Source organism: Pygocentrus nattereri, chromosome 6 (assembly GCF_015220715.1).
Source record: "Pygocentrus nattereri isolate fPygNat1 chromosome 6, fPygNat1.pri, whole genome shotgun sequence".
NCBI lineage: Eukaryota > Metazoa > Chordata > Actinopteri > Characiformes > Serrasalmidae > Pygocentrus > Pygocentrus nattereri.
In genome coordinates, this window is record NC_051216.1 from 14027515 (window position 1) to 14099603 (window position 72089).

The following is a 72089-nucleotide window of genomic DNA, read 5'->3' on the forward strand; positions in this document are numbered from 1 at the left end:
GAATGGTCCTGTATTTGGCTCCATCCATCTTCCCATCAATATTAACCATCTTCCCTGTCCCTGCTGAAGAAAAGCAGGCCCAAACCATGATGCTGCCACCACCATGTTTGACAGTGGGGATGGTGTGTTCAGGGTGATGAGCTGTATTGCTTTTACGCCAAACATAAGTTCGATTTTGGTTTCATCTGACCAGAGCACCTTCTTCCACATGTTTGGTGTGTCTCCCAGGTGGCTTGTGGCAAACATTAAATGAGACTTTTTATGGATATCTTTGAGAAATGGCTTTTTCTTGCCACTCTTCCATAAAGCCCAGATTTGTGCAGTGTACCACTGATCGTTGTCCTATGGACAAAGTCTCCCACCTCAGCTGTAGATCTCTGCAGTTCATCCAGAGTGATCATGGGCCTCTTGGCTGCATCTATGATCAGTCTTCTCCTTGTTTGAGCTGAAAGTTTAGAGGGACGGCCGGGTCTCGGTAGATTTGCAGTGGTCTGATGCTCCTTCCATTTCAATATGATCACTTGCACAGTGCTCCTTGAGATGTTTAAAGCTTGGGAAATCTTTTTCTATCCAAATCCGGCTTTAAACCTCTCCACAACAGTATCTCGGACCTGCCTGGTGTGTTCCTTGGTCTTCATGATGCTCTCTGCGCTTTAAACAGAACTCTGAGACTATCACAGAGCAGGTGCATTTATACGGAGACTTGATTACACACAGGTGGATTCTATTTATCATCATCAGTCATTTAGGTCAACATTGGATCATTCAGAGATCCTCACTGAACTTCTGGAGTGAGTTTGCTGCACTGAAAGTAAAGGGGCCGAATAATATTGCACGCCCCACTTTTCAGTTTTTTATTTCTAAAAAAAGTTTAAAATATCCAATAAATTTCGTTCCACTTCACAATTGTGTCCCACTTGTTGTTGATTCTTCACAAAAAATTACAATTTCATATCTTTATGTTTGAAGCCTGAAATGTGGCAAAAGGTTGAAAAGTTCAAGGGGGCTGAATACTTTTGCAACCCACTGTATATGTATTGTTACTGTAGCACTGCAATTAAATTGATCAATAAAATTCTTTCTTGCTTTCTTTCTTTATGGCTTTCTTATTTGCTTGCTTGCTTTCTTTCCTGCTTGCTTGCTTTCTTTCCTTCTTTCTTTCTTGCTTGCTTTCTTTCCTTCTTTCTTGCTTTCTTTCCTTCTTTCTTGCTTTCTTTCCTTCTTTCTTGCTTGCTTTCTTTCCTTCCTTCTTTCTTGCTTGCTTTCTTTCCTTCTTTCTTGCTTGCTTTCTTTCCTTCTTTCTTTCTTGCTTGCTTTCTTTCCTTCTTTCTTGCTTTCTTTCCTTCTTTCTTGCTTTCTTTCCTTCTTTCTTGCTTGCTTTCTTTCCTTCCTTCTTTCTTGCTTGCTTTCTTTCCTTCTTTCTTGCTTGTTTCTTTCCTTTCTTTCTTGCTTTCTTTCCTTCTTTCTTGCTTGCTTTCTTTCCTTCTTTCTTGCTTGCTTTCCTTCCTTTCCTTCTTTCTTGCTTGCTTTCCTTCCTTCTATCTTGCTTTCTTTTTTGTTTTCTTTCTTGCTTTCTTTCTGTCTTGCTTTCTTCTACCTGTACGGTAACAAAACAGCCTGTTTAGCTGGATGTTAGAATACAGTCCTGTAATTATGACTGTGCACACAAGTGACATAATGTATGACATAATTCCTGTAATACTTATGCTTCTTTAAAACATGTTAGTAAGCATTGTTGCAAAGGACATGAATAAGCTACTCACGCTGGAGGTCTTGTGTCCGGAATGGCTCTGTCCACTGGAATCTGTTCGCTGAGGAACACGTTAAAGTAGCCTTCACTCCACCTGCGCCTGCTCTCCTCCTGCCTGTCCAGGGGCACCACTGCGGCATGTCCAAACTGCCCTATTGCACGCACGTCTCTTGGCCTGACGGTGACGTCCAGGGCCATGACCTTGTGGAGCCCAGCTGACCTCCTCACAACTGAGGCGTTCAACAGTTTCACCGGTTCTCCAGCCGGGAGTTTTCCCGGATTCAAAGCACCATCTTGCTGAGATGATTTATGCTTGTCTTCTAACAAGACTTGAGCTAGGTCATTCTTTTTGATGTGCTTATCATTTTTAAAAACTATAACACCTTTTCCCTCATGAAGTCTCTGTATAGGAATGACAGTGATGCCCTTTTTCGCACTGGCTGTTGGGCGGGCACCTTGTTTTGCTGTTTTCAGAGTGCTGTTGTTGTTGGTTTTCTTCAGCAAACCAGAGTCCACTGGTATTTTAATGTCCTGCACTTTAGTGTCCTGTGCTAGCCCCACTTTAGTGTCCTGCGCTAGCCCCACTTTAGTGTCCTGCGCCAGCCCCACTTTAGTGTCCTGCGCTAGTCCCACTTTAGTGTCCTGCGCTAGTCCCACTTTAGTGTCCTGTGCTAGTCCCACTTTAGTGTCCTGCGCCAGCCCCACTTTAGTGTCCTGCGCTAGTCCCACTTTAGTGTCCTGTGCTAGTCCCACTTTAGTGTCCTGCGCTAGTCCCACTTTAGTGTCCTGTGCTAGTCCCACTTTAGTGTCCTGCGCCAGCCCCACTTTAGTGTCCTGTGCTAGTCCCACTTTAGTGTCCTGTGCTAGTCCCACTTTAGTGTCCTGCGCCAGCCCCACTTTAGTGTCCTGTGCTAGTCCCACTTTAGTGTCCTGCGCCAGCCCCACTTTAGTGTCCTGTGCTAGTCCCACTTTAGTGTCCTGTGCTAGTCCCACTTTAGTGTCCTGTGCTAGTCCCACTTTAGCGTCCGGTGCTAGTCCCACTTTAGTGTCCGGTGCTAGTCCCACTTTAGTGTCCTGTGCTAGCCCCACTTCAGTGTCTTTGGTCTCACTGCCCTGCAATTTGACAGTTTTCTCTTCCAGAACTTCTTGGGGTCGCTTTTCTTCCCGGACAGCAGGTGGCGCTTTGGTGTGGGACGGTGCTATTCTTCCCTCTTTCTCCTTAGTTCCAGTTCTAGCTTGTTGTTGTGGCGGTATGGGGTTTCTCACAGCTGTGTCTTTGCCACTATTGTGCTTTTTCAAACTATTTTCTTCTCTCTTCTTCTCATTAACCCCCGTTCTCTCTCCTCCTTTCGGCCCAGTTAGCGTCGCGTTGTCCTTTTTAGGCTCCACATTGCCTCTGAACCTCCCAGGCTTTCTGTACACCTCAATAACTTTGGTCTCGAAGCTGTCTGACTTCTTACCCTCCCCCAGATCCGCCTGTACCTTTTGGAGGGGATGTTTGAAGTCCCTGTCCGCTACTTTGGCCCCTTTAGTAGCCTGCCTTTTGTTCAGCTCTCTTTCTTTGACGACCAGCTCCTTGAGAAGTTCAGTGTTCACCTCGCTGATCGACAGCTTCAGCGCTGCCATGTCAAACAGCAGCCAAACTACGGAGGCCACGAAAACAAACGCAAAAACCCGCCCGCTGCCCCTGAAATACTTTCTGAGCTTCATTTTTTGGTCTCGATAAGACAGACAATCCCGCTCAAATCAAGCCCACTCACAGGACAGAGGGTGACTGAATTAGGGGACTAGCTAACTTACATGGATACATGACTGCGTGGCAGCATCTCCCTCTCTCCCACAGCTCCAGCTTCTGTGGCAGTTCTCCATTTCTACTTCAGCAGAGCAGTGAAAGGCGAAAAAACACAGCAAAGTTGGCTGAATTCAGACCAACTCACCAAGCCATGCCATCCCCCTCCTCCCCAGCCCCACGCCGTGCAGGTACAAGGTAGGGTCCCATGTTACAGCGTAGCTCGGCGCTTCCTTACAGGCAGTCTTCAGCTTTAAGGCTGCTCGGAGGGATTAAGTTGCATTAACACTTACAGCCCTACCAGCAGAGGACGAGCCACGCTGCAGTTCTGCGGTCAGAAATCAGCAGTTTAGGAGAAAGCACAGCTGGTCAGTGATCCACAACACGCACCCTGGCTACCTGTAGTTGGTAAGGATGTGGCTTATGCAGCAGTTCCTGGATCGACTGCGCAACACACACACTTTTTTTTAAAGTTACACGTAGGCCAAACCATTTGACCACGTGTAAGTCCAGATTCATACATTTCAAGGCGCGGTTTAGTTGAAGTGAGAAACAGAATAATTTATATTTTACATAAAATTTACATTTAAATATGAGAAAAGTGAGATTTCACATACATTATTTTGTGTTATTGTTCCAAAATGTATAACCAACATTAAAGCACATTAAACAAACAAGCAATAAATAAATGCCATTTTTGCACATCGCTGCTGACTTTACAGGAGAAGGAAAAAACAGACTTTACTTTTAATGTAAGTCAATGGAACCAGACATTTTTCCCAGGTCATTTTGGATATTATTTTTGCTCCATCCTTCATGAAGTTCACAGACAATGTAAAGGCCATCAGGCATTTTCAAATCATGTCGACACCTGAAAACTGGCACAAATGGAGAATTTTGTTCTGACAGCAGCAGCATGATCAAATGGATACCTATATAGATCAAATTCTATATAGGTAATCAATTGAAATTCTTCTTCAGCTTCATAGGCGAGAAGTAAATGTCTTAAAATTGAAAAATTGTAGTTTAATAATGTACTTGTGTACTGAACTGTGCATAATGAAGAGTCCCCAAAACCCATCACAAAGTTATGGAGCTAGGTGTATGTCTGGAGAACTGAAGTTTATTTCCTGCGCGCAGGTACCAGACGCTCAGCCAGCCAGTAAAACAGTAGACTGACACAGTTTTATAGGCTGGACTGATGCTAGCCTATACATGACCACCACAGTCACAGCACAGGCACACACAATACTGTGTATAATAACATGTACTAAACACATTACACAGCAATACATTCCTTCATTACCCGCTTAGAACGTACTATAAAATGTATGTTCTCACAGCTTAATCCGTCCATCCTTTCCTCTTACAGAGAAAAATGGCCAGTATTTTCCTCTTTCTCCACATCCTAAAGACAGGCCTCTTTTCCTTCGGTCCACATACAGACGATTGGGAAAATGAAGTGTTTCCAGGTTTATAAGGAGCTCCTACGCTGGTGTAGTTCAGTCATTAAGCGTCAGAGTAATCTGAGGCAAAGGTAAACAACAATAGCTACTGTTCCTGGTGCTACAAAGGGGAATACGTAACAGAGCAATTGCTGTAAGATCCCAAAAAACATACCTCCAAAAATGTTTATGTTTATTATTTCTAGTTTAGTTTCCTGTGTTCTGTAGAAAACAGACTTACAAATCAGGAGTTGATACACTTATTTAAAATGACTTCAGGGAAAAGGAATTCTTTTGACGTGTTGGATGCTTGCTTAGTCACACATGAAATCAGGTGTGTCCAGTTTAGCCAGTACTGTCAGTCACAGAGTGCTGGGTTACAAAAATGTCTTCATTTTAGAACCTTTTCAGCTATTGATGTGCCTGTGAATACACAACCTAAAGTGTTAAATAAACATACAATACATCAAACACCCTGATAACGGCTTAGTGCAGTTAATTTCAGAAGAAATGTTGGATCAACTGGTGTCTGCAAACTTTTGGATGTATAGTTTGCACGTCCAAATGTTTGTAAACATTTGCTTATCCACTTTCTTCTAATATCAAGGGTATTAATAGAGGTTTTGCCCCCTGCACTTTTCTGCAGTAACAGCCTTCTGAAAAGACTTTGCTGTAGATGTTGGAACATTGCTGTGAGGATTTGATTGAATGTGGTCACAAGAGCATTAGTGAGGTCAGGTACTGATGTTGGATAAGCTGGATCACAAACATCACTCCAACTCTTCTCAAAGGTATTGGATTGAGCTCCGTCGCTCCAGAGAACACAGTTTCACAGAGTCCAGTTCCTGGAGGTGTCCAAAAGTATTCAGACGCCACTATCTATTTAGTGAATTTAGCTGCTGGCAAAAGAGGCATATACAAGAATGTTGACCTTACGCTTGTGTGGCTGCTTTCTAAGGAGATTAGAATGTCTTTGTGTACGTCTCTTTCACCAGTGCTCCTTAAAGTAGCTGAGTTCACCAGTTAGAATGGGTGCCATACTTTTGGACCTATATTGTGGCACACACTAGTTGTATGTATGGATGAAAAAAAGAACTCAGTGGTTAAGGAGGCCTCTGAAGATACTGAGTTTATATACGCTTCCAGCATTGTAACGCAGACGTAATAGAGATGAAGAATGGCACAAAGATGTGAAAAGGGAAAATGAAGTTGAGATAGTGTTGTTGCAGGCAGGCCGTTACTCCATGCAGAGTGTGTGTGGTCAGATGGGAGTCTGGATCCCTGAGTGTGTGGCCTTCTCGTCCTGGCGGAGACACTTTCATAGGGGTTCTTTGGACTCATTAGCCTGAGGACAGCCCTGAGGCCTTGGGCCAATACCCATGACATTCATTAGCTCACACAGGCCTTTCCATTAACCAGTTACAGGCAGTCATCAACCTGGCTCTGTTTATGCGCTGTAGATTCACACTGACGTCATGGTGCATCTTTACTGCTTAACCTGCTTTACAGACAGGTCCAAGTAAGACCATATGACTAAGTAGTCCAGTGTGTCTTTCTTCTCAAAATCTCACATTTTCTTTCCCTCTTTCTATGATTATGAATAATAATTTCAAAATTCAACCCCTCTCCGTTCTCATATTTGATGGGGGTGGAAAAGTTTGAACATTTTTGCTGAACCGGTCTGATTCTGATATGCAGTATGATGCAGATCCTGGGCAGACAGTGTTTTAATTGAGCTGTTTCCAGCCGCTGTTAAACGGGCTCTGGCATGGTGCGAGTTGAGGCGAACGATCCGCTGTTGTGTCTTTATAACATGCTAATTAGGCCTTGGAATTGAAATTACAACAGTTGGTCTCTCATTTGCATAGAGGTCATGTTTAGCTAATGTGTCTCTTGTTGGAACAGACAGCCAGCAGGACTGTGGTTAAATCTGACCCACTGACATTTCCCGCTCCAAATTATGCACAATGTGTGAATTAAATTAATTAGAGAATTCATTAAGAAATATGGCTTGCGGAAACGACTGTAATATTTAGTTATGTGAAGTAATTTTCTTTCATTGTTGGCGCTAATTTGTTTCATAACATTTCCTGCGGTAGTTTCTTTCCTGTGTTAACTATGATGTATGTAATTTGTTAGCACTTTAATTAATTTAGATTAATTTTTTTTTTCTTTTCCTGAATGTGCAGCTTGTTTGGACAGATGGTACCCATCATAGAGACCTTTCACACAATTAATTTAAAATCAATTACTTCCCCATTTCATTCTCTGTAACTTGTATCAGGCGTGCGTGGGAAATGTGCGGTGCTATTTGCGCGGCCCGTGACTGGTTGCAGATTGGTCTAATGGCCGATCATCATCCCCTCTGGTGATGCAGCAGTCACAGAAATGAAAAGTGGAGGCCTAATGGCTGCCGGGTCCTTAATACGCTGATGCTTAGATAGCTTTCTTAATTAGTCCTGGATTGCTGGTCGGGTAGAGAGACGAGGGATCTGTTATAAGAACCTCTGGAGCTTGTAAACAGGGCCTTGTGCTCGATTATGTAAATGACGCTCTGCCACGCAGGCTCGGCACGACCCCAGAGGAGTTCCTGCCAGTCACTGAGAGAAGTAGAGGAGAATGAGAGAGATCATGATGGTGAAACCATTATCTTGGACCTCAGCTTTTAAAGACTATTTAAATTTCCCCAAAATTTAGTATCACTGAGTAAATGATTTTTTCTGAAGGATGAAATAGTAACTACTTAACCTACAGACCTGCTGTTTGTTTATTAACCTTAAGACTTATAATTCGGTATGCATTCAGTAAAAACTGTGAAAATAATATGTAAGTTATTAAAACACTGCACTTGAACCCTGCTACATAGAGCTGTGTGCAAAAGTATTCGCTCAAATGAAGTTTTGGTTGATTTTCTAAGTGAAAGTAAGTACATCGCCTCTGCAGAGAACACATGTCTGCACAAACTGATGCAGAGTCACTCCTTCTTTTCTAAATTTTACGTGTTGTCTTATGTTTTTATTGAATATGTTAAATAAATATTATGCTCTAAAAATTTGCATTTGCAGGGTTTGTTCCTTGTCGAGGATGTGTTCACTTATTTTCATTTAGAAAATCAACAAAACATGTCATCTCAAACATGTGCATATGACTGTCATGTTGACATAAGCATGCCATAAACATGTCATGGCAAATACACGTAATTGTCATGACTGATGCCATAATGTTTGGTGTCATGACAGTTTTTGTTACATGCTCATTTTTGCCAAGTGCTGTAACGACATCAAACATGACACATATCATGACAATAAGCAGCACAGTGAGTGTAGTAAATGTAACAGGACACTCTTATAACAGGACATAATGTGCCACGATATCTCATGACATGTTTATGGCATGGTTATGCCATGTTATGTAGCAGCTTCAAGTAAAGTGTTTCGTAAGATATGAAAGTGAGGAAAGGTCCATACAGTTTAATGAGTTAAAGAAATACTCCCAATATTTTTTTAGCTTAGTCTCTTATCTTTTTCTTTTTCTCCCAAGCGTTTCTTTGTACCCACTGGCTTGAACCATGCCTTTAATAGAAGGCAATGGGCAGGCGCTGAATCACTTGCCAATTGGCTTCCACTGTAAGTACTTTTTTGCTGTTATTTTATGTAAGTTTACTAAGTACAAGGAAATCAATGTCTGTGGTAACAGACCTTTTAAAGATGTAACAGACCGGATGAAAAATGCTGTAGTATTCCTTTAATACTATTAGTATATTTTTCTTTCACTGCCTGACAGCACTTATTAATTCATCACATCTTAACCTAATCAGAATATACTTCTCAATGCTTGATGCTGTTGTACCTTTCTAATAACCGTATCAATTCAGTCAAAACAATCATCAACCAGCGTAAATCATTCATTCTGTCCCTAAAAAGCGGTTCTGTTCGTTTTAGCACAGTCATGTTCTACTTGTCTTACAGTACGGTGGGATTACAGATGTTCAAATACGAACCAAATCTCTACGCTGTCTAATCCGGATTTAGCTAATGTTCTCATATAACCATGTGTTCTGCTGCTTCCCAAAGGAGTTGAGTATGATTTTTTTTTCCAGTGGTGCAGTACTTAACTGATCCCTTCAAGCCACAAGATGGAGCCTTTGGTCTTCAGATGTGAAGCAGATGCAGTAATGCTTGGATACGTAGGACCGAATGTGCTCCTGAATGCCCAGCTTTGGGAAATACGAACCAGAAACCCAAAGGTTAGGCATATAACTGTCTTTAGTCTTTGTTTCTGAAATGATTTTGAAAATCCATACACATTGTATTGATTTTAGTAATGAATACAAGTGGCGTCACCAGCTGAAAGTTTATTTGAGAATTCCAGCTTTTCTTGACATTTTCTAAATATGATTTTGGTTTTGTTTCTACCTGTATGTTCATTATATCAAAATGAATCCATCTCAGATTCCTCTGTGATGATTTTAGTGAGATTAATGTCTTCATTTCAGAACAGTGGCATGTATTTACTTATTTAATGAGTCATATCGCTTTATTTTATGCACATCCAGCCACCAAACAAGGCTCATTTGTTTCAGTTTTACTTTAGAATGAATGTCATCTCAGGCATAGTCATGATACATGAATAAAACAAAGCTTGATGATGCTAAATGCACAACTGTTCTCTTAAATCGGATTGTTTTTCAGTAGGCTATGTATTGGACATTTGTGTTTTGACCATGCTGCTGTTTTGCTACCAGTGGTTTACAGTATTACTAAAATGGTATTGTTTCAATAATAGTGCCCAACTTTAGAATTATCCTTATACAGTTCAGTCTGTAATACCTCATACTGAACATGCGGGAAAAAAATGTGGAGTTTGACAAAGAATTAAATTTGACTTACTGCTTTATACTTTGTTTTCCGTTTGGACATGGGTTCAGAACTGTCTCCAGCTGCTAAGCCCCATGACTATGAAAATTAAAAAATAGCAGAGGAATTATTTTAAAATAGGCATGAAATTGATGTGAATAGCTTTGTCGTTTCCAGGGTTTTGGCCACAATCAGCTCGATCAAGAAATCAGACATGCCAACAGGACTTTGAACAGACATTTGTTTCATCTATTGTTTAATCCTCCGTTTACTTCAGCTCAGTAAGTAGCACATTTTCATATCATTATTTCCATATCGTCCAGGCATTGCAACACTACTTATCATCGCTCTCAGAGCAAAACAACTACCTGTTTTTATTTATTTACTTATTTTTACAGAATTTGAAAGCATCAACTGTCCTTTAATATGTGTAAAAATTATGAATGGAGCAAAGGAAATGCTTCAAAATGAATCTTGTTCTATCAAAGGGGAACTCCACCACTTTTTCAAAATGTCTTCATAATTTAGTGGTGGTGATGTGAACAAAGTCGTTCACAGTGGTTTGATGTGAAATGGTCAAATGTAGGCAAACTTACTGACTCAGATGTCTCTACAGTGGTGTTGATATCTACTTCACAATCCAGGGGTTGGGATATCTACTTCACAAATACATTTTATTGACTATCCAAAGCTTCTGCTGAATCTGCACGTTTTCATAGGTCTTATATGCCATGGTAATGATGGTAAACTAGTGGTAAATCTTAAAAGGATTATTTTTTGGAGACTATTTTATCGTACATTGCTCTGCATGTATCTCTCAACCATGAAAAGATTTTAAAAATGATGTGTTAGGTCAACAATTTATTGCAAGACTATCATAAGACGGTGTCTCAAATATCAAGCAGTGTATTCATAACCATTCCATGTGATAACTATGTGAAGGAGCTTTCATAGGCATTAAACCTTTTTCTTTATCATCACTGTGAACAGTCCTGACTTGGTAAGTTACTCTAGAACAAAGCAATTCACATCAAACCACTCTGAATGATTTTGGTAATCATTTTTGAGAAATTGCTTAAACTTTCTGTTAAACTTTCATTTAGTGTTAAGAACAATCCTTCACCTTTTAGCTGCTATTTTGGTTTTGTTGTGTCTAATCCTGGTTGTCTGCCTATTGTAATGGCAATTGCCATTCATTAATATATCAAACTATGTTGTTTAAGAGTCAGACTGGATTTGCATTTCTAATGTCTTCTAATTCCACTTTGCTTTGTTCATGGTGGTCAGATATGATCAGTGAAAAAAAGCACTGGATGCGACCCTGTCCTCATGCGAGTTTGTGAACCCTGTAAATCGGAGTGCGTCCAGTAGCTATGGCAGGGGTTGGCATGGCAGCCATGTTAAATGTCAGTCGTTAATGAAAGCTGGCCGGGGTCTCATACGTTGGACAGTGGTTGTACTGGCTCCTCTCATGCCCTCTAGCCTGCCTGGAGCCCCGCAGCCAACCTGACTCCTAATGCCTCAGCCCAGAGTTTGACCAAGTAATGCTCTGCCTCAGTAAACTGAGGCTTCCTGAGCACCACAGACGGCAAGAAAACCGCCGCTGTGGTATCAAAAGCTGGTATCTCTGAAACTGTTATGTTATATGAAAAGGAAAAAACATTTTTTAATTTGAAGATTTTATAAAGAAATGATTTTGGACCATTTCTATTGCACCGTTCGACAGGAAATGAAGGGTAAGGATTTGGTACCGTGACATCATGAAAAAGGCCTTGATGAACCACTGACCTCACAACGTAAACATAAAGAAACTTTCATAAGGGCCGAGCACTGCATAGTAACCTTGATCCTGACACAACAAAAGGGTTTGATTACCACTGCCGCTCATGAGACGGGCTCACATCACCTTCGTAGTCCGCTCCACTGTCACAAGACAGTATGAGAGTTTTGATCTTACGATATCCCAGTGAGTTGTGAGCTGTGATGAAGTAAAAAAAGAAAAGACGTACTTTTTCAAACGAATGCAGGAAGACATGCGGCAGTTTTGAGGAACTTGACTCCCTTTGTTAAATTTGTATGAGACCTATTGCCAAACACGTCTTTTTATTATCGTACACCGGGCGGAGGAGATGAGCCCACGTTGCGTCTAAATTAACTTTCTCTATTTGCCAGTAAATGAAATCAATTCCATCCTTTATGCTACTTTTTCATATGCCTTTTGTCTTGTTGCGGAATCTTTTCTCTCTCTCTCCCTCATTCATCTGTTTTGCCCTTTCCTTGATCTGATAGCATTAAACATATAATTAAGTCATAAAGGAAGGTGCTGATGAGCGTCGCAGATGGTAATTGCGTCCTACATTTGAATGAAATGATATGCATTGCCACAATTTACAGCCTGCTGCTCATATTTTATTCAGCAACCTTTTATCTCTCTTCCCTCAGAATTATTCTGCAATAAATTTAGACATCTTATCAATAGCTGGAGTGATAGTGGCAGGAACCTGGTGAAGGGAGGGAGAGTGAGCGAGAATAAGAGAGAGAGAGAGCGAGAGAGGAAGGAAAAAATTAAAAAAAAGGAAAACCCGAGCATGTGCTGGTTACGCTGTTTCAAATCATTTTCCATAATAAAGGGCTTTATCGGCCCTGGCGTGCTGCCGTAGAGGTGGATGGCTCCATGAGTAATTTGCTTTGGTGACAGCTCGGCACTCCAGGTTGCAAAGACATAAAGAAAGTTTTAAATGGACTAATGATTATTTTGTCAGTGGAACATGGTGTTGGAATCCAGTGCACTTGGTAGGTTATTATAAGAGGCTTAACATACAGTCTTAGAGCCAGATAGAGCCCAGTGGTCGACTCCATCTAGGCCATGAGTGTAAATATTATAAATAATAAACAGGTTGACTGGCTGTATTCAAGCCAAATACATTCCTCTGTCTTACAGTGAAAGTTTCAGTGGCAATTGAAAATACATAGAGAAGACAGTTCCATTGCTCTACAGCCCAATGCTGAGCGACTATATACCCCTCTAGCCAGTGCTTGGCATTGGGCATGGTGACCATAGGCACATGGGTGTCTCCTCCAGAGAGTCCCATTCTATTTGCAACTCTTTATTATAGAGATTATACAAGCTGTATGTGCACAGTTGAACACCTGTGTCAGCAATGTGTGAACCTTGAAGTAACTGGGTTCACCAGAAAGAAGGAATTGATGGATATAATTAGCTGTAAAATGAAGAAAAATGACATGTATGGTACTGTGAAAAGTCTTACACAACCAAGAAAAATGTTTAAAGCTATTTTTCCGTAAGTCTTTAAGAACAGTAAGACTGTTTTCCCTGTGAGAATGAAAACTGTATAAACATTACAATTAATAGGAATAAACTAATATACAGTAAATGTACAATTTTTATTATCTATAACTGTTTCTGCAGTCTCCATGACAACAGAAGGATAAGCAGTTTAGAAAGTGTGTGTGTGTGTGTGTGTGTGTGTGTTTCTGCAGCGTTTTGCTGACAAATGAGTGTGTAACATACATTTCATGAAACTGGTAATTACGTCCTCTATATAAATAAAATAATAAGCACTGACACAGTGTACTGCTCGTATTGGTCTTTATACTGTATAATGCATTAAGTGGATTTATATTAGAAGATTACTGGAGCTTGAGGTGAAGAAGGTCAGCAGTTCTTATGACCTATGCTTCTTCAGGAATTCATTCATGTTAAATCATACATTTGATTCTCAGATTCAGCATACGGTATTAATTTATCAGATGATCAGTTGCTGTTGACTTGCTGTTTCTCTACATGTCGTTGAACCACAGATCACCAGCAGCTAAAATCAGTTGAATTATTGCTTCAAATATATACTTAATACACCTGTCATGACCGTGATATTTTAGGATTAATTGCTATAGAAGTAATTGCGAATAACAATTTTAAATGTCTTTTTCTGTTCATTATATGTAACTAAAGTACAGAATGTAGTTAAAGTAAAAATGTGAAGTGGCCAAGTTTGCTGATTAACTTTCTCGCTTTTTAGTGTTTTCTATAGTAGCTCCCAACAGACAACGGATACAGCTCAGGCTGAAATAAACAGACATGACTTACCGCTGCCCTCTAGAGGTATTATAGCTGCAATTCTGAAGTTAAAACCTTTGTTGTTTGTTATGAGACCCATGACGTGTCTCAATTAATTTGTTTTCTGTTCTCTTTTGTTTATGTTTCCCTCAACCCAACTGATAAAAACAAACCCAATTCACACTGTGTTTGCTGTAACAGAAACATATGACTGTGAAAGCAGACAGTTGTGGAAAATAGTTGTGGTCAGTTTAAATAATTGTAATCAGTCATAACTGTGACAGGCCTAGTGTGTGTTATTTTTTCCTGAATTTTAGTTATGCTACTGTATTTAAATAGCATTAAACAGCAGCATTAAGGAAACCTGAGCATTAACACTAATGAAGACATGTTTGTAGGACAGCAAGGCGGAATGTGTGGTACGAATAAGGGATTTGTTGTAGTGTGGAGTAACTTAAAGTTTGCACAATTACAGTTAGGCTGCTTCACTGTGGCAGTACAGCCATGTTGCTCCATAGACTGCAAGTGTTGGAATGGCATGACAAGGCCTGAGCTTAAGATGATGGAAAATGATGAGTGGGTGATTACTTGCACATGGTATTTTGACATTCAGCAAAGAGACGATTGAAAGGAAAAAAAAAAAACTGGGAGAAGTCAAATAGTTTCATTAAAGATCAAAGCATAAGCCAGAACGTGGCGCAGCGACGAAATGCCACGAGCACAATTACACAAGTGTGTTTTTGGCAGCCTCATCAAGGTTAAATCATTTAAGGAGCAAGCAGAACTCAGAAGTGAAGAAATTGGCAGTGTTTCGAGTGGTTTGGAAGGGATGGAAATTCCACTGTATTGTATAGTCATGTTAAACACCCCAAACTCTGCAATTTAGACATGCTCTTTAATAGGCACACGTCTCCACCTTTTGAGTGCGTTTCAAACGTGCACCAACCACAGGGCCTGGCAGACGTGTTGTTATTGGTTAGTGGATTATCTTTGCCGATTTCCCTGGAGGAGCCTCAGCGTCCCTTCTGATCTGCTCAGAACGTCCTCTACCTCCTCACTGTCTTCCTCTACAGGTCCCCGAAGGCCTTTGAGCCTTACAACACGCCACTTACTGCACCATATATATCTTCAGCATTGATTTGAACACGAGTCCGTCCATAATCTATTGCTTCATGCCGCTCAGATCTGCTTGTTACTGCGCAGGGGCTTGCTTCCTTTTCACAACTTTACTCCTGGCTTCCAATTGACCAAGTCTGCGGGCCTTGAGCCAGCAGGAATATTGAACCCCCCCCACTGGGTCCCCTGTGCATGGCTGGTGTCGTCTGATACTTGAGAAGGAGTAACAAGGCCGATATAAGGTTTAAATCTCATGTTCCTGCGACCTGCCAAAGCGTGTGGGGTGTGCCAGCTGGAAGGCTTTGCTCCAGAAGAGGAGGATAGGGGAGAAACCATAGGGATCAGGGAGGAGGGAAAGGAAGAGAGAGAGAGAGAGAGAGAGAGAGAGAGAGGGAGAGAGAGAGAGAGCATGAATGAGGCTCCGTCTTGTGGAATTGCCTTCAGCACCCCAGGCTCTCCTCTGTTAACCGAGACTCAGCTCCGTTACCTTTAAGTGCGAACACTTTGGTTTCAATCGCCCCGCGGCCTCTTCCAGACAGGCAGCTCACTTTAGCCTCTGTGGTTATCGATATCAGCGCTGCCTCTGTAGCTGGTAATGGAGTAGAGGAGAGGGGGGTGGGGTGGGGGATCTAAAAAGATAATGTGTTTGATCGATCAGTATGAACAAATTTCATTTGTTAAATCAATAACAGTTTACAGTTGACAGAGCTAGATAAGTATATTTATTTCTTTCTTCTGATTGAAGCTTTCTCGTACACACAGAGAGAGGGATGGAAGGTGATGGGGGTTTACCTGTGCGTGTGGAGCAGCATGCGCTGAGACCCTTCTGGTCGGTTATTGCCAGCAATCTGTATATAAAACTAATATCAGCATGTAGAGGATGGTTGCCGGCTACACACACACACACACACATACGCACACACAACCAATCTGATATAGGTGGAGGGTTTTTTGTGTTCCTGGTTGAATTAGAATGTGAAAAATAGCAATTTCTCGCCCATGGACTATCTATTGCTCTGTGTTTTGTGTTTTATGGGGGGGAAATGATTGGATTGTGGTTGTGCAGGGCAAAGATTTGTAATACTTCCCTGTATGACGTAGCAGAGGAATATTGCAAAAGAGTGAAGCAGAATGATGAAAGGAGGAAAATGGGCTGGCAAGTGTGGGTTTGCTTGTTGTCATACATTGTCAAGACAAAAATGTGGAACAAAAACCAAAACAAAAAAAAAAAACAAACATAAAATAGAGCTGACCTACAGAACCAGTTCAGTAGTTCTGACAGCATGATGTTTTACAAAGGCTGCATGATTACATGTTTTTAAAACTCAAAGAGGAAAACTATTCCTTTTAGGTTACTGAGGTTAAGGTTAGGTTTAGGGTTAGGCTTAGTATGCAAAAGTTTGGACACCCCTGTCAAATGACCTGTTTCGTTAATTGAAGTGAAAATCAGAGAACACGCTTCTGCACATTTTAATGTGCAATCACTGTTTATTTACTGAATTAACTAAAAAAAGCTTTTTGTTTGTTTGTTTTACTTTATTCCAATAGGTTGAACTCCAGTAGATTAAATATATAGAAATTGTTCACTACAGTTTGCAGAAAAATGCTAAATAAGTTTGTTCTCTATAGAGGATGTGTTCATTTATTTTCACGTCGAAAATCAGTGTCGAAGATCCCCGACACTGGACACTTTAAAATCCAGTCTCAAAATGTTTCTGTTTTAGCAGCTTTTAGCTCAGTTTAAAACACTGTTAGCGTTTCTAGCCCTTTTTCCTCTATAAGGGTGCATTTTTATCCTAATCTAGCTTTTCATTTTTAATTAGATTTTTTAAAACTATCTTAACTCATATGATTTTTAATTTAATGATTGTCTTTAATCATGTTTTAATTTCTATTCTTTAATTCTATCATTTTTCAATTTTTCACATAATTTGAAAAAGCCTATAGTCCTTTAGATTGTGTTTAAGTTAATGATGAATAGACCAAGAGAAACTGCCCAAAACAACTTGGAAAAAATTCTGGTTCTATTGACTTACATTAAAAGTAAAGTGTTTTTTCCTTCTCCTGTAAAGTTACCATTTTGGAGATACAAGGTTTTGATCCGACAACAGCGATATGGATAACATACATGAGAAATATTATTTTTACAGGTAGGTTCTTACATAAATCTAATATATATATAGTTATAGTAAGTACCTATATGGGGCATATTACCACATATAGATACTTACATACATGCAACTTAAAGCTCCATAAATATTGCACATATTTATGACCCCACATTCTGACATTGCCTAAAAACATCCCTGTGTGTGCGTGCATGAAAGAGGAATGCAGAGTTATATGCCCAACCTTTTTACCATGGTAGCTGGTGTTCATGTGTTTGTGAGGCCTGGGCTCAGATAGCCTGCAGTCATGAGAGCCCTTATGTCCTGACACACGCTGATCGCAGACCTGTGTACCTCCACAGACAGGGAAGGAAAGCTCGTCCACACAGATAAACATTTACCGAGGGAGGGAAAAGCTTGGGGCAAACACGCATGGAAGGACCCTCTGTGACCCCCGCATGCAGACCGACAAACGCGCTCAGTCTCGATTCCGCACTGATGTTTAGCATTGATGAAGCCATTATCTGTGCTTATCAGATACTGTAGTTTTGGGATTGTGTGAGACTGACAATAAAAGCAGTTTGTAGGTCTTTATAACATACAGTTATGCTCATTCGCTCCTTTAAGCAGTGGGTTTTCATCACAGTTCTGATAATCTTGCATCCTTTGGAGTTTTACTGACTATGAACACAACCAATTCAAGTCTTTGAATAGTTAATAAGCTATTTGTGAGCTGAATCTTGTGTGCTGGGGGTGAAAAACATTAAAATACGCAATGCATCAGATCTCCAGAGACTAAACCTACTACTTTGCATTGCATTGTAGAGGAACTTACCAACTTGCATTTCTCCACAGTGGTGGTGAAATAGGAACCAGGGATCAAGGTAGTAATTTTATGTCTACATGTGCCTTCTGAGGTTTTTTTTTTTTTTAAGTCAGTGATGCTAGCAGTAAAATGGTGCCAAGTTTTCTTTGAGTACTATATTGCCTTACAACATTCTGAATGTATCGCTCCACCATGAATGTCTTTTAAAAATAAGTTTTAGGGCAAAACCTTATCTCATAACTACTTTTTGGCATCAGGCAACATGTAATGTTATAACTTGTGGATAAATAATGAAACGGACACTAAATGTTAAAGTTCCAGTCCGGATCTTTTGGGAGTTTGTTATTTTATTGGCTGTTCAAGTAGCTTCCAATGTCACATTTCCATTTATTTCATGGTATTTTGGCAGCACAAGCAATGCAGTTTTATTTGCTCGCTGTGAACTGAACTCTTAACAGTCATTATTCAGCCAGCAGCTAATTTGTTTATGGCTAGCTTGTTATAGTAGTATACAGATTGATTAGATTTTTGTTTATAATTGTCATTTGCAGTATTATTGATATACACAGAGGACAGGGGACACAGTAAATCTTTTATTTTAGTCTTTCCATCTGCTTCCTTAGGCACAAAAGAATCAAGTCTTCTTGATGTTATACAGAGCTACAGTGGCGGGCGTTTCGGGGGGGTGCTGGGTGGGCAAGCGTCCCCTCCTCTTGCGCCGGTGCGTTTAGAGTTGGCCCAGGGTGTGTGGCGGGGTTGAGCTGCATATTGTTTTTGTTCATTTGAATGAGGGCAAATGTCAGATTTCCATGGCTCGGGGCTGCTTGCATGTTAGATGATCCAGTGCTTGGTGCCCGTGGTGGTGGGGTTGCGCCTGGTCCTTCCAGGTCAGTGTGAGCCGCGTGGCGCACTCAGGCCATAATTGACCTTTTGACAGAGCAGAGGGAGACAGCTCTACTCCCAGGGCTAGAATAATCACTCCCTATCTCCTGGTGCGGAAAACTCACCTAAAGTAATTACGATGTTTACATGTAGTGTTTCTTTAGTCTTTAATATATTTGAAAGTGTTCATTTGATTAAACCAAGCTTTTAAATCCATATATGAGTTGCTTTTACAAATCAAATGTCAGTATATTTAAAGCAGCCTTTATTAATCCTCCTACATCCAACAGTGTATTTACAAGATGCCTCAAGATGCCCGTGTTTAATTAGCAGCTGTCAAACAACTAAAATAATTCATTGTAATTAAAGTATTTTGTGTATTTAATTGTGATTGTGTTTGCCTTATTTGCTTAAAGAAATTCATTTATTTAGTTTTTTCTATTTATATAATTCTATTACATTATTTTCATTATGTTAATGTTCAAAAAGTCAAGTCAACAGTAGTTGTCCCAAAGCAGCTTTACAGAAAATCTGGGTCCAAGCCCTCCAATGGTGATAGAGGCAATGAAAAACCCCCTAAGAGCAAGGGGAAGAAACCAGAGAGAAACCAAGACTCAAAAGGGGAACCCATCCTCCTCTGGTCAAAGCTGGATAGCCAAAAAATAACACGAGCAACATGAACAGAGAATAAGGTATTACCATTAGTATAAAATATTAAAATACAGAAATGGGGAAAGGCAGCAGAAACAATGGCTGTTATTAAATAGTTTAGGTCTATAGAGCGACATTATTATCAAGAGGGTCAGTTCATTCAGGTGAGGTTTGCACAGCGTTGTACTGCAGGTAGCTCCATGGTGGTCAAACTGTTCCAGAAGGCGAGCGAGCAGTGGGCACCCAATCAAGGCACAGTTCACACAAACCTGAACATCTTAAGTCACGTGATTTCCATAGATTGAACTTGAGAGAAAAGTCATGTGATTTCCATCGTGTGATTTCCATAGATTGAACTTGAGAGAAAAGTCATGTGATTTCCATCGTGTGATTTCCATAGATTGAATTTGAGAGAAAAGTCATGTGATTTCCATAGATTGAATTTGAGAGAAAAGTCATGTGATTTCCATAGACTGAACTTGAGAGAAAGTCATGGGCACCCAATGTGCACCGACACCCAATGAGAGCAACAGTGACGGCATGTCTCAGCTCTTTTGAGATTGTAGACCTCATGATGTCATATAGCTATGTTACATCTTGTTTTGAGGGGAACTGATTTGCACTTTGCTGTTGCTTTTGTTAGTTCGCTGCTCATCATTGTCAGAGCAAAACCTTGTATCTTCATTTTTGTTATTCATTTTTTGACATAATTAAAAAATACCAGCTGCTCTTTATATTGTTGTAAATATTCATGATTAATAGAGCTATAGAAATGACCCAAAAGAACTCAAAATCTTTTGACATTAATGTTCATTCAAAGTTAAGAACATTTTGTTAATGTAGCATTTAAGAGTTAGACACATCCATCAAACCCTAACATTCGTTAATGCTTAAGTCTGGATTTCTTCTACTGTCACAGCCAGGACCCTGTTGCGACTTGTTTTTTCAGGTTTTTCTTAAACAAGAGAGTAATTTTTGTAAAGAACAAAAAGAAAAAGAACTCGAAGGAGGTCTATATTTGCTCTTTGTATAGTTTCAGTTTTCCAGTCTATGGTTTTCTCTGTGTTTCTTTTGGATTTGATAGCTGGACAGCAAAACAAGCAAGACAGGAAAAAAAATAGATTCCTTTGAACTTTGGTCTAAGATAAGACTTTTGAGAGAACCTTAGATGGCAATGGGCAAAGAAAATCAAATATAGATCCTCAATCAAATGAAGCCTCACTTCTCACTCAAATCCAATAACGAGACTGAAACTCTTATTTGGGACAAATTCTGAGACAAAAACACAAATAACAGAAAAACATTATTCTTGGAACAGTTGAAGGCAAAAGAGGAAGATGACCAGCTACAGGATGGATGGCTTCAGTCAGAGGAATCATAAGCCAGTCATTCAGAATCTTAAAGAACCAAACAGAAGACAGGCTGTAGCGGGGAAACGCAATCCACTTGAGAATACTGAAGAATAATAATAATAATAATAGATTTGTTTGGGGCGCTGTTACAAAAGTGTGTGCCTTCATAATGTTACAGCCTTCCATGCCATTCAGTTACTCATTCATATAGAGCAGTAATTGCTGAAGAAGAAGTCTAGATGGCAGCAGTTGGAGATGTTTTAGACTACAGACGTGGTCAAGTTTCACAAGATTTGGACACTCTTAGACCGAAAAGCAAATATGACAACACAGACTGATGTTCTTTCCAATCCCAGAACTTATATTTCTCTTGTATTGTGATTTTTATGCCAGTCTTTAATCAAAGACAGGTGTCAATTCTGAAGCTTTTGTTGTTGTTGTTGTTGCTCCTTTTTTTCCGCAAACCCGCAGAGTTGCAGCACAGCACATAATAGATCAAATGCAATTGTATAATTTCAAAATGAGTGAGCAGAGGCAGGGGAAAAAAGGGCTCCGAGCGTCACTGCTGCTGTCTTGAAAGTGTTTACAAGAAACATGAAAAAAAGAGAGAGAGAGGCAACCCAGAAACGCCAAAGGCCTAGCTTTTGAGAATAGGGTATTACGTTATTAATTAAAGCACAAGTCGGCTTTCCCCCTCTCTCTGCTTGTAGCCCATGGGTATACAATGTAGCACACTTGATTGAATCAGGTACCGGCAGGCTAGGCATTTTGTATTTTGCGCTTGAAGGGCTAAAGGGAATTTTAGCGTAGCTCTATTACTCGCCGCATGAGCGGGAAGGCTTTTCCAAGAGCTGTTGAAGGCTGTCACCAGCAGCAGCCGCCGCTGCCACAGCACTGCTCAAAACTCTGTTTAATTCTGAGATGAAGATCAGATTTGCTCCATGGCTGAGTGCTCTGTTTTTGCTGCTCTTGAATATTGACTCACAGGGATCTTGGACTTACTGCAGTTGAGTTGCTGAGGAGTAGAGAGGGGAAATACTGCTTTTGGTAGGCACATTTGAAGACTTCAAAAGGCCAGGACCTGCTGGATGGTCCAGGATTTCTTTCTACACTACTATAACTTTTGAATAGCTCAGCCAGTTTACAATAATTTCAATGTAATTACTGAATAGTAAAATCTAGTAGACATTCGCCCTGCGATGGACTGGTGACCTGTCCAGGGTGTATCCTGCCTTCCGCCCGAAGACTGCTGGGATACGCTCCAGCACCCCCCCGCGACCCTGACGGAGAAGCGGCTTAGAAAATGGATGGATGGATGGATGGATAGTAGACATTCACTGTATTACAGTGGAGCAATAATGTAATGATGTATGGATAGAATGATCTGCCCAATGTGTGTTGAGTCACATAGGACGCTGTGTTTGGAGTTACTGGCATAATGTAATGTCCAAATTCATTAGTTTCGAGGAACATTCATAGCAAAACAAAATCCAAGCTATTCAAATTAAACGACCCTATTGACACTAGAAAATACCCTTAGAGTACAGGTCTACCCTCAAAAAGAACAGAAGAACACTAAATGGACATGAACACAAATGTATGTTATTAGTACAGTTCCTCTCCTGAGAGGTGGTTAACATCTCTGTATCAGTGCTTCAGAGTAACACTGAACACTGCAGTGCTATTTTATATCCCATCCCAAATGTTTTTAATGGAGCTTCAACACACACCAACTCACTGCAAAGGTGTTCATTAGTGCTGCATCCCTCCAACTCATCCCAAAAAATTCATAGAACCTCATCATTTCAACTTATCCAAAAGATGTTTAATAGAACTTCATCACTCTAACTTATTCCAGAAGTTTTCAGTGGAAATTCATGACTCCAACTCATCACAGATGTCTTCAATAGAGCATTGTCACTTCAACTAATTCCAAAGGTGTTCAATGGAATTTCATCACTCTAACTAATTCCAAAGATATTTAGAAACCTCATCACTCCATCTCATCCATATAAATGTCTTTAAAGGAGCTTTATCACTCCAACTAATCCCAAACTAATAGAGCTTCAGCCCTCTAACTCATCCCAGAATTGTTCAATGAAACTTCATCGTGCCAACTCTTCCCCTGTTGAACTTTGTTGAGTGATGAAGCTTAAATAATCCAAGAGATGTTCAATAGATCCTTAATACTCTAACTCATACCAGACGTGTTCCATGAAGCTTCATGCCAACTCTTCTTATTCAGTGGAGTTCATCAATCAAACACATCCCAAAGGTATTCACTAGAGCTTCATACTCCATCTCATCACAAATATGTGCAGTGAAGCATCGTCCCTTCATCTAATTCCACTGTTGCTCACTGGAGCTTCATCAATCCAACTCATCCCAAATTTGTTCCTTGGAGCTTTATCACTCCAACTTATTCCAAAAGGGTTCATCTTAGCTTCAACGCTTCAACCCACCCCAAAGGTTCTCAATTTAGCTTCGTCACTCAGTCATCGAGAATATGACTTGATCCAACTCATCCTCACTCCAACTTATCCCACATGGGTACACCTTGGCTTCAACACATCAACTCATCCCAAAAGTACTCAATTGAGCTTTATTTCTAGTAGGTGTCCAATGGTGCTCAATCAGTCCAGCTCATCCTAAAGTGGTTCATCTTAGCTTCAGCACTCCAGCTTATCCCAAATAAACCCTCTTCACTCCCCATCCCCAAAGGTGTTTAAAGAATCTGTCATTCCAACTCACCTCTATAGTGTTCAACTCAGCTTCAACACTCACCCAAACATTTTCCAATGGGGCTTCATCACGCCAGCTCATCCCAGAGCTTCAGCAATCTAACTCATCCCAAAGGTGTTCAATGGAGTTCATGTATATAATTAAGACCAAACTCTCCTGGATCAGCAGTTTTTTGTCTTGCTGCTGAGGAAAATTTGTCTTGTTCACATCACAGCACTCTTTTGGTGTCACTGATGACCAGCTACACTGAGGGGGTACTATATCTGCAGTGGAAAACAAAATAGCTGGTACCAAAAGTGAGTCAAGTCGAGTCAAGCCATACCATGCAGTGAAAAAGCTTGAAGATGGAGACGTGTACACACATTTGAACAATATTCAGATTCAGATTCAGATTCCTTTATTGATCCCAGGGGGAAATTGCAGATATATGTAACAGTCCACTAATTTGAAGGGTGTATGGACATTTTTGGGCATGTTGTGCAGCTGGTTTAAGAGTTTCTCTGCAGTTCAGTTGCTACTGAAGCTCAGTTAAATAAAGTGTATCAGAAAGCTAAAATTCTGGGAGTCTGTTCTTTCACTTCTGGAGCCTTTCTGGAGCCTTATAACGCTAACATGCTGCATGTGGAAACTGTTTCATTTTCTATCCCCTCTCTTCTCTCCCCTTGACTCATTAATGCTCAGAGTTTATGTCATGGAAACAGACAGAAAAAAACCCTTAGTCTCTCTTCTGCTGCTCATTATGGTTCTGTCCTAGTGAGCTGTGAATATGTACTGTTCTAATAAGCAGTGTGACAGAATGAAGGCACTTCTAATTGGTTTTAATGCAGAGGTAGTAGTGTGGCGTACAGGACAGAGGTGGCTGTAATGAGGCAGAGATGCACTGCCCACTCTGGACTCATCACAGTCTGTAAGAGCACAGAGAGAGCTGCAGGTGGAGGTGGTGGAGGGATTTTATGAGGCTTGCTCTCTATTTATATTCACTCTCTCTTTCTTTTTCATTTCTTTTTCTCCCTCTCTCTTTTCATCACTCTCATTCATCTCTCCTTCTTTCTGTTTCTCATCTTCCCTCTCTTCTCCCACTCTTATCTAACATTTCTCCCTCTTTCTGTTCTCTCCACTTCCTCTCGTCTCTCTCTCTCTCTCTCTTTCTCTCTCCCTCTCCTGCTCTCTTCTTCTCCTCATTTTTCTGTTCTTACTCGCTCTCTTCCTCTCAGAAGAATTCTGGAGAGATAAATGAATGATGAGAGATTCTTTTAACTCTCCAGAATTCTCTTTCTCCTTCTCATCCTCCTTCCTTCCTTCCTCTCATCTTCTCATGTAAATATGTTACTGCCTCTCTAACTCTCTCTCCCTATTTTCATCTCTTCCATTCTCTCTCTATATATCCCTTTTTATTTCTTTCTATCTCTCTCTCTCTCTCCTCGCTTTCCTCTTTCCCCTCTTTGATTCTGATTGACCCCCAGTCTGTCTCTGTTACATGTGGTGTGGGTCAGAGCAGACGGGAGGCTGAAATATCACAGGCTGCCCTAGGCTCCTACATTTCTCTCTCTGCTGCAGGTTCTCTGAGCGTTTTCTCCCTCCTCACTCGCGCTCCTCCACAGGGCTGCAGCCGGCTGCAGAGCCGCAATTTCTGCTGGCACACGCAGATCGCGGGGTTAATTAGGTCCTAATCCCGTCGAGATCTCCCTATATTAAACGGCACACTCTCTAATGGGATGTAATGAATTAAAATACGGTGCAGACAGGTGATATACGAGCTCAGACAAGACTGCAGAATGGAGGGTGAGTGAGTGAGTGAGTGATTATTAATGGTTGCGATTGTGACTGAGTGAGTGAGTGAGTGAGTGAGTGAGTGAGAGAGAATTAACAGGTGTGAGTGGGAGTGAGTGAGAGAGAATTAATTGGTGTATGACTTAGTGAGTGAGTGAGAGAGTGAGTGAGAGAGAATTAACAGGTGCAAGTGTGAGTAGGAGGGAGTGAGCATTAATTGGTGAGAGTAAGTGGGAGTGAGTGAGAGAATTAACAGGTGCGAGTGTCAGTGGGAGTGAGAGCATTAATTGGTGTGAGTGAGAGTAAGTGGGAGTGAGTGAGTGAGTGAGAGAATTGGTGCGAGTATGACTTAGTGAGTGAGAGAGAATTAACAGGTGCGAGTGTGAGTGAGTGAGTGAGTGAGTGAGAGAATTAATTGGTGCGAGTATGACTTAGTGAGTGAGTGAGTGAGTGAGTGAGTGAGTGAGTGAGTGAGTGAGAGAATTAATTGGTGCGAGTATGACTTAGTGAGTGAGTGAGTGAGTGAGTGAGTGAGTGAGTGAGAGAGAATTAACGGGTGCGAGTGTGAGTGAGAGTAAGTGGGAGTGAGTGAGTGAGAGAATTAATTGGTGCAAGTATGACTTAGTGAGTGAGTGAGTGAGTGAGTGAGAGAGAATTAACGAGTGTGAGTGAGTGAGAGCATTAATTGGTGTGAGTGAGAGTAAGTGGGAGTGAGTGAGAGAGTTAATTGGTGTGAGTATGAGTGAGTGAGTGAGTGAGTCCTCGAAGTATCGCTTAGGCTGTTTTTGTTACTGTGCCTTTAAGATTGATATATATGTAAATGAACTCTGTTCTGATTGGTTGCCTTGTGTTGTGCCTCATTTAAAAACAGTCTGTTTTAGTATAGGTTCCCTATATGGACTGTAAGGACTAGGGAGTGAATTAAACAAGAATTAAACTCTTAAAAAATGTTTACCTATGACATGAAACTCATTAATTCAAGAAAACAAGGAAAGTTTTCCATGATATGGGCCCTTTAATACAAAAAAGCATATTTGTGTGACATACTTAAGGGAGTATTCCACCAATTTTTCAGAATTTCTGCAAGGCTAAGTTGTTGTGTAAACAGAATCATTTGGGTTGTTTGATAAATTCTTTGTTCTAGAGAAACTTAGTCAGAATTGTGATAGGAACCAGACATCAGACATGTTTTAGTGCCTTTACATTACACATGTTCTGCCTGATGTCTGAAACATAGTTTTACAATGTTTCTGAGGTTAGTTAGTTTTGCGCCTAAACTTTTTAACACATGGAGGGTTGAGACATGCATGCCAGGCATTATAATGCAAAATATATCCCTCATAAAAAGGTTTTCATTTTAAACATGATTTTACCATGAATGAAACTACCTAGAAAACCCCCAAAGACACATGTAGGTTCATTGGTCATTAGATGACAAATAAAATGGCTGTATTTGTGTTGTCTTCACAGTGGTGGTTCCTATTACCACCACTTTGAAGAAATCTGAGTCTGTATGTTTCTTTACAACAAACCATTTCACATCAAACACACCCTGAATGACTTCTTTTCTTAACTTTGCTTTACATACTTTACATAAATTATGATGAATGGTGGATTTTTCCTTTAACAAGTAGTAATACAGGAGCCCACCCACTTCAGCCCCTTGTTGTAATATCAGCACTTAGACTTTTCAGGTGTTTAAACCACTTGTGGGCCAGAAGATTTCCAGTATGCTTTAAAAACATGCTAACATGGTTATTAACATGGCCAGCAATGAATGTAATCTAGGAGACCCCTGTTAGCCTTATGTAGCTGGTGTCTCTTTACTTTCCTTCATTATTACAAATACTGTAGCAGAACCATTTATTTATTGGAAAACTGTCATTATTTAGACAAAACCAGCTTTTTATACCAAGATCAATTCTTTGATCATAATGAAGCTTAATGCTGTAACTTCCCCAAAGTATGAGCAAATATCTGTTTTATGACACAACCTGTATTCCTCTGTGGAGTATGTGTTGGTGTGGATGGCATGGCCCGGGTCAGGGCTGGCAGGGAGGTGTGCTGGGTCGTGAGCTGCAGCAGGCTGGGTGGAGCTGGAGGCTGCGGTGGACTGATAACCAGGCAGCTGATTTTAAAGCCATCCTCAACAATAGCAGTGTGCCCTGCTGTGCCCCGCTGCACAACAATACCTGCTCTCACCGGAGGGCTGAACGCACACATCACAAACAAACAAACAAACAGCTCCGAAAGGCCCTGTTGTCTTTCTGCGCTGGCAGCTCCGCTAACATCACATCCGCCAAAGGTGTTTCTGCTTTTCTTCAACTTATTCCTATTATTTAAAGAGAGCATATGCTTAGAAAAATATCAGTCAAATGAGTCTTACAGTAAGTGTGTCCGTCTGTTTCAGGATACTTTTTAAACAGGGTTAAATCTGACATGGTTTCAAAGAAAGACTTGCACACTTGGACATTATACACAGAAAGCATATATGAATATTAAATCTCAGCTCAGTATTTAATCAAACATTTGAAGTGTAATTATAATCGGATATTTTCAACGATTGACAGATAGCCGGATGATGGTGCTTAAAAGGTAGTGATCACTGTTGGGAAAGAGAACAGACAGGGAGAGGACTAATTAGATTTTAAACAGCTTGCTAAATAATATTAAATATGTGAAGAATGTTTTATTCACTTTTACTGTAAAAACATTGGGTTATTATGGGTCCAAACTGTTAGGCAGTGGTATTATAAATCTGCCACTGTCTATTTTGCAGGTTTTCCTGAGTTTCACATATGCCTGAGAAAAATTCACCATATTTTTGATTCAGCTAAAGTGTCCTGGTGGTTCAGATAAGTTAAATTATGAACATATAACACTTCGTGGTTTTCCAAATGCGCCAATAGCAGAATTTTGCTCTAGCACTAATGAATAAAACCAGCTTGTTTTTTAATAAAGCATGTGTTCTTCATTCATTTAGAGTGTTGCAGTTTAAAGGGCACAGTTTAAACCACACCAGAAGGAGGACAGGAATCACATGTTTGCAAAAAAGATATATGAGATTATTCAGTATTATATTAAGTTTGTGATTTTTAATAAAGATTTTCAAAAGCTTATAAACTAAGAATAGAAAGTAGGTCTGAGCTGCAGAGGAACACGTTTTGTAGGCGTGGTGGTGCAGCAATATAATAATAAACTATACAACTTCTACAAAATCCAGAGAAACTAAATGAGTTCATGCTTGAATAACTACAAGATTAAACCACTGTAATGTGTCACTGGCTTGCTGCCCTGCTGCTTCTCTAGATTAGGTTCCAACTACTTCAGAATACAGTGGCCCGTGTGCTTAGTGGGCAAAGAAAGTTTGAGCGTATTACTCTGGTCTTATTCAGTTTACACTGGTTTACTGTTAAGTTCTGTACTGAATACAATGCCTTGCATATGACATTTAAAGCTCTTAATGGCCTAATGCTGGCATTTCTTATTGATCTGCTGAGGCATTATAGTCCATTCAGACCACTTCACCCAGCTGAGATGGGCTTACTGTAAACCACTAGAATCTCTTACAGATCAGCTGATGGAATTTTTTTTTATGCAGCTCCTAAACTCTGGAATAGCATCCCAGAGAGCATCAGGAATGCAGAGTGTCAAATCAAATTCAGATTAAAAACATAATTCTTTGGCAGTTTTTTTAATTTGTCATTTTTTCCCTGTTTATGTTTGTTTTTCCTTGATATGTTTACTGCATATTATTATTATTATTGTTATTATTATTATTATTTCTGTACTACATTAAACTACCGTAATGTGTTCCTGGCTTTTAACTCTGCACTCTGCTCTGGCCTGCATTATTTAGCTCCATCATATAGTTCAGTCTGTGGTATTCAGTGCACAGGTTTTGTTGTGCTTTGTTGTGCTTTTTGGCTTCTCTCTGGTTTTCCTTGTTCTTCTGATTGTTTTGTTAGTTTTCCAGGATTCCCCAGCTCTTTTTGTGTCCACCTGCTCTTTGAACCATACAGTTAACATGATGTACAGCTGCATACCTGTTTTTGAGTCCAGCTGGTAGCATGTAAAATCAGACATGCGTTAAGACACAACAATCAGGTGTGGATCACCACTTACACTAACTGCCTGTATTAAATTTGTGTAAATCAGTGTTTTTTTTTAATCATTTATTTTTCTGAGGATGTTTGCAAATACTTGACTTAAGCGTATATTTGCGTATATTTGAGCGTATATATGTGTATATTTGATCAGCAGAAAAGGCTGTATATATATCAGAGGATAGGAATGTCTGTATTATTATCACTGCTCTAGAAGGTTTTCATTGCAGATCAAATAGTCTAGAAAGAGGTGATCAATGAATACTTTGAAAAGTGTATCCACTTGTTTGTAATCCTCCCTCTCTTCCATTCCTCCCTCATTTCTCTCTCTCTCTCTCTCTCTCTCTCTTTCTCTCTCTCTCTCTCTCTCTCTCTCTCTCTCTCTCTCTCTCTCTCTCTCTTTCTCTCTCTCTTTCTCTCTCTCTCTCTCTCTCTGAGATGCCCATAGCTCAGAGCAATATCGGAGCATAAGTGGACCTGATGTAGATGGCCTGTGGTGTGTGGCCAGGGTCTGGCTGTAAAAAGGCCGGCGTCAGAGTGGGTCTCTGCTGTCCGTCCGCTGCCTGTCGCTGGGGGTCTGCGGCCCTTTCCCCACCAAATGCCCTCATTTCCACTGGCAGCACAGGGTCCCAGGCTAAATGGCATTTTTACAGCATGCCTCTCTGGAGTGTTGACAGGTCCATATGCTAATGTTAATGAATACAGCACGTCTAGTGTCACGTCCACCTCAGGTCTTTACGCTGATCTTTTTTTTTTTCCCCTGCTGCTGTAAGTGCAGGGTACCAAATTTAGCTCCTGAATCAGATATGGTGTTTCCAATTGTTAAGCTGAGTTATTTTTCCTCAAGGACTTAATTAGGTACTCTAATTTGTGCCTGGTATTAACATATTTCTGCCCAGATAGTTGCAATTGAACTATATATTAGTTATTCATGGAGTTAATCATAATGTGGAGTTGGGCTTCCTTTTGTTTTTATTGCAGATTGTGTTCTTTTTGCAATGCTAGTATATATTCAGAACAGTCTGTAGTACACTGTTAGAAATAAAGGTGCTGTGCAGGTACAGTTTTTGTCCATCATGGTACAAACAATGTAAATGTACCTCAAAGGTGCAGCAGTGGTTTTAAGGTCCAATAGTTTTTCCAGGTGAAGGTCCAAGTTTTTCCAGGTAAAAAGTATGTATTTGTGCATTTTGATAACCTAATGATTTAAAACAGAACAATAAAATAGAAAGGCTGGAGATTCAGTGGATTATGGTACAGTTATGTTCCCTCAATAAAGGTACTGAGATGCACCCTTGAGGGTACCAACCCAGTGATAAGAGGGGTACTGCCCCAGTGACAGCTTAGAACCTTTTTGTGGAAACAGAACCATTCTTCCAGAAAGGTGTAGAGGGGTGCAAAGCTGGCTTCATTTGGCTTTGTCAAAACACATTCCCAAATGTAGAAAGACAAGTAAAGTTTGACTCATCAGACTACAGTACCTTCCTCCACAGCTCTCTGGAGCAGTTTGGTTTTTGCTTATTAACTTAGGTAACAATGGAGACTTTTCTGAATTCCAATCAAAAGTTTTGTGGAAGGTTTAAATAGATTTACAAATTGATTTTTGTGGTCCCTTCTAGGCCTCTGTTCAGTTATTATATATATATCAGCTTTCATCTTTCCTGAGGCACCTTTCCCTTGCAGAAATATACCATTATTAAACTGAGCATTGCCTTTCTGGGCACATTTCTGCGCTTGGGCTTCCTGCGATTCATCCATTGTTTGCAGACTCTTAGATTATTTATTTTAATAGATCAGAGGTGAATTTGCTAAATGTTTCTTCAAAGCAGAAACACTAGTATCAGCATTCAGTGAATACCCCAGTGTTTTACCACAGCAGTAATTTTGATTTCTTTACTTCTGCTTCTAAACGAACACAAAACCTGTTGACTTGATAGCTGTTCTTGTGAAGTTCTTGTGAAGTATATTTTCTTGGCTGTGAGGCATTTCATTGACTAAAATGCACTGAAATGAATACATATATGTAGTTAAAATTCATAATTGGGGGAAAAATAAGGGAAAAATAGTGCCCCCCAGGATATTTAAGACCCCTCTTTACATATATAAATCTGTTTGCTGTCAGTTGAGACTCTCATTGATTATTTCCATGATGGCTTAACTGGGCAGATGCTCTGTTTTAATGTAAGAAAAAATGGATGTATATTGTTTGGTTTATATTCAATTGACTTTAGGTTTTCCCCTTCCTTCGATTTATTTTTATTTTCTAAAATAAAATAATAATAAATAATGATCTGGTCTCATTCTTGACACTCCTGTTTATGGTCTTGACTATGTGTCCAGACGATCAAACTACATAGATTTACAGCTTAATTTACAAATGGCTAGGACTACATTCATTAGAGTGTTCTTCAAAGATGTGTTTACCATGTCATCACATAGCACAGGGTCGCCAACCCAAATGTTGAGAAGAGCCATTTTATCCTTTCAACAAAAATCTAACCACCTTGGGAGCCACAAGATTTTATGTCCATTTTGCCATCTTACATGCCTGTAAATATGTCCCAATATGTGCTAATGTAGTAGTATAGGCTACACACACACACACACACACACACACACACACACACGAAAACACAGACTTACAAAGGTAGATAAGTTTCTTGTAAAATGTCTCTCGGCGCTCGTTTTTTTATGAGGCTTCTCATTTGCCGGCTTCTTGTTCAGTTTTTTCCATTCCACCCTAAATGGTGCCTGATGCGCCAGAATGTAACTGCTGCACCTTTTAAAGTGGAACAGGAAAGTTTGAAGGAGAATCTGGCAAATGAGAATCTGACCTCAGCTTTGCGACTTTTTAATGTTTAACAGTTTCTCGTTGCAGATTACACATATCAGGAAACCATCTGTAGTGCTTATGAACTATAGATTGTTGTCTGTATTGCTGTGTAACCAGCAGTTTGTACGCCAACCTTCAGAGTTCAAAGGTTGGTAAATTAACAGTTATAGGCTACGTTAACTCCAGGGTTTAAGACCACTTATAGCTAATTCTGTGTTAGAACAACCATTTAAGTTTTAGTTTACTGCAAAGGAGGATTATTTATTTTTTTATCTAGAAATCAATGCATTGTGGCTATCTGACTTCAACATCTACTGCCTTCATATTCACTGTTGTCTAAAATGCATGCTTAAGTATGGAGTATTTGCATGTGTGTGTTTGACCAAGCATATGCTCATGCCTGATATTGCCTTTAGTGTAGATGTTACCATCGCCAAACAACCTCTCTCTCACTCTCCCTCTCCTTCTCTCTCTTTCTCTCTCTCCTTCCCTTCATTTTTTAAAGTCCAGTAACCTGCTCTCTTTCTGTCTGTGCTGCATGCTGGGGGCTCTCTGTAGCCTGGCCTATGGACAGAGTGGTAGGGCTACTGGGATGGGGCCCAAACGAAGCCTGTGTGTAGGTGCATATGTGCTCCCAGTCCCAAACAGGCCGTCTGCAGTGGACTGTAAATGCCATGCTGTGCTGGTGGCATGAGTGTGAGTTATCCATGCCTGATGAACAGACACAGCTTACATGAGGACACATAACAGATCACACATGGTAAAGGCCGAAATAACACACTGTTTCTTTTTCGGGATGGCTTTAGGATAATGTGCATCATGATTAATCTAAATACACAGTGACATGGTAAACACTGACATTCCTCAGACATATTTTACATTTACATAAGAAAGTGGTTGACTGAATTTGCAAAAAATTGTTACTGTTCTCCTTTCACACATTGTCAATGCAGTCATGTTTGGGCATTTAGAAAAGTAAATATTGAGGTATGGTAACGAGGTATACAGTTGAAAGAAACAGGGTTTGTGGTTGCAAAGTGATCACAACAAATATAAAACAGACCACAGGCCAACAGATTTCTTACTAAAGCTTTGATTAGACTTAAAATGTAGGTCCAGGAAAAAAAAAACATTGAATATTCTCTGTGTGACCCACAGCATCTAAGTTCAGAATCTAAACACAACTGTAGACCAGCAAAATGCTGTTTGATGCCAATAGCTTGACAAAATCTGACTACAGCCCAGCAAAGTTATTTCCAAATCCAACTGTATCATGACCAAATACTACTGTAAAAAATTAGCCCAGCAGAATTTTTCCCAACCCACAACCCACATTTTACCCAGGGAGAAATGTGTCTGAATCCAACGGTAGCCTGACAAAATTCTGTCTGAACCAATTCAGAGCCTGAAAAACTTGTTTGAACCCAACTGTTGCATGAAATAAGTTATCTAAAAAGAAAATTATTTCTAAACCTGACTCTATTCTGATAAAGTTCTGTCTGAGCCCAACTGTGTCCCAACAAAATTTTTGTCCCAGCCTGACTGTAGCTCAACGAAATTCTGTCTGAACCTGATTGTAACCTGGCAAAATTGTAGGAATTCGACTGTTGCCCAGCAAATTTCTGTCTGAAATTGTTAGAACCCGATTGCTGCTTGACAAAATTGTCTGAATTTGACTGCAGCCCAACAAACGGTCCGAATCTGATTGCAGACCAACATGTTCTGTCTGAACATGATTAAATGATGTCCAGATATGACCAAACCCTAATGTAAATAGTTATTTCCATTAAAATTCAATCTTCTGATGAATTCACATGAAGTGTTTCCTGGTATGTGTATGTTTTCTTGTAAAAGTCAAACGGACCATGTTAGCGGGTCAACTATGTATAAAGTTCCAAACTTAGAGTGAGTCTGCAGCAATGTTGTAGAGTGATGTGAATTATCAGTGTCACCTTTGAGGCACCACCAACATTCACAACCTTCCCAGTATCACACACATTGATGTTCTGGCCTGTCCTTTATCCAAACCCAACTGTAGTCTGGCAAAATATACCAGAACCCAACTGTATTCTGGCAAAATTCAGTTCAGACTCCACTGTAAAAAAGTGTGTAAACCAGACTGGCAAAATTCTTTCCTGATCAAATTGTATCCCAACAGTAATGTGTCTGAATCCAACTGTAGCCTGACAAACCTTCTTTCTGAACCAGCACATAGCATATAATTCTATATGAAACCAACTGTAGAATGACAATTGTGTCAAACCAATTATGTCTGAGCCTGACTGTATCCTTAAAAAAATCTGTCTGAACCTGACTGTAGCCCACAAAACTTTGGCCTAGCCCAACTGTATCCTAACAAATTTCTGTCTAAACCCAACTGTGTCCTAAGAAAAATCTTGACTGTAGCCCAACACTGCTTGAATCTGACTTTTACCTGAAGAAATTCTGTCTTAACCTGATTGTGGCCAACAAACTCCTGTCTGAATTGGACTGTAGCCCGACATAATTCTGTCTGAATCCAACTATAGCCCAAAACAACTGCTATAACCCAATTGTAGCCCTTAAAAATCTGAGCTTGACTATTGCTTGTCAAAATTCTCTCTGAACCGAACTGTAACCTGACAAAGGTCTGTCTGTACTTGACTGTGGCTTCACAGAATTCGTTCCCAAATGTATTCCAACAAAATTCTCTTCCAGCCCAATTGTATCCTCACAAAATTCTGAACATACTGTAACCCAACAAATCTGTCCCAACCTGACTGCAGTCAATCGAAGTGTTTCTTGCCAAAATCTGTCTGAATAGCTCAACTGTAGCCCAACAAAATTCTGTCTAAACGACTGTTGCCCAAAAACGTTCTGCCTGAACACTATGATTAATCAAATTCTGTCCAAATCCCGACCAGAACCCAAAATACAACTTAACATTCCTAATAGTGCCTACTAAATTACTTTGTAACGATTGCTGCCATCGTAAAAAAGAATATCCCAGTTTTAGCTATACAAAATTAGTGACTAAAGCCTGCCTAACTAAAATAAAAACTAAAGAAGAATAAAGTGGGGAGAAGGCAAGGCAAGGCAAGGCAAGTTTATTTATATAGCACCTTTCATACACAACGGTCATTCAAAGTGCTTTACAAATGAAAAAATACAGAAAAATGTAATTAATGTAAATAAAATAAAATTTATGTAAATTAATTAAAACAATAGATTTAAAAGAAGTTAATCAATTTTAAAAGAAGGAGATAAAAAATTAGAATAAAAATAAGAAACATGATTAAAACAATAGATATAAAAGAAGTTAAATGAATGAGGATAAGAGTGCCGTTACAGGATAAAAGTGGATTAAACTGAGCTAAAGGCCTGCTCAAACATGAAGGTTTTCATTCTGGATTTAAAAGTGTCGAGTGTTAGGGCTCTTCTAATGCTCTCTGTCAACTGGTTCCATTTCAGAGCAGCGTAGTAGCTAAATGCCGCCTCTCCGTGTTTAGTTTTTACCTTAGGCTGCACTAACTGACCAGTTCCTGATGATCTGAGAGTTCTGCCCGGCTCATATTGCTGGAGCATATCTAATAAATATACTGGTCCTGCACCATTAAGACATCTATAGACCAGTAATAGTACCTTAAAGTCTATCCTGTAACATACTGGTATCCAGTGTAGGGATTTAAGGATAGGAGTGATGTGCTCCCTTCTTTTACTCCTAGTGAGAACTCTGGCAGCTGCGTTTTGAATCAGCTGAAGCTGTTTGATTGTCTTTTTTGGGAGACCAGTTAGGAGCCCATTACAGTAATCAATCCTACTAGAAACAAAGGCGTGGATGAGTTTCTCCAGGTCTGCTTTAGCCAGAAAATCTCTGATTTTGTTGATGTTTTTGAGGTGATAGAAAGCTGATTTGGTGACAGCTTTGACATGACTGTTAAAAGTGAGATCAGAGTCCATTTGTACACCAAGGTTACGTACTAGTTCTTTAGATTTTAGGCCTCTCGAATCTAGATAGGCAGCTAGTCTGTGTCATTGCTATTTCCCAATTAAAATAATCTCTGTTTTATCTTTATTCAATTGCAGGGAGAAGACCGTAAAGAGGAGTTACAGGCTATGAGAAACCTAAATATAAAATTTGAACCGACCTAATTATTTAATAAATTATGTTCTAATATGACCAGACCTTAACATGAGTAGTCTTTTCCTTTGGAATTCCATCGTTTGATGATTTAATGTGAAGTGTTTCCCTGTGCGTGTTGGAATGACTTGTTTTCAAAGTCAAAATTTGGCTATTTTAAAGGGCCAGTTGTGTACAAAGTCCACACGTTCCTGGCTTAGAGTGAGTCAGCAGCGCTGCTGCGGAGAGATATGAATTATCAGTGTCACCTTTGAGCTGCCAGCGACATCCACAGCCTTCCCAGTATCACACGTAATGACATTCAGGCCTGTCCTTGATCACATTTACGATAGCATATTTGATACAGTTGTAAAGCAGGCAAAGAATAAACCCACCTAAGAGAATATGCCACCTTTTTTCTCCTCCCACTTTAAACATGTCTATTTTTCCTCTGTAAATCACATGTCAGTCCACTGCAAATGTAACTGCTGTGATCTGAAAGAGGAGAGAGGTGAAAAAAGGGAAAAGCATGTGTGTGTGAGAGTGAAAGAGAGAGAGAGAGGGAGTGAAAGAGAGAGAATAAAAAGGAGAGGGGAAAGTAAAGATTATCTTTGCGGCTCTCTGGTCGGCTCCTGTGCGGTACGTGGAGTGACAGCTCTTTCAGTTGACTGACAGGTGTCCTTTGAAATGCTGGTGAGGCGGCGTCTGTTCTGACTGTTGAAATGCATATTTTTTTTTCCTGCTCTTATCATAACGGCATGGATGGCTCCGATAGGTGCCGTTAACATTGCAAATGGCTGTGGAATTATTCATTGTCAAGCTGGGGCTGGGGAGGAGAAAAGGATGGGGTGAAGTTTGATTATTCTCCTCACACAATAGCCGAGGTGCTTAATGATTTCTCTCTGGCTTGGCAGCGACGGCATGCAGACTTCAGGCGCCTAGCGCGCCAGCACGGGTGACACGGGTCTGGCCAAGTGTTAGAGCAAGATCATAACGTCTGGGCCCCCATTTTAATTTCTAATACATTAATCTTCTCACCGCAGATCCATCCATGAATATTCCTGCCTGCTTCCTTGTTTGTCGGAGAGGCTGTCTCTCTTTCATCCTTTGAGGTGCTTTCATTCTCTGTGAAAGCTGCCTAAATGGGCCCGATCAGTCAACGACAACGCTAGCACAATGGTCCTGGCTAACGTGCTCCTCTCTTCCTTTCAGGCTGCTGATAGACAACTCTGACACCTGGTCCCTGGGGGGACGTTGAGGAGCGCAGTCAGCTTCTCCTCCACCGCTCGAGAGACTTCCTTTACTTTATCGCCTCCATAAAGGATTGTCATAGGTGAGCGTATCAGCGCTTCTGAGAGAGCTAGCCTTTCTGACCTACAGCCTGAACGGCCACTGCACCCGCGCCTGCATTACTAATAGCTTTGCAGGGGGCTTGGATTCTGCTGTATGACCATGTCCTTGTGCTCACGGCTGTGTTTTTTTTTAATGGAACATCTTTTGTTCTCTGCCATTAATTAGCATTGTCTTAAGTTCATTAGAGTGGCGTTTCTAATGAGCCGAGGTGGACCTTCTACAAGGGCGTCAGCTTTGTGCTGGATGACCTGACAATGCTGTCCATGTTTTCCAGGCCAAAGTTTAATGCCATCCACAGAGAGAGAAAGCAGTGCAGTCACTCACGTTCAATTCTGTCTTCTTTCATCATTTTTCTTTATATTTCCTAGAAGCATTAGAAGTTATTCATGTTTATCTCAGTCTTTGAAATATGATATTAAAGGTTCTTTGGAGCAACGTCATAGAAGAACCACTTTTGGTTTGCCATGAATGAAGCACTCTATAGTGACGCTTCCAATATAATGATATGATATAAAAAAGGCTCTACAAGAGTTAGAACAGCTGCATAGCTAACATTGTTAAATACCAAAAGTCTATAATGACCCAACTCTTTTCTGTAAATAGATCCCAGAACATTTGCTCAGGTCTTCATTACGGTCACTTACACTTGTGGATATACCATTAACTCTACAATAAACAAAACTTAACGGTGTAGCTAAAAAGAGCAGGAAAGAAACTTTAGAAAATTTTGAGCGTTTTCATTGTTCAAAGTCGCACTCTACTCTAAATCAGGGTTTCTCAATCTGTGGGCCGCAGACAACCAGTGGCCTGTGAAACACAGTCCACTAGTGGTCTGCTGGCCTGTACTCCAAAGGTGAAAGCAATTTGTAGTGGGCCAGTAACGACACTATAAGTCATAAAACATAAGTGGAAAAATTATTATCGTAATAATTAAAAATCTAAGAATTAAACATCATTTCAAATTATAACCAATATAAATATTAACAGAGACATACAAATAAAAATGTCACAGTCTCAGGCTAATTAAACATCATCAGTCTGAGACAACTCAGCCGCGATGCAGACAGCTAGTCAGAGATGGAGATGTTTCTTACGGAGCATTGTTTGGTGAGGACTAAAGAGACATTTCGAGACTAAACAATTACTCTTGTGGCAAAGCCAGTGGAATATTTTAAATGAAATGCAATGGACTGCAACTTTAAATTACAATCTACATCTACCTTGTACATTTCTATGCCCCCCCCTTTTTTTACATGATTTCAACAATGTGTTTTTTCCAAACATGTTTTATGTTTTTTAACATGGCTGCAAATTTTGCAGACCTACTGGCACCTAGAATGACAGATCTGATCCTTTTTTCAGGCCCTTAATCTCAGGTTTTCAGTGTCAGCATTTAAGAACAATAAAGTTGTTTTTAAAAAATGTTGACTTTAGTTTTGCTTATATATATAAATGGACGTTGGGGTGGTCTTAATGAAGACCTGGATGTGATTGAGACCTCTATTGTTTTAGCAGTGTTTAGCCTTAGTTCCTCTTTCTGTTCCATGGTCATTTTGGGACATTTGTCATTGTACTTGATCTAACTCTCTCTCTCTCCTTTCTCTCTGTCTCTTTCTCTCCCCCCTTTTTATCTGTTCTTAAATGACACCTCAGCAGCCTCCATATGCTGCCTGTGTCTCGTGTGGGACCATAACTCAGGCTGGAGAGAGCGCCTTTATAGGGGTCTTAAACGTGCCATTGCACGTACGGATATTACAAGTGTCAAAAAGCAGCCCTACGCAGATCTGATGACATTCATAATTATAATATCTGATTTGGACTTGCGTGCGGAGCTCGTGTTGGGCCGAGTTGAGAGGAAGGGAGCGATATTTTAATGCAGCAGAGACAGACTTCTCCCCGAAGGTACATCCAACACGACACCAGCTGCTGCCTGATTGGGATTTATCCTTCCTGTTTTCGATTAATATGGAGATGAATACAGGTGTTCTGTGTCGTAAAATTAGTTTAGCTCTTGCAAATTGCAATTAGGGGCTTACTAGGGAAGAGGAGGGAGGGGAGCGTGTGCAGGGGATTTTTCGTATGGAATGGGGGAAATGAATAGGGAAGGAATGGAGGAAAAACAGGGGAAGGAGAGGAGGAAAAATGGCAGGATTTGAGAAAAGGAGTAGGGGGAGGGACGGTGCACCGTCGCACCCGTTTGGTCCCTGAGAGGCGCTTGGCATGGGCACCTGTTTGTTACAGTGAGGAGGCAGTCTGGCATGAGTGGTGCCACGCTAGTCGGGCACAGAGAAAAAGCACAACAAATACGCTTTGAAAAGCAGCCGACTCTTCAATGGGGAGGACTTCAAGGGCTTCAAGTATCAGGAAGTCATCCAAAAGGACCCTCTCCTCTTCAGGGAGTGTTTGTGTGTGTGTGTGTGTGTGTGTGTGTGTGTGTGTGTGTGTGTGTGTGTGTGTGTGTGTGTGTGTGTGTGTGTGTGTGTGTGGAGTGTGGGTGTGTGTGTGTGTGCATGTCTGGGTATGCTTTCCTTCATGAGTTTGTATGCTTTTCTCCATGCATTTGTCTGAAAATGCAGAAATGAAGAGTTTTGTATTTTGCACTTAATTCTTTTTGGGAACCACGTCTTCTGGAAAATGAAAAAAAGGCATTGTGCAGACTTTGAGCTGGTTCCCATGGAGATGTTCTTCTTTTCAATATTTTTTATCTACTGATTTGCCCAGAGCTCACTGACCCAATATTCTCCTGCAAACGCGAACATTTTGATGTTGGATTGCTATTCTTCATTCTGCATTCCTGAATGGGGCAGAACATTCTAGAACACTGTGATTGGGGCAGTGCATTTTAGAACACAATATGGGGAACAGCTGTGTCCAATCTTATCCATAAAGGATCCGTGTGGTGACAGGTTTTGAATCAATTGTCTGAAGACTGTGATCAACTGTCTGGACTGAAAACCTGCAGCCACAGACTGGACACCCCTGTTCTAGACTGTTGTGAATGGGGAAAATATTCTAGTACGGTGTGAACAGGGAAAAGCATTTTAGAACAATGTGAATGGGGAAAAACATTCTAAAACATTGTAAATGGGGAAAAATTCTAGAATGGTGTGAATGGGGAAACATTCTAAAACAGTGTGAATGCGGAAAAAATATTTTCTAGAATGTTGTGAATGGAGAAAAATCATTCTAGAATAGTGTGAATGGGGAAAGATTCTAGAATGGTGTGACTGGGGAAAACATTCTAGAATACTGTGAATGGGGGAAGACTCCTTGAAACCGTGTGAATGGGGAAATACATTCTAAAACAGTACGAATGGGGAAAAAACATTCTAAAACTGTGTGAATGGAGAAAAATATTCTAAAATGGTGTGAAAGGGGAAAATATTCTAAAACGGTATGAATGGGGAAAACATTGTAAAATGGTTTGAAGGGGAAAACCATTCTAAAATGGTATGAATGGGGAAAAACATTGTAAAATGGTTTGAATAGGGAAAAACATTCTAGAATAGTGTGAATGAGGGAAAACTTCCTAAAACCGTGTGAATGGGGAGAAACATTCTAGAATGGTATGAATGGGGAAAAACGTTGTAAAACGGTTTGAAGGGGAAAAACATTCTAGAATGGTGTGAATGGGTAAAAACATTCTAAAATGCTGTGAATGAGGAAAAACATTCTAGAATGGTGTGAATGGGGAAAAGCATTCTAGAACAGTGTGAATCGGGAAAACATTGTAAAACATTGTGAATAGGGAAAATCATTCTAAAACATTGTAAATGGGGAAAAACATTCTAGAATGGTGTGAATGGGGAAAACATTCTAGAACAGTGTGAATCGGGAGAACATTGTAAAACATTGTGAATAGGGAAAATCATTCTAAAACATTGTAAATGGGGGGAAAAACATTCTAGAATGGTGTGAATGGGGAAAGATTCTAGAATGGTGTGAATGGGGAAAAACATTCTAGATTGGTGTGAATGGGGAAAATATTCTAAAACGGTGTGAATGGGGGGAAAACATTCTAAAACGGTGTGAATGGGGAAAAATATTTTAAATGGTGTGAACATTTATTCATGTTCATTTATAGAACATTGTGAATGGAGAAACATTCTAAAACAGTGTCCATGGGGAAAAAGCATTCTAGAATGGAGTGAATGGGGAAAACTGTTCTAAAACGGTGTGAATGGGGAAAATATTTTAAAATGGTGTGAATGGGGAGAAGATTGTAGAACTTTGTGAATGGGGAAATCTTCTAAAACAGTGTGAATGGGGAAAAATATTCTATAACGGTGTGAATGGAAGAAAAAATAATTTAAAAACATTTAGAATGGGGAAAAACTCTCTAGAATACTGTGAATTTGGGAAAACTTCCTAAAACCGTGTCAATGGGGAAAAAGCATTCTAGAATGGAGTGAATGGGGAAAACTATTCTAAAACGGTGTGAATGGGGAAAAATATTTTAAAATGGTGTGAATGGGGAAAAGATTGTAGAACTTTGTGAATGGGGAAATCTTCTAAAACAGTGTGAATAGGGAAAAACATTGTAGAATGCAGTGAATGGGGAAAGATATTCTGTAACGGTGTGAATGGAAGAAAAATTAATTTAAAAACATTTAGAATGGGGAAAAACTCTCTAGAATAGTGTGAATGGGGGAAAACTTCCTAAAACCGTGTCAATGGGGAAAAACATTGTAGAATGGTGTGAATGGAGAAAACATTCTAGAATGGTATGAATGTGGAGAATATTGTAGAACACTGTGAAAGGGGAAAATCATTCTAAAACATTGTAAATAGGGAAAAAAACATTCTAGAATGGTGTAAATGGGGAAACATTGTAAAACAGTGTGAATGGGGAAAACATTCTAGAATGGTGTGATTGGAGAAAAATGTTCTGAAACGGTTTGAATGGGGAGAAACATTCTAGAATAGTGTGAATGGGGAAAGATTCTAGAACGGTGTGAATAGGCAAAAATATTCTATAATGGTGTGAATGGGGGAAAAACATTCTAAAACGGTGTGAATGGGGAAAAACATTCTCAAACTGTGTGAATGTGGAAAAAAATTTTAAAACAGTGCGAATGGGGGAAAAAACATTCTAGAATGGTGTGAATGGGCAAAAATATTCTAAAACGGTATGAATGGGGAAAAACATTGTAAAATGGTTTGAAGGGGAAAACCATTCTAGAATGGTATGAATGGGGAAAAACATTGTAAAACGGTTTGAAGGGGAAAAACATTCTAGAATGGTGTGAATGGGTAAAAACATTCTAAAACGCTGTGAAGGAGGAAAAACATTCTAGAATGGTGTGAATGGGGAGAACATTGTACAACATTGTGAATGGTGAAAATCATTCTAAAACATTGTAAATGGGGAGAAACATTCTAGAATGGTATGAATGGGGAAAAACATTGTAAAACGGTTTGAAGGGGAAAAACATTCTAGAATGGTGTGAATGGGTAAAAACATTCTAAAACGGTATGAATGGAGAAAAACATTGTAAAATGGTTTGAAGGGGAAAACCATTCTAAAATGGTATGAATGGGGAAAAACATTGTAAAACGGTTTGAATAGGGAAAAACATTCTAGAATAGTGTGAATGAGGGAAAACTTCCTAAAACCGTGTGAATGGGGAGAAACATTCTAGAATGGTATGAATGGGGAAAAACATTGTAAAACGGTTTGAAGGGGAAAAACATTCTAGAATGGTGTGAATGGGTAAAAACATTCTAAAACGCTGTGAAGGAGGAAAAACATTCTAGAATGGTGTGAATGGGGAGAACGTTGTACAACATTGTGAATGGTGAAAATCATTCTAAAACATTGTAAATGGGGAGAAACATTCTAGAATGGTATGAATGGGGAAAAACATTGTAAAACGGTTTCAAGGGGAAAAACATTCTAGAATGGTGTGAATGGGGAAAAAACATTCTAAAACGCTGTGAATGAGGAAAAACATTCTAGAATGGTGTGAATGGGGAGAACGTTGTACAACATTGTGAATGGTGTAAATCATTCTAAAACATTGTAAATGGGGAAAAACATTCTAGAATGGTGTGAATGGGGAAAAAAACATTCTAAAACTGTGTGAATGGAGAAAAATATTCTAAAATGGTGTGAATGGGGAAAATATTCTAAAACGGTATGAATGGGGAAAACATTGTAAAATGGTTTGAAGGGGAAAACCATTCTAAAATGGTATGAATGGGGAAAAACATTGTAAAATGGTTTGAATAGGGAAACACATTCTAGAATAGTGTGAATGAGGGAAAACTTCCTAAAACCGTGTGAATGGGGAGAAACATTCTAGAATGGTATGAATGGGGAAAAACGTTGTAAAACGGTTTGAAGGGGAAAAACATTCTAGAATGGTGTGAATGGGTAAAAACATTCTAAAATGCTGTGAATGAGGAAAAACATTCTAGAATGGTGTGAATGGGGAAAAGCATTCTAGAACAGTGTGAATCGGGAGAACATTGTAAAACATTGTGAATAGGGAAAATCATTCTAAAACATTGTAAATGGGGAAAAACATTCTAGAATGGTGTGAATGGGGAAAACATTCTAGAACAGTGTGAATCGGGAGAACATTGTAAAACATTGGGAATAGGGAAAATCATTCTAAAACATTGTAAATGGGGGGAAAAACATTCTAGAATGGTGTGAATGGGGAAAGATTCTAGAATGGTGTGAATGGGGAAAAACATTCTAGATTGGTGTGAATGGGGAAAATATTCTAAAACGGTGTGAATGGGGGGAAAACATTCTAAAACGGTGTGAATGGGGAAAAATATTTTAAATGGTGTGAACATTTATTCATGTTCATTTATAGAACATTGTGAATGGAGAAACATTCTAAAACAGTGTCCATGGGGAAAAAGCATTCTAGAATGGAGTGAATGGGGAAAACTGTTCTAAAACGGTGTGAATGGGGAAAATATTTTAAAATGGTGTGAATGGGGAGAAGATTGTAGAACTTTGTGAATGGGGAAATCTTCGAAAACAGTGTGAATGGCGAAAATATTCTCTAACAGTGTGAATGGAAGAAAAAATAATTTAAAAACATTTAGAATGGGGAAAAACTTTCTAGAATAGTGTGAATGGGGGAAAACTTCCTAAAACCGTGTCAATGGGGAAAAAGCATTCTAGAATGGAGTGAATGGGGAAAACTATTCTAAAACGTTGTGAATGGGGAAAAATATTTTAAAATGGTGTGAATGGGGAAAAGATTGTAGAACTTTGTGAATGGGGAAATCTTCTAAAACAGTGTGAATAAGGAAAAACATTGTAGAAGGGAGTGAATGGGGAAAGATATTCTGTAACGGTGTGAATGGAAGAAAAATTAATTTAAAACATTTAGAATGGGGAAAAACTCTCTAGAATAGTGTGAATGGGGGAAAACTTCCTAAAACCGTGTCAATGGGGAAAAACATTGTAGAATGGTGTGAATGGAGAAAATATTCTAGAATGGTATGAATGTGGAGAATATTGTAGAACACTGTGAAAGGGGAAAATCATTCTAAAACATTGTAAATAGGGAAAAAACATTCTAGAATGGTGTAAATGGGGAAACATTGTAAAACGGTATGAATGGGCAAAAACTTTCTAAAATGGTGTGATTGGGGAAAACGTTCTGAAATGGTTTGAATGGGGAACAACATTCTAGAATAGTGTGAATGGGGAAAGATTCTAGAACGGTGTGAATAGGCAAAAATATTCTATAATGGTGTGAATGGGGGAAAACTTTCTCAAACTGTGTGAATGTTTAAAAAACATTTTAAAACAGTACGAATGGGGAAAAAACATTCTAGAATGGTGTGAATGGGGAAAAATATTCTAAAACGGTGTGAATGGGGGAAAACATTCTAGAATGGTGTTAATGGTGAGGATATTGTAGACTGTTGTGAATGGGGAAAACATTCTAGAACAGTTTCAATGGGGAAAACATTCTAGAATGGTGTAAATGGGGAAAAATATTCTAGAACGGTGTGAATGGGGAGAACACTGTAGAACATTGTGAATGGGAAAAATCATTCTAGAACAGTGTGAGTGGGGAAAAACTTTCTAGAACAGTGTGAATGGGGAAAACTTTCTAGAACCGTGTAAATGGGGGAAAATATTCTAGAACAGTGTGAATGGGGAGAACACTGTAGAACATTGTGAATGCGGAAAAACATTCTAGAACAGTGTGAATGGGGAAAACATTCTAGAAGAGTGTGAATGGGGAAAACATTCTAGAACGGTGTGAATGGGGGGGAAAACATTCTAGAATGGTGTAAATGTGGGAGAGCATTGTAGAACACCATGAATGGGGTAAAAATTCTAGAACAGTGTGCATGGAGTAAAACAGTATAGAAGAATGTCAGTGGGGACGATTCTTCTAGAACATTGTGAATAGGGCGAGAACAGTCTACAACAGTGTGAATGCAGAGACAGTTCTGGAACAGAGTGAATGAACATTCTAGAGACTGCCAATGACATCACACAGAAGTACGGCACACCTGCTCAGCATTTTGTGTTTGTCGGAGAACATTGGCTTAGTGAACCCAGGCTGAGCTCTTTACAAGGTTGCTATACTTTTAAAAGTAAAGATAACATAGAAGAACCACTGTTGGTTCCCTGAGGAACCTTTTAATTGGTGGTTCTTTGAAGAAATAAGAAGTGTGAATATGTAGAACCTTTTCAAAGCTTAACATACACAAAATAAAACGTAAACATTCTAAGACAGTGTGAATGGGAAAAAACATTCTAAGACGGTGTGAATGGGGGAAAAACGTTGCAAAACGGTGCGAATGGGGGAAAACATTCTAAAACGGTGTGAATGGGGGAAAACATTGTAAAACGGTGTGAATGGGGGAAAAACATTCTAAGACGGTGTGAATGGTTAAGCATTCTAAAACGGTGTGAATGGGGGAAAAACGTTGCAAAACGGTGCGAATGGGGGAAAATCATTCTTAAGCGGTGTGAATGAGGAAAAACATTCTAAAACGGTGTGAATGGGGGAAAAACATTCTAAAACGGTGCTTTTGGGGAAAAACATTCTAAAACAGTGTGAATGGGGAAAAACATTCTAAAACAGTGTGAATGGGGAAAAACATTCTAAAACAGTGTGAATGAGGAAAAACATTCTAAAACAGTGTGAATGGGGAAAAACATTCTAAAACGGTGTGAATGGGGAAAAACATTCTAAAACGGTGTGAATGAGGAAAAACATTCTAAAACGGTGTGAATGGGGAAAAACATTCTAAAACAGTGTGAATGGGGAAAAACATTCTAAAACAGTGTGAATGGGGAAAAACATTCTAAAACGGTGTGAATGGGGAAAAACATTCTAAAACAGTGTGAATGGGGAAAAACATTCTAAAACAGTGTGAATGGGGAAAAACGTTGCAAAACGGTGTGAATGGGGGAAAACATTCTAAAACGGTGTGAATGGGGAAAAACATTCTAAAACAGTGTGAATGGGGAAAAACATTCTAAAACGGTGTGAATGAGGAAAAACATTCTAAAACGGTGTGAATGGGGGAAAAACATTCTAAAACGGTGTGAATGGGGAAAAACATTCTAAAACGGTGTGAATGAGGAAAAACATTCTAAAACGGTGTGAATGGGGGAAAAACATTCTAAAACGGTGTGAATGGGGAAAACATTCTAAAACGGTGTGAATTGGGGGAAAAACATTCTAGAATAGTGTAAATGTGGAAGAGCATTGTAGAACACCATGAATGGGGTAAAAATTCTAGAACAGTGTGCATGGAGTAAAACAGTATAGAAGAATGTCAGTGGGGACGATTCTTCTAGAACATTGTGAATAGGGAGAGAACAGTCTACAACAGTGTGAATGCAGAGACAGTTCTAGAACAGAGTGAATGAACATTCTAGAGACTGCCAATGACATCACACAGAATCACAGCACACCTGCTCAACATTTTGTGTTTGTCGGGGGAACATTGGCTTAGTGAACCCAGGCTGAGCTCTTTACAAGTTTGCTATACTTTTAAAAGTAAAGATGACATAGAAGAACCACTGTTGGTTCCCTGAGGAACCTTTTAATTGATGGTTCTTTGAAGAAATAAGAAGTGTGAGTATGTAGAACCTTTTCAAAGCTTAACATACACAAAATAAAATGTATACTAATTCATTTTTTTCCTAGAACTGTACATCCAAGAAGTATTAAGCACACATGCCGCCTTAAACTAAGACATATGTTCAAACTGTCTCTTCCTCCGAAAGAAAGGTGTGAACCTCACGTACTCTCATGTTCTCAACAACAGTCTTAGAAATGCAACCAGACATAAAATACCCTCTTTAATTAAATAATTCAAATTCTTGGAATTACACAATCTTTCATATCCATAGATATACACAGAAACCTGGAGCTCACACCATCTTGCCACTTCTCTCAGGCCAACCTTCTCGCATATCACCCTATCTTGATTTACCTTGCCTCATGTGCTGTCACAGTAATTATGAGTTTGCTCCGGCCATGCCTATCATCTCGAAACATGTTTTTATCCTATTTAACTTTGGAGAGGGGTTGAGATTCCACCAGCCTTGGTAAATAAGGATTTGATTGATGTCAAAGGCTAGATTTTAACAATAGCTCTAAAATGTTAGGCTATTTAGCTCACAATCGAAGAGGCGAAGCAAAAAGGTGAATTTGATTAATAGGTTTAAAAGCACATAAGGTTTTTCATCATTTCACTAGTAGTTCTCTTCAGATAAAACATTAAAAGCAAGGTTAATAAGTTACTTTTTTCTTTTATGACTTTTCTCCCCCTTGCTGTCCTCTTCAAGCAGTTTGTACAATATAGAGACATGTTGCACATTCCCCTGTTAGCTGCCAGGCCCTTTTAGTGCCACAGTTTCCCTGCAAAGATTTATGGGAGCTGTCTGTTTGAGCACTAAACTAATGTGATCTCCATTCATAGGAAGCACATCTACCTCCACTTACTCCTAGCCTGGGCTGCTCCTGCTATAGGCAGTAATGGAGACACTGTGGTATTAAGACTAGACATTAATTCATTGTGTCAAGCTGTCCCTGTGGAATATTTATGATGCTAAATACATTTAATTAGCCGCCCTCGCCGGTGGAGGGAAAGTGCATCGTCAGTGAAAGGGGTCCTTCTGTTAGCTTTTGTAGCCCACCTAATTCGTTTAGCATGGCGTCAGAGGTATTTGAATAGAAGGTTTGGGAAATTCACAGCTGTCAGTGTTTTGGTTGGAAGTATTAAATCATGTTGTGCTGCAGCTTCAAACATTCTACAAAATAATGTAAGTTTTTCCTGGAAGGGATAGAGGGACTGAGGGGAGGGGAAAACAAGGAAGAGTATGTTTGAGGCCTACTTTCTCTCTGAGAGGGCCTTTGTATATATGTGTGTGTGTGTGTGTGTGTGTGTGTGTGTGTGTGTGTGTGTGTGTGTGTGTGTGTACACAAGTAATTCAGATCCCATCAGAGAAGTTTGAATAGCCATGTATACTGAGGGTGATACATGCTAGGTTCATCAGTTACTTTCTAGAGTATCGTTTTTCCTCCTTGCAAGCCCATAGATAGTAGATAAAAAAGTTTTTCTTGTTCCCTGTTTCTAGAAGCAAATATCAATATATTTACTTAATATCTCAAAATAATATTTTCTGGTAATAATGACTTTGTATCTTGAAACATCTAATTATTTTCCCAAAATATTGACTTAGGATCTCAAAAGAATGATTCATTTTGTCAAAACATGGACTTTATATCTCATAATTACTAATTTTCTTAAAATTTTATTTTGGTATCTGAAAAGAGTGACATTTTTCAAAAATATTGACTTGTTATATCAAAATAGTGGCTTGTTTTCTTAAGAAAAGACTTTTTTTTTTCTTAAAATTGCAAGCTTTTCTTTAAAGGAGGAATGTTACTGTGTACCTCCTTCATATACTTTGTCACTAGAAAACTGTAATGCTGGTCATTTCTGTGGTCTGTAGGAGTACAATTTACACTTAGACGAGCGTGTTTAGGTACTTTATTGAAAGCTCTCTTGCACAATGCTTTAATCAACAGCTACTGTCAAATGCTTACAATATTCCAATATTGTGTGAAATTCTTCTATTCAGTTAAATCACAAGATAAACTGTCCTCAATATAAAGGACCCACTGCCCAATCCCTGCCCACACGTCCATCACAGAGGTGTGAGTGAAGTGTGAATTTAAGGCGTCCTCCCTCCTGGCAGAGCGGGACGTCATGTGTGTCTCCGATAAACAAAACACACAAAAAAAGCTAAAATAAAGACATCTTTCTATCTGCTGGACAGTGACATCTGACAGAGGTTTTGGGAGATGGCCCGTGGAGCGGCTATCTCTCCACCGAGCATGCAGACCCACGCTGTTACAGCACTATGAATGATGCAAAATAGCTGATAACATCTGGGTCAGGCTGACTGACATTACACTGAAACCTAATGTAGCTAAAGGTGTGTATGTGAGAGTGTGTGTGTCTGTGTGTGTGTGTGTGCGGGCAGTGGCGGCAGCAGCTGACTGACATACAGATTAAGCACTGTGACAGGCCACACAATAAAGCCGTCAGAAGCGGTGACACGGCGGACGGAGAGAGAGAGGGATGAATTGTCACTCTGTCACAGGCGATGCGTCTCCTCATCCCTGATGGCCTTCACCACACCGTGGGAAAAAAGCAGCACAGATGCTTCCAAACACAAACACGCAAACAATCAGTACTAGCACTCTTTGTTTTTAGGTGGGTTTTGCTGCTGGGAGATTTTTGGACATCCGTGAAGCAGACTGACCCAGTGTGTGACACCTTTGACAGGATTCTACATTGGACGTCCATCAACATGTGGTGCTTTAACAAACCATACAGTGCGCTCTGCGACTGGCTACAGAACTGTCTGATTCCAGTACATTTGGCACAGTTTGGTTTTTGTTTGGATTTTGTTGCTAAAACTAAAGCTTTAATCCTCAAAATCTCAGATTTATAGTCAAATGGATACAGTATTCCAATATTGTGTGAAATTCTCCTATTGAGTGACATCACAAGATAAATTTCTATACTATTCAAATGTTATTGTGTCATAAAATTACACAGTTATGTAGTAAATTTCATTTGCACTGGATTTCCATTCTGTATCTTTTTGAGTCTATTTCTGGCTTTTTTCTGTGACACATAAAGTAAAAAAAAGGCATTGAAAAGTAATGAAGGAAGTTATTTATGGTGCAAAAATATCCAAATTGCTGTGAAAATGCTACAGGAACACAAATATATGCACTAAAGCAGATTTTACCTGAAGCTTTTACCCTATGTTTGGTTGTATCATGCACAATACATACACAATAGTCAATTATCTAGAAATTCTTCTTCTTTTGGAAATTTGTCTCTGGCTTCCAACTGGCTTCAAGTATTTGCTCTTCTATGTATGGACTAAAAGTGGTATGGACTAAAAGTTAGAAGCAGAATATCTGCTTGTTTCAGTGAGCTTCAAATGCCAAACCATTAATATTGAATTACGACACATTTTATTATTGCTGGCAATAAATGCAACTTTTATGAGTTGATCAGGCCTGATATTTTGATGTAAGCTAGAATATTGAGTTTTAGTCTCGTCTAGACCTGCTGCTTTGGTTTTCATACATGTTGGACTTGTGCACTCTGTTGCCAAACACGTGATCTTCTCCAGTGCTAGATAAAAACTGTTTAGGCTGTTGTAAGTGGGGAGGAACAGTAATAGGAACTTCAGCCTGAGCCTATAAATGTTTTAGAAATTATGCTTAAACCTGTTAGAACCTGGTGCAAGTAGTTGGGTCCCACTGAGTTCAAACACATTTTTAAAACTCTTGCTCAAGCACACTTGCACACTTAAAAATAAAGGTGCCAGTTTCACCAAACTCTGCTGGAGTAAAGCCTCCAGGACCAGAGCTGAACACGTCGTCTTAGAAGTTGAAGAGAACTTGAGTTGTGAAAGTGAGTGATTTTATTTATGAAGCACATTTAAAACAACTGCCTTCCAAAGTGCTGTTCATAATTAAGAACATGTAAAACATCATTTACACAGTACAAATACAAACATGACAGACCTGCATGAAAGAATAACAGTGACCACATCTCAAAGTGGAAGGAGCTCAGTCTCCTTTATTGTCTGTTTTTTTTTGTTTTATTGAAATATACAGAGTACTGCATGTGCAGAAAGACTTCAGCAGTCCTTTTAGGACTCATTAAATTGCATACACATTTTTTGGTAGCATTTTCTATAAATACTTTTTATAAGAATCTATGAACACATCCATAACACATTATAATGCATTTATAAGGCATTATAAACAAAGCTCTAAATATTTATAAAAACAGTTTATACCAGCTTATAACCATTTCCATCAAGCATTTTCAGTTATGAACAAAATTATGAATGCATTATGAATGGTGTTTATAACATTATATTATTAGCGATAAGGAAACTGAAGCCCATCTTACATAGTGCAGTATGACCTGCCTAATCGTGTACAAACACTAAGCCATCCCATGTCTAGCTCACGAATACAACTCATACGTTATTATAATTAGGTAATACTATTATATGTCTATCAATAATAATGTATACCCATAATGGCAAGTGTGTAAATGCTGGCACTTAAATCTTGCAAAGATGTATGACAATACATTAAAATCATTGTATGCTATATCCAGTTCCAAATTATAACTTATTAAAGTTTGGGTTTATGAATAGGCCAGTCATAATGCATTATGCATGCTGGGATTGAGTTACTATAACACTGATAATACAATGTGTTATGAACACTGCTTATACTGCATTATATTAACACTTCACAGTACATTATAATGTAGCTGTAGTGTAATGCATTTTTATACATATGTATAGCAATGTTAATAATGCCTTATGAATGCAGTAATGCATTGTAACATGTTATGAATGTGTTTATAGATTCTTATAGATGTTTTGTTGTTATTTATTTCTAGAGTAACATGTTATTTCAGCAATCACTTGCCAGCTTTGGTCTTCATTGGCTTAGACCACATTACAATGCAACAAGGAGATCACAGCAAACATCAGCTACATTGTCTTGAAAGACCTGCTCACCAATCCCAACGATCCATCTCCTTCAGTCTTCTCCACATTCTCTCTCTCCTTCTCTCTGTCCATCTGTCCCCCTGCCTCTTCCACTGAAGTGGTTAGAATGCAGCAGGCCACCAAAAGATGGCAATGTTGCAGTGCTGAATTCCAAGGTCCTCTCTCTCTCTCTTGCTCCCTCTTTCGCTCACTCTCTCCCTGCCTCCGTCTCTCTCCCTCCCTCAGACTGACCCTCCGCGGTGGACCCTCCATCCTTCGGCTCGTCTCCTCATCCCTCCGGTCTTCTCTGTGTTCCTCCTCTAATCTGCCGTGTTATTTCAGCTCGGAGAACAGCATCAGCCGCTCCTTCTCAGAAAAAGCTTTGAGAAGATTAGGAAGAGTCACTTTTTGTTGGAAATGTGCCGCTGAGAAAAAAGTGGGGTAAACCCACGTATCAGAGCTTTTGTATGAATTATATATCAATAATATCTACTACTGAATTGGAAAGGGGCCGCATGATTAGTATTTTATTTTTTTAATTTGTTGTTATCTTGAAAAAATGACATCACTGTATACTTTTCTGAGCATCTCTTATCATAGCTACTTAAAGATTATTGACCAACTGCATGTTTCAGTACAAAAAAAGACATAATTAGGCCTATTTAATTGAATTTAGTTCAGGGCAACCTGTGAAGTGTTGAATAGTTGTATCTTTTTTTTTTTAATGGTGCTATTTACGCTTTTTATGGTACAAATGATCAAACTTCAGAAGAGCTAAATATTGTGATATGTGCAAATATTTTGCATATTTTGTATGTTCTGTCTTGTAAGGTTGTTGATCAGCCAGCTGTAGAACTGACTTGCATGATGGTGTGAATATAAAATAACTCCCCACAAAAAAAAACTTTAAATTTGACACTCAGCTTATTTCCCCTTTTTCCCTCTTAATTTTATTTGACTTAAAAACTCCTCTTCTCTTCTCTTCTCTTCTCTTCTCTTCTCTTCTCTTCTCTTCTCTTCTCTTCTCTTCTCTTCTCTTCTCTCGTCTATTGTCTCTTATCTTCTCTTCTCATCTCTTCTTTTCTCTTCTCATATTTGTGATGTGTAATTACCGATGGTAGGAAGACATTGCCATGCATTTTTTTTTTTTTGGCGTTGTTTTTTTATTTTTTTATCCAGCAGCCAAATGGACACCCAGCAGGCCAGCAATTCAGCAGCGATTACCACACTGAACTCCTCCAAAATATGTCCCTCTTAATGGGTTATAGAGCTGTGTCCTGCAGGGAAAGGGTTAATAGAACAGAGTCTATCTGCCATAAATTGCCACTCTCAACTAAATTACATCCTTCTGCGCATCTTGCAGAGGTGATCGGGAGGAAAAAAAGCCCCTAAAAGTGGGAACATGTCACGATTATATTAATTGTCACATGGAGTGCTCAGCTGAAGAAAGCTAAAAACATTACCGGTTGAGTTGTAAGTCAGGATGCCAGCAGAAGTGCTTGAATGTCTGTGAGTGCACAAGCATATTTGCGAGTTGCTTAATGTGTGTTCTACATGTGTATTGTGTGTGTGAAGTGACCGCTTGTTTGTGTTGTGTTTGAAATGTTCAGTACAAGAATACTTCTTATTTAGTCAGTGGCTTTTTTCATTTCACATACACATACACATACAGCTCACTGCCTGGTGTTGGTTAATGTTGGAAGCAGCCAGGATAAGCTTATTATTCAGTTATTAATCTTATACTTCAGTAACTACAATGTCTTGTTAATTGTTATGAACCTAATATGTAAATTATGTAGGTGAGTGAAGAATTGAATTGTAGGCCCAAATGCAGATCCCTGAGGGTTAAAGAGGAATAAAAAAGCACTCTTCTTCCCAAAAAGTAAAAAAAATTGTTATTTACTACATAAACAAGTAATGTAAAGTAACAAGTAATCACCATATAGCGTACTTGTAGCAGCAACACAGGCTTCTACAGGGTGCAGATCCCTCAGAGTTTAAAGGGTTAAAAGTTGCTGCAAAATTTTGATTGGCTGATAACAACACTGACGACAGTGTGTTGTATGTCTTCATCATTCTCCATGCATGTGTATGTGTGTGTGTGTGTGTGTGTGTGTGTAGGCTAAGTTTCTATATCTCCTGGTAATTTTATTGCTATTCTTCTTCTGCCTGATTTAGTTCAATTCAAACTAAATTCAGCTGAAAATCAAATGGAAATAGATTAATAAAAAAAAAAAAAAAAAAACTAAAAAAAAAACAAAAAAAAAAACATCAGAGGTCTGGACTGGGTGGTCAGTCCAGCATTCTGAGAACACCAGCAGCTTTTTGTGTGATTTATCTGTCTCGTGTTTTCTGTGAGAGCTTCTTCACAGCTACACTTGCTTTCAGACCCATAGCACTGAGTTGTCTTCTCACAGTAGAAGGATGGACAGAAACACCTGTGGATATTTTCAGATCTAAAGCAGCTTCATTTTCTCCTCTTTCTCAAAGATGAAAGCTTTAAGTACTGTTTATCTGTCTTTTTAACATTTTTTTGTGGTCTACCAGGTCATGATTGTTAGGCCCCCTACTAATATCTCACCAAATCTAATCTCACCAAAAATATCTCCTAAAAATGAATGACTTGTACTTAATGGCCATTTTGACTAGACATGAAATAAATACTGGGTTGGGTTTACTGTAAATGTATATGTGGTTGCTAAATTGATATTTTTGCTAATTTGGCTAAATATATTTTACTATATATTGTAAGGCTGAACATTCATTCATTTTAAAAGTCACAGGTCACTTAAAAAACATGAATATAATTGTTTATTTTCCAATGCAGTGTTGTGAGTTGACTGAAATGACTCTGATTATGCTGTCTCTGAATGCTCTGGAGATGCTCCTTGGTCTCAAACCCAGGCCCAGCATTAGAGAAGTGTTGCACTGACAGGGTATTTACAGTGGAGTATAACAGGACAAGCCTGTTTCAGTGGAACAGGTCATCCTATTTGAGGTAGTAGTGATGGTAGAGGAGGTGGTGGGGAAGCTGGGCAAAAATAGCATGAACGAGTCGGAGTCAGCTGGTCTCCAGCCTCAGGCAGACATTGTTTATTGCTTATTGCATTGCGGGGCCAGGCACACTCAAATAAAACAATAGCGTCTAGGGACAGTTCACTCTAAATATTGTTCTACCAGGAAAAAAGATGCTTGTGTTTCAGGATATCGACAAAGCATTTTTCTTTTATCTCTGCTCTTTTACTGAATCCTTGTGCCTGTGAGATGTTCCGAGTAGGAGTTTTCTACTTTAGTGTGTGGGGGGGGGGTCTTTTATTTGTTTCTGCGTGGTGTGTTTTACTACTTCCTCTTATTTCTGAATGAGTGTGATCTGCTTGAATACTGTAAACAATATATTCTCAGTTCAGCCTAAAAAAATAACAATGTAGCTACAAGAAGATCAGCTGATTTTATTCAAGTCAACCAAATTCTAAGATTCAAATGAGGCAAAACAAAATTGTCGTTCAGATCAACAAAAGCAATATTTTATATTAATCCAAATCTCAGCTCTGGCCCTGTTCCACCTTTTTGCAGTATAGAGTGACCCTCTGCTGTTGCTGTTCATGGATACAAACATCCTTTTCTGTCTGATTTGGGTGAAATAAGGGATCTGTTATTTAAATTTCTGCTCTGCTCTTTGGACTGCATAATATTAGTGATTTATAAGGGCTGTGCCATAGAAATCCAGCTATTGGGAGTCCCTCCCTCTTTGGCACTATTTTGTACTCTCTCTCTCTCTCTCTCTCTCTCTCTCTCTCTCTCTCTCTCTCTCTCTCTCTAAACCTAATCCCACAGTTCCTACTCTACCTCTCTCTTATGCCAGTCACATTTTCTAATTAGCTCTCCCCATGGAAGAAGAAGATGGATTATATTTTAATATCTTGGGCCTAAAATTAGTTTATATTTTAGCAAGTTAGCACTTCGCAGAAGCTGATTTACTCTTGAAGCTGAAAAATCCGTGAGCTCGCAATTAATCATGCTCTGCTCTTAAAGGAGGAGGAAGAGAAACAAGAGAAATGAAAAAGAGAGACGAGGGAGGGGGGGAAGAAGCCGCGCCGGAGCTCAAAGTCAGGAGCCTTGATCACAATAGTGTAAACACACAATTCAGATCATTCAGAAATCAGCAGTCCGGCATTGTGCTGAGTGTGATCGTCCACTCATCTCTCGTTATTAATTACTGCCTACATCTCCAACAAAGCAAGCCTGTCCTTGACTAATTATCGACACTGTGTGGATTAAAAATGCAGCTTGTGTGTGCACATGTGAGTATTTAGCTTTTTGTGGGGACCCCATGTCCCCAAACAAGAATATTTTCACATTGCAGGGATATTTAGCTGGTCACTGAGAAAAAAGACTTTTTATTTTTTACTTTGCCAAAAATTGCAGCTTCTGTTAATAAAAGTGATATAGACTTGCTTATAGTTATGTTGCATTTACATTATAGTGGACACTATATGTAGGGCGTGTTGCTAAAAAGGGAGCAAGTCAGCTAGCTAGGTCTTGCATAAAATTAACTTTTAGTCACTAAACTCATTAAACAAAACTCATAAATCAAATTTCCATCTGCTGACGTGGGAAAACAGCTTTGTGTTCATGGAGATTTTTTTTTTACCAATGTGTACCTTCACAGTGTACAGTTCACTGTGAAAAGTGAAAAATGATGAATTCTGAGCTCTGACTTCTCACTTGTGAATTAATCTGAATGTGGCATTACAGTATGGTAAATAACCAGTATTTTTTAGGAAAATATGTGGTACGTACCAGTAATGTTCTGGTGCATCTTTTTCATGTACATAGTATCTTAATTTATACATATAGAGCATAACCATAATTCAAAAACAATAAAAATGTATAGAATTAATGTACTGGAGAAAAGATTCTTACTGAGTACTCAGTGGTAGGTACCCTGCAACTTTTGCGTTTTTGTCACCTCTTCCTGTGATCTACTCTCCTCTATTACATAGACATGAATTTGCTGAATCAATTTGGTTTGCACTTACCACTGATGCATATGTATGTGCAAAGTATGTACAAGAAAATGACTTGCTTTATATATAAGTACTAGATATTTACCTGTTAAATACTGTGTACTTTTTTCCCAGTCAGCCAAAAGTCAATGCGCTGTTTTCTGAATAGTGTCATCCACTGAGTCCTACACACACCCATCACTCCAAGTGACTCCAGTCACATCACTACACTTCACAGTCACTACACACACACTGATCACACTGCTTTTCCTGATAGGGATCGCTGAAATGGGCTAAACACTATTGGCATGGTCATAGAAACCTCCACGCAAGACCTTTCCATTAGCACTACTTCTGCAATGATAAATCATAGACATGGATGCAGCACTCTTCTTTTTCTTGGAATCTTGGAAAAGTCATTTAGGAAGAGATTGAAAGGACAGAAATCTAGTTCTTTTTGAGCATTTACATGACTCTATAGCTTCGGACCAAATCTGCTTGAGGAATACAAACCTAACTGGCCTCTTGGAACCATTAGAGGCTTTTCAGCTAGCAGTGCTCAGAATAAAAACCACAATTAGAACCAGCATTTAGCTCTTATGTCGCCTAAACCCAGAACTACCTGCCAGAAGATGTTGGATATCCATCTTTAAGACTAGGTTACAGACACTTCTATTTCCTGTATCTTCGATACTAGACTTTGCACTCCTTTCTCATTATTTATGTCTAGTTTGCTTGTATTTGTATGATTTTTTTGTGTTTCTGTTTTATCTAAAACTTTTTCAATTGCCTTCGTGTTTGAAATGTGCCATGTAAATCAACTTGCCTTGCCTTTATCAGATACTGTATATTATGGTCTTAAAATAGTCTGTTTAATTTTGTTATAATACAGACTGAGTGTTGCATTCTTTTTAGTTGGATCTCACTTATAGCTGGTTGAAGCATCTTCTTTCTTATTTTAGCTTAATACTTGAGGAAAGTTAGACATAGGTCAGTGGACTCAAGAGGAGCTGTAGCTCTTTCTTACAGAGCCCGTCTAGCTGTAGGCCTTCCATGAGCTGACTGATAATGTTGAGACTATAGCTCCATTCGCTGTCCTCAACCGTGCACTGGGGGATCAAGAGGATTTCTGTTTCCATGTCCTCTTTTTCTTCCTCCCTCTCTCGTTCTCTCTCTTTCTCTCTCTTTCTCTGAGCAGCAGGGCCGGTCTCATATGTGTGTGTTGGCCCCTGGGTGAGGGTGGAGGTGTGTCGGGTCTCCGTGCCGCTCCAGCTTCATTAATCATCAGCGGCAGGCTTAGCGGAGACCCCCCCCCCACTCCACCACCCTCCCACTTCCTCTCCCTCTCCTTCTCCTCCTCCTCCTCAGCCCCCGGATTACCCCGCTCTGCCGCCGAAATGTCAGCCCAAATCTGAGTCTTGATGCAGATAATCATTTCAATAATATTTCTCCATTTGTGGCCCCTGTGCCGGGGGAATAGCGCTTTCCTCCTCTGTCAGGTAGTGCTTGGCGGCAAGGCTGCAGTTGGTGGGGGGGGGAATGCTTGACTCGGAGCCAGATGGCTTAGTCCCACTCTCAGCATATGTTCAACAAGCAGGCTTGTGCACAGCACAAGCACCCTTTTTTATTAATTTGAGCAGCATAGAGATGCATATATATTTACCTGAACCCCCTTACCCCCCCCCTTCCATGCCAACACTTCCTCTTCCCATAATCCCCCACTGCAGGCTGTGGGAGGGTAGCGCCGGTGGGAATCGATGCAGGCTGGAGTGGGCTTAAGTCGCTTTATACGATGCTTATTACAAATGTCAAGTCATCCGGTGTGCTCATGAGAGTAGCAGAGTGGAGTCTGATTCAGAAATCAACACACCTGGTTTTATATGGATGATTATTAAACGTGAACTAATGGCTCCCAGCAGGCTTCTGCATTCCAGATTTGAATATTAAAATTTGCTGGGGGTGGGGATTATTACTGTGTGAGGTAAAATTGGCATTTATTGAGGTTGGGAATGAGCCATGGACTCTTATGTGTCTGGCGGTGCATTGTATTACTTTATTTACTGCTTTGATATTGACACCTTTTCATAATGGTGTGGGCGATATGACATCACAGTACTTTAAGGCAATTTCATTATGCCATTTTTCTGAGGCTTGAATAGCTAGAATAAAGAAAAAAAGCACTAGTACTGCAGGGGCAGTGCTACATGTTTCAAAACTGCTATTAAAAACTTTGAATGTTATTTTATTCAGTGAAAGTCTGAAAGGGGAAGCCTTTGCTGCAAAGTCCATTTAGACATAATTGATGAGTTCAGTTGTTCATTGTATTTTAAGTACTGACAATGTCAGAGAAGCATATTGTGACATAATGTGATATATGACAATAATCAATATTGTCATTCCAAGTCAAACACATATGTATGTGTGTATGTGTGTGTGTGTGGTGTGTGCAGTACTGCATACTCCTTGAAAGTAGGCTTCCCCTTAGACTTTCACATTAGACATTGATTTTTGCAGATTCAAATGGAAGAATACATCAAAGTCAAATCTATTTTTTGTTTTTAGTACAGAAAATATCTCATTATTCTTCACATCGTGTATTATTTTTAAAAAGCTTTTGTGTTGTTCAGTTCTTATTGTTAACAAGATTTTACTTTCACTATAGGAATCACAATATTGCATTAGCACCAAGCAAATTATGGTTTACATTCACTTATCTCTCTGAACATAAGCTTACATTATAGGAGCAATATGTAAAATCATGCAACCTGTCATATTCATACTCCACACAATTCCTTTTCCTTCCTCTCTCACTCCTCCTCCTGTTTACTTACCAGTCTAGAAGAAATGTTCAGCACCAAAGTATCCAGCGGTGGACAGCAATGCCAATTATAACTTAGATAGATAGATAGATAGATAGATAGATAGATAGATAGATAGATAGATAGATAGATAGATAGATAGATAGATAGATAGAAACTAAAACTAACATTTTTAAACACACCACTATTTATATATGTATGCATGATGCTTCCTCATTCAACATCTATGTTGGCTAGCTGCTTGCTCCTCTTGTTTCTTTCTTTTAAGTTGAACTTTTCCCTCTCTTGTCTCTGTTCCACATGATCCAGGGGAGCTCTTCTCCCCATGACTTATGCGCTTCAGAGGAGGGGTGTGGGGTGGGAGACACGGTAAAATGTCAATAGAGATGGTGAGAGAGACAGGGAAGGCTTGTCTAATTAGCACCCATTTAGATTTTATGATAGCTGGGAGATGGGCTGCACTGACACAGAGCACTCTAGTTACATATTGTTGCAGCCTGAGGGAACTGTAGGAAAATGCAGATTTATTGGACCTATCATACCAGCATATTTCATTTGCCATTATGAGGTGCCGTTGCCGATGATACCCGGTTATTTATTGCGGATGAAATTGGGAGAGCTGAGTGGAGCACTGAGGTTGAGGTGTCTGATCTTTCTGGGATTAACTGTTTTAGACGCGTTTAAAGAAAGGATCTTGTATGCGAAGTCATTGTTCTCTGAGCAGGTTTTCTGCTTTAGAAAGTGTCTGTGTTACATGTGTTGAGATAAGCATAGTTCATCAATTGAGTTAACCCTTAAAAACCCAGGCTTATTACTGAGTTATCAGTCTTAAGGCTTATCTGCTCTGTACTATGAATTATTTGAACTATAATTAAACCAATATGTATATTATGTAGTTATGAGATTGAGAAATTGAATCACTCATAGTTCTTTGTAGTTAAAGGGTAAATATATGACTGCTTTTGTTTTTTTTATTTTACTCCTTTCACCCCAAATATTGAAGGGTCTGCAATGTTTGACCTTCGGTCTTTCTGTGAATACTATAGTAAAGTGTTCAACCTGACTGTGCTTTTAGATTGCATGTTAGGCCTAAAGGCTAAAGGCCTTTGTAAAAAAAAAAAAAAAAAGCTATTACATCTTGAGTTAGATTAGAAATACATGGTCTTTAAAATAAACAATAATGCTCCCAAATATTGATCACCCAAAAATGATAACCTCTGTTGTGTTATGTATTACAGATGTTTCATTGTAAGACACTTTAAATATCACGCATCACTTTGCATAAGTGTCTGAATCAAACTGCTAGCAACCGTTATTGGTTTTCATGACACTGGAGCAGCAGGGGAAAATAGAAGAAGCAACAAATTATTAGCAAACCAAATCAAATTATTAGCAAACTTTCTGGTCATACTCAGTTGATTATCAACAATATTATGGTTGGGGTTAGATTTAAGTTTAGGGTTAATGACAGATTTAATAGAATCTTTCACACTTAACTTCAAGTTCAGTTGCATTTAATAGGTATTTAGTTGAATGTTAAATAAAGATGTACTGAGCATCTACAAAGCATCTGCAGTGGACCATCCAAATAAAGTGTTACCAAAGAAAGAAAGGAAGGATGGAAGAGAAGAGATTCATCCTTTCTTGGTGGCATTTCTGAGCACATGAGTGACTGCTAGGATTACGAGTTGTTAAAGATAGGGAGCTGGATAGATGTGAAAATCGTTCAGACTTCAGGACATGCTTAGGACCACACATATGCAGCTGTGTCCGATTCACTGCATGTTGTAGAAAGAACTGGAATGAAATAGCATCTTTTCCTGCTTGTATGTGTTGTATAAATACAGAACAGGAATCATTCAGAAATCAAGCCCATCTTCCATATTACATAACGGTGTGGTTGTGGTTTTCACAGCTGTTAGTTATCACAATCATTTGTTACCATTGCAAAAAACAATGTGATTTGGTGTGTTTCCATGAAATGTGTATAAATAAAATAAATCAGAAATCAGTTTATAGAGGCCTGTCATGTGTCTTATAAAGACTAGTTCTAACTGACTGTTGAACCTTTAGAGGGCAGTGATGAGTGATGTTTGTTTCTTTGTTTATTTGAGCTTGAGCTGTTTCACTCGTCAGTTGAGAGCTACTGAGTATCGACAGTGAGGGCCATTTCTAATCATCCAACTTGTACAATAGTCTTATACATTTCAATAGCTGCAATGAACAAAAACACACTACAGTAGAATGGATGTGATCATGGCAGGCCTATTTATTCTTCTATTATTTGTTGATATATTTCGATAGCTGAAAATATCTGAAATGGCTGAAAATGTGGCTGCTCTTCCCTTTTTTTTGTTTGAGTCATTTTTCCCTCACTCTCTCTCTCTCTCCATTTCTAACCAGCTGTGTGTTAGGTAATGTTTGTTTACTACATCCCTTAAACCCTTGGATGTTGGTATTTATCCTATTTACACATCAATATTACTCGTCCATAAGGACCATAGGAGTGGCATTTAGGTGCTTGTATGTGCTGGTATTAAAATGCACTCTGAGGAGTGTGTGGGGAGTGTGTTAGGGGAATAGCCCAAGCCCTGGACTCCTATTACCCAGAATAAAAGTGTCAGCTGCTTTAATTACATTCATGCCTAACCTGCACCGCTTTTACTGCCTGCTCTATTGCAGCGGCAGCACCAGGAAACATCTCATCACAGTGTGTTAAAAGCGTGTGGCAGTCTGTGTGTGAATACTGCATGAGGCTTGACTGGTTTCTTCTGTGGGCTAATTCTTTGGATTCTTATTGGACCTTTTTTGCTGGACATAACTGACTTATTCTGGTCACCATTTCATCTGCACTGCTGCTCACCTGTCATCAAAATGTTAGCTTTTGCAATGCTGCTATTACAGAATGCCACCATATGAAACTGAGCACTGAAACAAATCACTCCATTTCTTATTGTGTACTGTAAACATTCTGACCAAGCTCAGAGGTTCCAGATGAGTTTCTTTGAGTGTTTTGATGAACTGAGGGATTCACTTGATTGAACAAACCTAAGTAGTTATGGTCAAAATAATGAAGACCAGTCTTCAACCATGTCACATTAATTAATTATTATTCTGGTAATATGTTGCAAGGTTAATCAAGATTAGAATATGTAGAAATATGGCTGCAACATAATTTTTTGGCCCTATTGTTCAGCTCTACACAGAATGACATAGTAGAACCACTTTTGTTTCTGTAAAGAACTACATTGGTCAGTTCTTTGAAATAACAGATTTGTCAGTGTAAAGAACTTTTTAAATGCTTTTTTAAATTAAAAAAGGTTCTACAAACTTGCATATCTTACCAAAATGTTTTTTAAGGAACCATCCATTAAAAGGTTTTGAGGGGACCAAAAGTTGTTCTTTCATGGCATTGCGTAAGGAACCCTTTCTGGCACTTTTATTTTGAAGAGCGAGGGCCTGGAATTGGTTTGCTGTATCATTACAAACAGTACACTTGCTTATTTTTCTATTTTTCTACAGTAAATGCACAAGCATATTGTAATTTGATACTAATGCCACTGAAAATGCAGATTCTAAACTTTCAATCAGTACCACATTTGTGTTCATAAGCAGAAAAGTGGCATAGGAGGATATTTTATTATGATTTTACAATGATGTTATTATGATTATGAATTTCATGACCTGTTATCTTGCATAGTCTTGTTTTGTAGAAAGAGAAAAAGAACGTGATTTTTTTTTATGTGGCTATGTAATTACAATAGTAATTGTAAAAAAATAGTAATAGCTCACAACTTCTAAAGATTTACAGCAACAAATTCCAGGAAATGTAATATATCCTATAAATGCCCAGTCTGATTTTACTCAGTCATGTACTTACATACAGCACGAAGATACTGTCTCTCAATCATAGAGTCAGCTGACGGGTTTGGATGTTGCAGCTTCTCATCCATGATGTCTAGTGTGATTATGAGTGCCTCCCTCCACTCACACTTGCCTTGATGCAGTCAGAACACTCTGTCAAAAAAGGACCAGGACCGGGGGGACATTCTGAGTGGGTCTGCGTACCCCCATCACGCTCTCACGGTCAGCCGGACCGCTTTAGCTGCGGAGCGTCACGACCTCCGGAGCGATCCTGGCCCTGTTTATTCCTGGATATGGATCAGTGCTCGGAATATGTCTACATCCTCTCAGGCAATTTCACACGGCGGAGGAGCGCGTGGGCGGTACGCCGGGAGCCATCCCTCACCCTGACCGTGCTCATCCACACACATACACACACACATTCACTCATGCACTGGAGTGGCCTGAAGACAAGACCTGTAGTACTGTTCAACAGAGAGAGAGAGAGAGAGAGAGAGAGAGAGAGAGAGAGAGAAGAAAGAAAGAAAGAAAGATAAAATTATGAGACAGACAGAGGGTAGAGAGAGAAAGAAAGAAAGAAAGAAAGAAAGAAAGAAAGATAAAATCATGCGAGACAGACAGAGGGTAGAGAGGGAAAGAAAGAAAGAAAGAAAGATAAAATCATGCGAGACAGACAGAGGGTAGAGAGAGAAAGAAAGAAAGAAAGAAAGATAAAATCATGCGAGACAGACAGAGGGTAGAGAGGGAAAGAAAGAAAGAAAGAAAGATAAAATCATGCGAGACAGACAGAGGGTAGAGAGAGAGAGAAAGAAAGAAAGAAAGAAAGAAAGAAAGAAAGAAAGAAAGAAAGAAAGAAAGAAAGAAAGAAAGAAACATAAAATCATGCGAGACAGACAGAGGGTAGAGAGGGAAAGAAAGAAAGAAAGAAAGAAAGAAAGATAAAATCATGTGAGACAGACAGAGGGTAGAGAGGGAAAGAAAGAAAGAAAGAAAGAAAGAAAGAAAGAAAGAAAGAAAGAAAGAAAGAAAGAAAGAAAGAAAGAAAAATAAAAAGAAAGATAAAGAGCATGTGAGAGAGAGAGGGTAGAGAGAAAGAAAGAAAGAAAGGAGAAAGGGAGAGAGATATGAGCACGTGAGATAGATAGGGTAGAGAGAGAAAGAAAGAAAAAAGGGGAAAGGGAGAGAGATAAAGAGCATGTGAAATAGAGAGAGGGTAGAGAGAGCGAAAGAAAGAAAGAAAAAAGGAGAAAGGGAGAGAGATAAAGAGCATGTGAGATAGAGGGTAGAGAGAGAGAAAGAAAGGAAGAAAGAAGGGAGAAAGGGAGAGAGATAAAGAGCATGTGAGATAGAAAGATGGTAGAGAGAAAGAAAAAAAGAAAGAAGGGAGCAAGGTAGAGAGATAAAGCGTGTGTGAGAGAGAGCGAGAACAGAAGAGATTGAGAAAGAGAGAGAGCAAGAGAGGAGAAGTGGGGCATTGGTCAGTCAGTAGATCTGTGTTTTTCCAGTGTGGGGCATCCTGCCCTGTACAGAGATGACCTCTGTATGAATTTCTTTGTTATCCAAAGCTTGATTCCTGCTGATGGTGGAAAAGAAAAAAAACGGCTGTATTATAATTCTTCAAATATTTTATTTTTAATCACCCTTGGAGCTCAGAGCTGACAGGGCCACACAGCACAGCAACCCCAGGTTCAAGGGAACAGACACTTGTGAAGCCCCCCGTGAAGAGATCCTGATCCCTGCTAAAATAAAGGATTCTCCCATAGTGTGAAGGCAAAGGCACTCAGGTGAATTATCCATGTGGTAATGAATTTGTTTTAATGGTTTCGATCATGACAACCACGTTTGCCATAAACACTATTTATGATGGGCATTACGGCTTTTCTCTGCGCGTACCGCCAATATTCCTGTGACCAGCCGTCTCCTGTAGATAAATGAAACATGGTTTCGGCCCTCTAATTAGAAAAAGCTGTCTGCTGATGCTGCTGCCCTAACAGTCTGAAACCGCAATCAAACTTCACTTACTGATCTCGTACTTCAAACCCAAACCGTTCCAGCTGGAAAAATGCAGCCCTCCCACTTCATGCCCAATTGATCAAATTACTCCATGTTAATTCGGTCTCTCTCTCTCTCTCTCTCTCTCTCTCTCTCTCTCTCTCTCTCTCTTCCTTCCTCTCTCTTTTCCCTCATTTGGTGTGGTAGTCAGACTTTGCGGTGCAGTTAATTAACACTCATGATTTTAATTAAAGTTATAGACCACGGAAACCTCAAGCCACTTTGTCTTTCCAGACAAACTCCCTCAATTCACGTCCTCCATTCATACTTTCTTAACAAGCCTGAGGTCTTCCGTGGAATCTGAGCCTGGCCGTGTTCTAGAACGTGTTCATGCTTGGGGGTTAGTCAATTACAGGGTGTTAATTTGGGTTCTAGAATGACCTTCTCCAGTTGTTCCTGGCTGTGACCCACTCATAAGGACCCAGCATGTCCTGGGCCTCGGCCGCCGCTGTTGGCTCACCCTTTTTCATTTGAGGGAACTTTATGAGGAGCGATATGAAAGGGAATGGGTCGTGGAGACGCTGTGGAGGGGAATATGGTGCTCTTCAGAGGGGGAGCGCTGCTCTGTTTGCTTTGATTCTGTTCAGGCCACTGCTGCGGCGAAAGGGTCGCAGATTGCACACCCCTTTGTTAGTAATCACTCTCTAGATCTTACACACACACTTTTTCTAGTCTTAACATACCCATTCTGAGTACCAAGGCCGCTCGATTCCAACTGCAGGACATAAGTTCAAGGTCCAGTCCACATGAAGCTGAAGGTGTCAGGAACTGGCCTTTAATAAAACAAAAAACAAGGCCTTGCTGGCCAAACACCTGTTTTGAAGTTTATTATTCAATTACACATTTCTCTCAATAAAGTTCCCCAAAGCAAAGTTTTCTCTTGTTCCATGTTCTTAAATGAGAGCATTTTCAATCTTCTCCATTTAAATGCAGTGAGATACTACATTCCAACCTAGTCTGCTAAACTACAGCTTAATGCTACCCCGACCCAAACTTGTCCCTCTTTATTGCTGTAATGTCAGGGAGACCAAGGCAGAAACTAACATGGGGTAAAATGTAACACAGATATTTTATGCAGTTAAACAGGTTCAAGTAGGAAGTGCTTTTGGCCGCTGTTTCATATCATAAAATAAACCTTTTCATTGTTAGTGTTTTTTCAAGTAGTGAGTTGTCTGTAAGCCAGAGAACTTACACCTACATTTTTTTGATCTCTCCCTTGCTTGCTGTATTGTAGCATCATTTGGAAACATATAAACTACTCAGAGTGAAAGCTAGCCAGGTTGAAGTACAGCCTTGGCACAGCAGAGTCAGTTTTAACACTGTGTTACAACAGATGTCATGTAAATAAAATATATTTCAATTTTATTGTTCTAATATTTCTTCTTCTACTTTATGTTCAATCTGGACACAATCTCTTTTCAGTAATCATATTTATACTGATGAATTTACTGTTGTAACGCCTGGGAGCGAGGAGGCGGACGCATATGCGGAGATAAGCGAGTTTTATTTTGGGCAAATCCAGGGTCGTAGTCTGAACAGTCCAAGGTCAGATGGCCAACACGGATAGAATGATAGGCAGACATGATGAAATGAACATCAGTACAGATACTACACTACAAACAGAACAAGCAAAGCACGTCAAACAAGCATACATTCAGAACATACATCCAAACATCTCAAACAAAGACCAGTGAGAACAAAGGGCAAACACAGGGCTTAAATATGACACCGGGAAGACAAGGGGCAGGTGAAAACAACTGGGGTGGAGTCACAAAACAAGGGGGCTGAACTATGGATACCAAAATAAAGAAGCACATGGACTATCAAAAGGTAAACAAAAAGCACATGGGGGAGTGGGAGGAGCCAAGCGTGACAACTGTAGTGTTTTTAGGTCTCACTGTGAGTTGTTCATATGTTTCAAAATGATGCTACATTACAACCAACAAGAGGATGATTAAAATAATATGGATATCAATTCTGTGACTTATGCTTATTGAACACTTTATTAGGGACACTGTAGTAATATTTGGTAAGACCACCCTTTGCTCTCAAAATGGTCTAAATTCTTTATGGCTTGGATTCCACAAGATGTTGGAAACATTACTTTGAGATTGTGGTTCATGTTGACATGACTGCATCATGCAATTCCTGCAGATTTCTGAGATGCACTTTTGTGCTGCAAATCTCCAGTTCTACCACATCTCAAAGGTGTTGTATTGGATTCCCTTCCAGAAACTGGGAAGGCCACTGAAGAACACTGAGCTCATTCAATCTGAAGACGACTGAACTCATTTCTCAGATTGAGATGACTTTTGCTTTGTGACATGGTGCATTATTATGGTGGAAGTGGAAGTAGCCATTAGAATATCAATAAACTGTAGCCATGATGAGATGCACATGGCCAGCAACAGTGCTCACCTAGGCTGTGGCATTCAAGTGATGATAGATTTGTATAAATGGGTTAAAGTGTGCCAAGAAAACTTTCTTCACACATTACACCACCTCCACCAGCCTGTTGACACACCTTACCGTTTTTGTGCCACAGCAGAAATTGAGATTCATCAGAGAAGATTATGTTTTCCAGTCTTCAACTGTGCAGTTTTGGTGAGCCTGTGTACACTGCAGCCTCAACCTTCTGTTCTTGGCTGACAGAAGTTGTTGGCTGAAGAATGTTGTAGCCCATCTACCTCAAGATTCGAGATATTGTACATTCTGAGATGCTTTTCTGCTCACCACAGTTGTATAGAGTGGCTATTTGAGTTACTGTAGCCTTTCTGTCAGCTTGAACCAGTCTGGCCATTCTCCACTGAAGTCTCTCATCAGCAAGGCATTTCCATGAGCAGAACTGCTGGTCATTGGATGTTTTTTCTTTACTGCACCGTTCTGAATACACCCTAGAGATTGTTGTGGGTGAAAATACCAGGAGAATAGCAGGAGATCAGAAGTTATAGAAATACATAATCCAGCCTGACTGGCACCAACAATCATGCCACTATAAAAATAACTGAGATGACATTTTTTCCCCATTCTGGTGGTTGATGTGAACATTACCTGAAGCTGCTGACCCGTATCTGCACGATTTTATGCACTGCACTGCCGCTACACGATTGGCTGATTAGAGAATTAAGAGTAGGTGTACAGGTATTCCTAATAAAGTGCTTGGTGAATGTATATATGGAACACAGTGATTGAAAAGCACTAATGATAAAAAAGTACTTTTATGGTCTTCATGTTGAAACTTGAAATGTAGTCTGATTGCTGTCAAATTTGGCAGACTATGCTGCTGTGGGATTGAATAATGACTTGATTGCTTGTAAAGTCACCATTTTCTACAGTTTTTTTCATAAATCATATTTATTCTGATGAATATAATTTCATGTATTTAAGTTTGAAAGCTTATCTGGTTTAAACAACATAGAATTGTATTGAATTAATTGTATTCACATTGATTTAAGATCTGTTAAACCTGGCTCCTTGGTCCACTGCAGTTAACCTCACCTATGGGGTCAGTTGTAACGTTTGCTTCTTGTTTTCATTTGTAGCGTGTAGGTTGCTTGTACAAAAAATAATCTTGCTCAAATACATTTCAAATTATTCAGCAAATAACAAAATGTGTTAGATTTGACCTGCTCTCCCCTACAGCTTTAAGAAGTATGAACAGGCCTTTTGAAGTCTTGAAGGCCACCATACAGTTACATTGATTTTCCTACTCTTGACCTCATATGGTTATTAATATTAAATACTAATTGCTGGTCCTGCTGCATCACACCGTACACACAGTGACAGCCAGGGTGTGAAGTCAGGCTAGAGTGGACTCAAATTAGGTCTGTAGGAGTTAATTTAACACTAGGGTTTTTACTGTCTATTTACAAGGTTGCCATGGTTATTTCTGACCATGTGGGCACTGTGGTGAGTGAATATTAGAACTTGTACTTTCTGAAGTCCACAATGGCTTTTATGAACACCTTTGCCAGTTTTGTATGTGCTGTGTTAAATAAAGCATACATGTACCCTGAATGGACACTATCACATTGTTTAAGCTGAATATGAACATAGTCTGTTACATCCAGGGGTCAAGGAATGATGAAATCTGTCTGAACCAATGAGAACCAATGTTTTAACATTTCACCCACAACATAATGCTCTCTAATTGGTTAAAACACAATTAATTCAATTCCTCATATATAGTCTGTGTATATGCATAAAGTAATGAAACAGTAGGTTTGGAAAACTATTAGATCTGAGAGGACCTGTCCAGGGTGTATCCTGCCTTCCGCCCGATGACTGCTGGGATAGGCTCCAGCACCCCCCGTGACCCTGACGGAGAAGGGGCTTAGAAAATGGATGGATGGATGGATGGATCTGAGAGTTGTGTTTATATTGATAAGGATATATTCATATAACGCACACAGTGGGTAACACTTTATAGTATGGTTCCCTAATTAATGCTTATATTTAAATACGTAAAGGGCTAAACAATAAGTAATCGTGTTACTCTTGTAACTTGTAATTAATTACTCCTCACTATAGTTTGTTTTTACTGTATGAGGAAAGATGTTAATTTTCCAGTTGGGACTAAAAAGAATAATAAAAAGTTTTGATATGTCAGTAAACAATGTCTAATTAACGTCAAAGTATGAACAGTAAACCAACAGACATACAGACAACACTAAATATTCAAGATTGTTTTTTTTAAGTCTTTACACTTCGTGAGCATGATGGATTATTTCAGTGATACGAACTAACATGATGATTAATTACAGATAAACACATTTCATTGATCAAGCTTAATGTTTTACTGTTTTAAATGTTTATTTAGGAGCCACATTGTGAAATGTTATCCACACAGCCCATGGGTTTTTACTGTTTGTAAATTCTTCTACCACATAGCTCTGAAATACACTATAATAATTTAATGAAGAATGTTATGATCTGATGGTGTCAGTATAGTTAGTAAATTTCCCATTTTAAGATTCATAGACATGCTAGGTTGTTAAATGGTTTCTACACAAAACATGTGACACAAAACATTTAAATGTGAGTACACAAAACCACAGAGGACATTCAAATACAGTCACATTTAGCTCCCCTGTTATATATTTTTACATGTAACACATCCTACAGAGAAACTTTCTGCAAACTTTCAGTGCACAGTTTCTATTTTTGGCTGATTTTGACATACTGGTCCATGCAAAAAACATGTTATATGTTTTAATTTTCCAATATGCTAAATTATACAATATTATGCATTAAAATAAATAAATAAAATGTGCAGAGGTGTGTTCTCTGTTGAGGATATATTAACTTATTTTCGCTTTCAATAAAACATGCAGTTTTACCAGGGGTGCCCAAACTTTGGCATTTGAATACAAAGCCCAGATTTACTAAAGCCCAGATTAATTTTAAGCCTAGTCATGAAGGAAGTATCATATTCATGCCATAGAATCAGGTAAAATAACACTTACTATGAAATCACATGGCGTTCAGTATATTTGAGAGTTTGGAAGAAAGACATAAATAATAAAGTAGTGGGCTACACA

General features: G+C 39.3%; 1 protein-coding gene and 1 long non-coding RNA gene across 2 annotated transcripts in view; one reads left to right on the top strand and one right to left on the bottom strand.

Annotated features, from left to right (window-relative positions):
• The window catches only part of LOC108423898 (polypeptide N-acetylgalactosaminyltransferase 5), a 16275-nt gene extending 12297 nt beyond the window's left edge, over positions 1-3978 (bottom strand). Inside the window, exon 1 of the mRNA XM_017691526.2 lies at positions 1764-3978. Coding sequence (XP_017547015.1) covers positions 1764-3460 — 1697 coding nt within the window. The 5' untranslated portion in view covers positions 3461-3978. The remainder of the gene's footprint in view (positions 1-1763) is intronic.
• Positions 3979-8531: 4553 nt separating this feature from the next.
• On the top strand, positions 8532-38075 carry LOC108423900. Its single transcript, XR_001857589.2, has 4 exons — positions 8532-8610; positions 9084-9230; positions 10018-10121; positions 37616-38075. It is a non-coding gene; the product is annotated as an uncharacterized LOC108423900 (long non-coding RNA).
• Positions 38076-72089: the final 34014 nt, after the last annotated feature.